This window comes from Frieseomelitta varia, unplaced genomic scaffold, assembly GCF_011392965.1.
Source record: "Frieseomelitta varia isolate USP_RPSP 00005682 unplaced genomic scaffold, Fvar_1.2 scaffold_170, whole genome shotgun sequence".
Taxonomy (NCBI): domain Eukaryota; kingdom Metazoa; phylum Arthropoda; class Insecta; order Hymenoptera; family Apidae; genus Frieseomelitta; species Frieseomelitta varia.
The window spans coordinates 171,033-243,121 of record NW_025109417.1 but is presented as its reverse complement, the minus strand read 5'-3'; the positions used below and the strand labels follow the sequence as shown (position 1 = coordinate 243,121).

General features: G+C 27.7%; 3 protein-coding genes across 5 annotated transcripts in view; all 3 read right to left on the bottom strand.

Moving 5' to 3' along the window:
- LOC122538654 (lysophospholipid acyltransferase 5) overlaps positions 1-7,529 on the bottom strand; it is a 14,067-nt gene extending 6,538 nt beyond the window's left edge. The window contains exons 1-3 of the mRNA XM_043672909.1: positions 7,219-7,529; positions 5,276-5,383; positions 1,591-1,713 (exon numbers count right to left, since the gene is read on the bottom strand). Coding sequence (XP_043528844.1) covers positions 1,591-1,713; positions 5,276-5,383; positions 7,219-7,303 — 316 coding nt within the window. The 5' untranslated portion in view covers positions 7,304-7,529. The remainder of the gene's footprint in view (positions 1-1,590; positions 1,714-5,275; positions 5,384-7,218) is intronic.
- A 3,882-nt stretch (positions 7,530-11,411) lies between these two features.
- LOC122538659 lies at positions 11,412-31,968 on the bottom strand. Of its 3 annotated transcripts, none has more exons than XM_043672915.1 (2): positions 31,721-31,966; positions 11,412-13,231 (listed from the first exon to the last, which is right to left on the bottom strand). In XM_043672915.1, exon 2 carries the CDS (start codon positions 13,187-13,189, stop codon positions 11,486-11,488), a length of 1,704 nt encoding a protein of 567 aa, XP_043528850.1. In that variant the 5' UTR covers positions 13,190-13,231; positions 31,721-31,966; the 3' UTR covers positions 11,412-11,485. The 3 variants fall into 3 exon arrangements, 2 of the variants coding, with proteins under 2 accessions (XP_043528850.1, XP_043528849.1); XM_043672914.1 differs by lacking the exon at positions 31,721-31,966 and adding an exon at positions 19,879-20,231; XR_006308892.1 differs by lacking the exon at positions 11,412-13,231 and adding an exon at positions 27,515-29,192 and having other exon boundaries at positions 31,721-31,968.
- Positions 31,969-32,853: 885 nt separating this feature from the next.
- On the bottom strand, positions 32,854-64,381 carry LOC122538665 (G-protein coupled receptor dmsr-1-like). The gene is made up of 4 exons (XM_043672919.1): positions 64,028-64,381; positions 61,108-61,354; positions 40,000-40,389; positions 32,854-33,171 (listed from the first exon to the last, which is right to left on the bottom strand). Exons 1-4 carry the CDS (start codon positions 64,349-64,351, stop codon positions 32,966-32,968), a joined length of 1,167 nt encoding a protein of 388 aa, XP_043528854.1. The 5' UTR covers positions 64,352-64,381; the 3' UTR covers positions 32,854-32,965.
- Positions 64,382-72,089: the final 7,708 nt, after the last annotated feature.

Sequence of the window (72,089 nt, the reverse complement as noted above, 5' to 3'; positions counted from 1 at the left end):
ATAATTCGAGGAAGATCCGGAGTATATTAAATGTGACATACGTATTTATGAAGTTTTTAGTCAAGCATTATTATTCAAGCGACTTTTGGACGATTACACGGTTCATTTTAAATGGATATACAGAATGAATCATTTAACTGTTCCATTTAAAAGACCACTTGATTAGTTTCTTTGGAGGCACCCAAAAAATGAAATTTATCGCGAGTCATCTACGACTATATAAAATCTAAAGACATAAAGAATCACATTGTTAGAATATGTTATGACATGAACAGAAACAGAAACAGAATGTGTATCATTCGCTCTCATTAATTGCCAATGCAATTGTATTTAATGTATTGAACAATATTTTGAATAGTTTAAATTAAAAATTCCCAATATTTATTAATTTTTAATTCTGTATATTGTATAAATACAAAGCTCATATCTCAATAAAAAAGCGAAATGTCAAAAAACTGATTATTACATTGTACGCTTCGCTTGATATCAAACAATTTTCATTTAAAATATTCTTTGTTTTTTTTTTTTGAAATAAATAATTTACAAGAAAATTTAGATGATAGTTGAATGACTTATCTTGTATGATCTAAACAAATTTTTTGAGACATTTGGTTCAAGTATTTTATTCATATTGCAACATAGTTTGCTTGTAGAATTTAAATTAAAGTTTTTAAATTTGTAATATGTAAAATATTCAAGTTTCGTTTCATTTTATTATTTTTGTTGTTTGATGAAAACCATCTTATTATTTGAACAATTAAGAAAAAATTTAGACAAATTTATATGCTACAAGCATTGATACTATCATTCGTGAATACGTTTATGTACTAAAGTGACTAGCAAAGTATAATGTCTTTATGTGCAACAACTCAATATTGATTAATGAATTAATTATAATATACTATTTTATATAATTAATTAATTATACAAGATGACTCATTTAAATCAACCTACTTAAATATCTAAACATGATATGAAAAAATGTGTTAAAGAGAAAAATGATTTCAGGAGATACATTCTCTGATGTAAGTATAAATACATATAATACATATGTACATGTGAAGATCAACTTTATTTTCTTAAATGAAAGTATATATTTTTTAAAGCGTCAAACGATGTAGCTCGACATTCTTTATAAAAACCTATTAATTCATATGTATATCTTAAATATTTTTTCATACTTTCGAAGATATTCGAGTGAACCGATTGAATATAATGTATATTATTATATTCCATAAAATGTCAGTCACCAGTGATCGAAATCACATAAAACATATTAAATTATTTGCTATTTTCATTAAAAAATTAATGATAATTTCAAAATATTAAAAATAGACATAAATATAATTAATAATAAGAAAATATTCAATAATATTTAAAAATAATAGTTCGCATGATTTCAAAAAAGTTTGCAAACATTAAAATTTCCTCAATAAAAGTAATTATATATAACGTGTTAAGCATTTTCTGCTACAAAATTCGTAAGTTTCTTCGCATGCTGTTACTTCCTTATCAATTTAGGTATTTTTTTATAAATCGTACAAACTATTACACAATAATAAGTAATAATGTACTATAATTCCTTCATACCACATAGAAGATAAGCCATATTGAAGATGAAAATAATAATAACAGACAGGGACGAACCACCAAGACGTTTTAAGACCCGATAAGTGACGTACACCGTCGCTGCTGAATGAAGTATATTAAATCCTGTGAAAATATTTTTGTAAAATTGGATTTATCGAATAGTTAATCAATTTATCTATTTTCATCGTTAAGCAAATGAAAAATTGTTTTAACATATTTATTAGAGCTCTTACTATTTTTTGAAATTTACGGACATCCGCATCTTGAATATCTAAATATTTGAATACTCACAAAAAAAAAAAATATATATATATATATGTGATATATAGTGGAACTACATTTATATGTTCTTCATTTATTTAAACTAAGTTAATTAAATGAATTTTTTTATTTTACTAAATTAATTGAATGAACTTAACTTGAATGCATTTAGCTATCAATTATATAAATTATTCAATTAGTTCATATAAGCAGAGTTCTACTGTATTCAATTGAAATTAGACTTGAGTATCGAGGTATCCAGATTTAGACATGAATAATCAAATATTTTCTCATGTATCTATAAGTATCTACAAAATACCTATAAAAAATCTGTACACATTTAAATTAAACACACAATGAAATAATAATTAGAGAACCGTATATGATAACAAATAAATATGTTATATTTTAAATACACATATATTTTCGCAATGGATAGTTAATGATGATCAATCATAGTCGCCAAATCACTAGCTAAGTATTAAGAAGATTACTCTAATGTATAGTAATTACATATTTACATATTTTACATATACATTTATACATTATAATATTATAATAATAATATTATAACATAGTTTAAGATAGTAATATTGCACGAAAATAAATAATTACCAAGCAAAATGTGATATTTAATATTTATAATTTTATATTTTTCAGTTGATAATTCAGTACCATTTTTGAATAAACATTTGACTAGATACATTTATTTATGACTATAACATTTAAGTATACATTTCTATTTAGCAACTGAAGAGGATGAAATAAAATAAACAATGATAAATTCTTATTTTCAACAACATAATGTACTTATCTGCAATTTCCTATTTATTATGATCAGATGATAAAATACTTCGATTTCAATGAAGATCATTTTTCAAAAGAAAATGATATAACTGTATAATTTGATAATAGTGAAATTAATGAACAAACGTATTTTAATTTACATCGAAAACACTAGCAAAAATGACATAACTCTAGTATCTTTATCAAATAGATGACTTCTGGATTTTATGACAGTAGTTAATTTAAATTACAAAAAAAAGGAATTAACACAATCGAAGGTATAAGGTGGATTTAATACCGTCTTTTTGAGTGCAGACTAGTAATTCATACATATAATATATATTTTCAATATTTTTTAACATATAATTCTATTCTATAACATATCTAATATATAATGTATATTTTCAAGATTTTTGATAACAAAATACGATGTCAAAGTTGCAAATAATATTCAAGTCTTTTGACAGGTAGTAGTGTTGCCTTCTAATTATTATTATTATACCACAATTATGCATTCAAAGCACCACTTCTGCATATAAATACTTATAATTTAATTATAACATAATTGCATGTGCAGTTTAAAATAAATGATTATAAATAATTAGATAAAACTAAAGAAAATAAGATCATAATATAAAAATTATTTATACGTGGCTTATACTTGGATTACAGTAGAATTTATGAATCTTATATGCAGTTAAATTTCAACCTATTTTTGTCAATAAAAAAATTTATAAATTTAACTATTTATTTTTTCATTGTATATATTAATTTTATATTATATTATATTAATTTGATACCAAATGACAAATTAAGTTGGAAAAATGAATTAAACATCTCGATTTTAAAACTTATATTTAACTGTTATGATTACATTTGACAAGTAAAAATTATACCCATAAGTCATTTCTGAAATATTTTTAAAACGATTAATTGTATCAAAAAATGTTTTCATATATACAAAGTGAGTCACCATATATTGCCATCTAGATTTATGTCATTATTATTATGCGTAGCGAAAAATGTTTCCGATGAAATTTCTTGTAGGTGGACGTGTAGAGGACATATGAAGGTCATTAACATTTTTTAAAATAGAATCATATATTTTTTATTGCATCAAAATCTATGCGTGAAAAATGAAGACAATATAAATATAAGAATACTATCCTTGTTCTTCCATGTCTTGTTAAAATTAAATTTAAATTAAAATTAAAATATCTTCTAAACTATGACTTTTTAACATAAATAAGTTAATTCTTTTGTAAAGAATATCAAGGTGCATCAACTGATGCAATAAAAAATATATGATTCCATTTAAAAAAACGTTGATGACCTTCATATGTCCTCTATACGTCCACCTACAAGAAAACTAGTATCATCAAAATGTACTTCTCTCGAAACCATTCAACTTCATCTGAAACATTTTTCGCTACGTGTAATAATAATGACGTAAATCTAGATGGCAATATGTGGTGACCCACCCTGTATATATGTAATATTGATTTTTTAATATATATGCATTGAACAAGACATCGAAAGTACGTGTTGTTTGATAAAATTGAGCATTAAAAAATGACTTAATATAAAAAGAAATTGAAGAAGTTTGTATTAAAAACAATAAAATAATGAGTCATTTTCGGTATTTTTCTTTGACTACGAGTATATTTGAAAAAATCTATTAAATCTTCCATAATTTACATGTAGTTAATACAAAATTGTTCAACTTAATGATGTGGATAATATTGGACTCATCAAAAGATCATTCGTTAGAAAACAAATAAATTTGTTTTTTCTACACCAAGTTAGAAAATTATTATCTTATATAACTGTAAATAAAATATTATTCCGATTATATCCGTGATTTCTCTATTAATTGACAATTGCTTTTGCAATCTATAATAATTTTAAGTGTAGACCAGCAGAATTGAATATATTCATTCAAAGGAGATGAAAATTTCTTCGAAACAATAAAAATAGATGACCCTTCTGGAATTTCATTCCGAATAATAATTCAAAAATATTTTATTGCTTTTTTTATTACAGAGATTGATATATATAAAATAATTGATATATATAAAATAATTGATTGTATAATGCTAGAAAATAAAATTTGTTTGTACTTAAATTGTATATTAGTAAGTACATATATACATATAAACCACAAAAGAATAATGCTATTATAATGTAACTACAATATCCGGTTTGAATACGCAATGTAAATAAAAAATTCGTTCAAATAAAATTGTTTCATTCATATGGAATACACGACCGCAGAGGTCATATATATATCTAATTTTAATTATTTCAGTCAAACGAAATACTTCAATTATACATAGCTTCATTAATATTTGAGTTGTTACGATAGAACTTCCGATAGCAACTACTGGATATGTAAATACTCAAATTTTAATTCTGATTCGAATTTCAAGTTATGATTAGTAACTTAAATACATACTTGAACAGTAAGAGCTCCTGCGTTGATCAAAATTTAAATAGATTTTTTAAATTCATTTACCATTTAATTATCATTAATTAATTTAACATATTTGAATAAATTATAAAGTAAAAAAGACAATCACGCAAAATTTCAAGTCATTTCCGCGAATCATTTAAATATCACTTTGTGAAGAATAATTACCATAATTCCATAAGCAAATCAAAACGCCACAGGTTGCGAAAAATATATGTTGACAAACTGGACATTTTCCGTATAAAGTATATCTGTGAAGAAGAGCGATCGGTAATCCTGAAAGTTCAGTTATAATTGTATTATTCTTGAGTTTCATCAAGTTTAAAAATATTTCATTTTACATACGTTTTGTATTATAAATATTTACTTTTAACTATTGATATTAAGTATACGTAATATGTACATACACCCTCTTATACACTGGTTTGTCTCGTTAATATTAATGCTTTATTGTACAAACAGATTATAATTTTTCTCTAACAATAATGGAGTTTAATACAAAACAGTCAACCAGTCGTTGATTTTTTCGATGTAACAACGCAACCAATTCATGTCAATTACATCAAAAACTACAGTGAGTCAAAAAAGTATTGGCATAAAAAAGTATTAGTTTTTTGGCGATGTTACTATGAAAACTAGTAACTATTACTAGTAATATATTGGAAAAATCTGTTTCGATAAATAGTTAACAAAATTAACAAAAGTATGCGCAGTAGCAATTTCGAATGAGTTATACAATAGTAATAAAATTCGAGAATAAAAAAAATATTATAAAAATTACAAAATATTCTTTTGTAAATACTGGAATGTTATCGAAAGACATCGCGCCAACATGAGAAAAAAACGCTTATCTTAAAATATTCTATTCAAATAGATGGTGGAACTGTAGAATTACAAAAACTCATATGTCAACACCTTTTTGATTCTCGAATTTTTATATTATTTGTATAATTATATATTATTATTGTATAATTCATTATTGGAAATTGCTGTTGTACACATTGCTCTTGTATATAGTAAACTATTTATGGAAACAGATTTTGTTAATGTATCATTTGTTTTCACAAAAATAGAAGAAAAAATGTACCAATAATAAATAATATTAAATTATATAATAAATTCTTTAATCTACTATATGTTTACAATGCAAACATTCTTCACGTGTTTTTATCTATAGAGATATTTATTTTAAACATTGTTCACTAAATTTATTCATCTATACATAAATACTATTCAATTAATCTCTATATAAGTACTGTTCAATTAATCAGTTATTCATTTATCTGACTGGTTCCATATTGGCCGGTTAAGAGAGTGTCTACTAGTTCATTCATCAATTTTTAAATTAATCATATTAATAACATTCGCATATGTTGTCTAATTATAATCATATACAGTTCTAAACAATAATAATAATAATAAAATATATCAAATATTTGAAATTTAAATAACATACGAATAATTGTGATAAGGATTATTACATGTTTTTATTATTACTATTTTTACCTAAGTAAATATAAAACAAAGAAAATAATTCATAATTTCAAAAACATTAAACTTGATATTACAAACATCGCATTTACTTTGCAATTTTTTCATGAATTACTCATGCTAAATAATACAACTAAAAATAGATACAGAAAAAAGTAAATAATAAAAAAAATATAATAATAGGATAAGAAATAGAATTACTAATAAAGTAATTAAATATTTTTATTCTTACAAATAATATAAATGTTAAGAAATGTTATTTCCTATTTTAACAGGTATTATTGGCATTAATTTTATTAATTTACAAAAATAAATACGATGCACGCATCTGCACGGTGAAGTACATAACCTTCAAAATACTCTGAAACTATGAAAGCATTTTGAATTCTAAAGTTAAAAATTAAAATTTAAAAAAGATGTATATAAGAAATCATAATACGTAACGAGTAAATTAAAATGTAAATCAATTATGCAATCAGTGATGTAATAAAATTAAATGAATTTAGATCAGACATTGTACGTATATATACGGGTATGTAAAAATTTATTAATTTTAAATACTATAGATGAAAACCATAAAACCATAAAAGAGGACAACGTTGTTTTAAAAACATCATTACCAAGGAATATGGAGATAAGAAGACGAAGTGCAGCTTCAGATGCATTTAAACTTTCCGAGATATTTAACAATATGCTATTCGACATTGTTGATTCTTTTAAAATAGCCTTTTATTTTGTTACGTTAACTTCTTGAATTAGTTCCATATTATTATTAAAATTAAATTCGTTTCTATCAATGATACTTCAGGACAAAATTTGATTTACATTCTGTAATGATAACATCACCTATCACTTGTAAGGTTAGCGAAGATCGATACTAGAGCCACGAAAAGTAACAATGGAAACTGCACAGCTGCACAATAATGTTAAAGCGTTCTGAAAGCCATTAAATTAAGCTAAGTGAAAAGTAAGATCCAAAAAAAAAGTATAAAGAAGAAAATTACATGTTATGCAGATAATTGAAACAGTACAAAATGATTGTTCAATTTATTACAAAAAAATTAAAAAAATTATTAAAACAAAATGTTGATACGTTTCAGAACGCTTCATATTGTAATTTCATATTAAAAGTTCCATATTGTACAATTATTTTATTTATTTAATAATTGCAAGAATGTACTTTTTTATTTCTATTTCTTTATGTTGAATTTTATTTAAAATACTAATTAATGATATTGTAAATAATTACACATAACAATACATTAGAATCCTCAAGTTAAAAATTTCTTCTTAATGCAATTTGTCCAATAAATCGTTAAAAACATGCCGTTCAAAAACTAAATCGAAAACTTAAAGAGATTAAAGGAAAGAAATTTTAAAATTAATATTGTTTAAAATTATAGTAATTAAGGTATTCAAATTCATACAAATTGTTTATATAGTATAATGGTTTATATAGCACAATTTTTTAAACAGTTTCGACAAAAGTTAATTATTAATGAATAAACGATAAATCAGAATACAAGAAATATCAAAAATGTTTTTTCAATAAAAAAACTTGGATCACTTTTATTTTTTTAAATACTAGTACCTAATTGTTTGTATCAGATGCTTATGAATGCTACTAAAACAAATTCAATAATATTAAATTAGATTATTCTTTCTAATAATTTGTTTGGAATTTCATTCTATATAACTAATATAATTAATAACTCAAAGACAAATCACTCTTGTTTAAGTAAATGTACATACATTGCGTGCATACCCAAGGACAATATCAGTTATTGGACAGATTACAGATAAAAACTCGGCGTTATCATTATGTATGGTTGGCAATATTGTCTTCAAACTAATTAGTGAGAAGGTCATATTTTGTAATTGAATATAAAGAGTAAATACACTTCTCATACACTTCATTTCTTGTTTACAACACGTAAATATGTAACGCCCAATAAATGTTCGAATAGCATATCATCTTCCACGCATAGAAGTTGTACTTTATTGTACTTTATTGAATTTCAATGCGTAGAAGCAAATAAACTTTAGGACACTACAATTCTGCTCCATCTTCAATTGTAATAATTAATACTCTTATATATTCATAATACTTATCATGATAGTATTATTAATGTAAATATGATGAACAAGAAATATGTTTACAGTTTACTGTTATGTTCAGCATGTAAATACATGACACCAAATAAGTGTTTGAATAGCACATTTTCCACGATATAGAATTCTATCCTATTCTATCATATTCAATACGTAGAAGCAAATAAACTTCAGGGTATATCACAGCTCTACCTCATTTTAATTGTAAAGTGTTCTTATATATTCATAATACTTATTACGATATTATGGACAAGAAATATGTTTATGTTCAACAACAAAGTATTATTGAATTATATACATGTTGTTACACATTGATAAACAACTTTATTACATTTCAGACTGATATTTTAAACAAATAATTTAAAAACCAACTATTTGATGTTACTTGTTTTATTTAAAAATTTATTTTGCAATTTATTATTAGTTCAGTAATTAACTTTTATCAAAATGAACATTTTGTCAGATAATTACAAGTTAACAAATCGTGACAATAATTACATATTTGTAATAAATTAAGTTCTGAAGAGGAAAGAAAAATAACATCTTATCAATATATCATGATAATAAATAATTCTTTAATAATTTAACTCATGTCACACTATACATTGTCATAATCGCAATATAAAACATATCATAGGATTCGTTGAGTGGCAGTTTCCAACAACAAACATACTCCCGTCGAATCGACTTCTAGCATTAGGAAAATCGAAATTAACTAACCCTTCGCAATCTTGCTACATATTAACGCAAACATCATATGATAGTAGCTACCACTTCATCGTCAATAAGAACTAAATGGACATACAGAACATCTTAAATTTATGTATAGGTAACTATAAATTAATTTTACATTGTTATCAACAATTTATGATACAAATATAATTGGCAATTAGCACAAAAAGTGTTTTTTTTTTTTATATGAAGCTTTTTTTTTGAAATGATCTACGAAGGGTAAATACATCGACAATTTAAAATCATATCTCTAATATAGAGACAATGAAAAAAATTCTTATATTAATTTATACGGGGTGATAGACTACTAGTACGGAAAAATGCAGCATCATGAAGTTTCAAGTGATGCAATTCGTTCCGATAATTTTATCTAAAGAGGCACAGTTTGGAGACACCCTGTATAATATTTTTTATTAGAAAAATTGTTTACCTCGAAAATGTCGCCGATTTTTACTTAGAAAAATATATCCAACCTGATTTTGCGTAACAATCGACATTTATATCGTATTCGTTATTATTCGTACATATACAAAGATTCTTTTACATACATACATATATATACACACACATACGAGGGCACGCACCACATATATTTAGAGAAACTCGGTAATAAACGAAAATTAAATTAATTTAATGTTTGATTTTTTTGCCAAGTTCAACTCTTCGTTTCAAATATTATTTTATATAAAATAGGTATATAATCTTTATTTGGAAAATTGGAAATAATGTTACTTTTATTACTTTTAATTGCACTTTGCATATTATATACGGTTATAATATATATATATAATATAAATGTGGGTATGTTATAATATATTTTCTTAAAGTTTTTAATCATTGTAATACTTTTTTTTAAATAAACAAGTATTTTAATAAAAAAATCAAATTTATTGTATCTATTAATAAAGTGCTTTAAACTTTCGATATTATTGTTCTTGAAAAACGAAGAGTCAAATCGACAATTTAAAGTCTAATACTGCCTTATGATTTCTTCATTGAATTTGATTTAATATCATTCTTGCTATTCTTAATCAGTTTGAAACAATGATTTTCAGGTTTTCAAAAGTCTAAAAATTTACAATATTAAAAAACGCTGTCAATCATTGTTCAAAAAATATCAAAACCGACCGAGTTCTATATAAAATTTATACATTAATTTTGAATAAATATATCATACATTGATACAATTTTTACCATTATTTAATTACGTAATTCTATTATCTTATTATGTTATAATAAAATTTGATCCATGTTTATAATTATGTCTTTCTTCACAATCTTATCAAAACTTATAATCAGACAGGATTTCAGATCCAAAAACTTAGAAACAAATTTTATTCGATTATTTATGAAAAGAAATTTGATTGGTCCGAGCAGAGTATGTAAATGGTACCCTGTCTTCCAAGAAAATTTCAAATAAGAAAAAACTCGGTCGTATAATCAATCTTATAATATTATGCTCTTTACTGACTATGAACAAAATTATACACTTTCGCTTAATTTTCAAATTTGTTAATTACTTTAATAATTACTCTTTTAATAAAATATAAGGAGCTATTTTTAATTGTTTAATTTACGAAAGTGTAACTTTCAATGTCTCACTAGCTGAACTGTATATTTCATATATTTTATTCATATATTTCATATAATATATTTCATTACTTCACAAATTCTGGTATAAATCGCTTCAAAATGTATAAAAATAATGATATTTTACAGTTTTTTTGATTTTTGGAATTAATATAATAAAATTATTATTTTATAATTTACGGTATGATATACTTTTTATAATACGAAATTTAAATAAATTTATAAATTAATTTCATTAAATAATTTTATTTGTTATTAAAAATTGAAGAAACTGAAATAGGAATTTTACTAGAATTCATTTAAATTTATCAGTTCATAAGTTCACTTTATATATTTATTTAACATTATTTATTTACTTAATATTAAGTATGGTATAATATACAAATTTTATAAAATTTTGTGAAATACTGACAAAGAAAATCCAAAAATCAAAAAAACCTTATGCATTATTTTTCAAAGACTGTATGGATATTCTGCCAGATAATTTCTAATTAATGGTGGTAAATGTTTAGTGGGTAATTTACTTCTATTAACAACTAACCTGGCCAAATGACTAAGGGACCTAACTCCTTTAACTAAAGGTTTTGTCAAATAAATTTCACTATAAAGTTGTCCACTATAATCTACCCAAACTTCTTTTCTATGTTCGTCGACACTTTTGGAATATTCTACATAATATTCCAGCATCTTAATTGGACAATCAAAAAATGGAATCGCAAAAGCAAGTCTAGGTTCAGCATCTAATCGAAACTGTCCCAAAAAATAGTGTACTCTAACAGAGGTAGGACCTCTAGCAGTCTGCACAGACACAGCAAACATATATCTGCTATCTGAACTATCTCTCATCAACCATCGACCAACTGCAGTATTTTTTAATAAATTTTCACTTTGTTGCCAACTAAGACCCTCATGATACCAGCCACAAGTTTGTAAAAGTCTTTTAATTTCACTCAGTCTAGCTGCATTCCTGTCTATCGTGTAATTATCAAAACTCCAAGGACATGGCATTAACCAAGAGACTGGCGTAGTTGGAGATCTATCTCGTCTGTCATCAAAATTTTCATCATTATTCTGAATATCGTTCTTTTGCACTAAACCTCCACCATTAAAATTATTTCTAGTTCTTGAAGTTATACCCGTCAAAGAATCAGGTGAATTTGTAGTAGTTGCAGTTATATTCACTGTACATTGTCCTAAACTTGCAGGAAGTTGTACAGTCGCATTTACTTGAATCTGTACTCCTGGATTTTGGTCTAAAACCATGGAGTTACGATTTTTAGAAACTTGATTGTTATTTGACTTAACACGATAAAGCTTCTGAACATTATTACAACAGCAATTAAAATCTTGATCCTGTTCAAATTCTTGTTCGTCCTTTTTAGAATTTTTAGTTTGTTGAAATTGCATGGCTGGCACATTAGTCACTTTAAAATTAGAAAAAACTGATTTTTCTTCACGATTTTCAAATGAAGTTTCCTCTTCTAGTTTTTGTGATAAAGTACTTCTTCGAGTCCCTGGTAATTCCTGACAGCCACTTGGAGGTATTAAAAACATCCTTTTCTCATGAGTCATATTTTCTTGTTGATTTCTTTGTTCATGAAATGTATTAGAAGCTTCGTGACTTTCAGCTGATATTGGCTTTTGCATAAAACATCCACCACCACACAATTTTGGGCGAATTTCCATATGTGGTGTTTGCATAAAACTCCCAGAATCTGTACTCTGAATTAAACAGCCTCCAGATTGTATACTTGGTGTTGTTATTGTCATACTTCCTCCAGTTAAATCACAACTCGTGGTGATTTGACATCCAGAACTTTGATTTTTTTGTATTTCTTCATTAAATAATGGAAATCCAAGAACTTGTGTATTTTTTTTAAACTTTTGAAGGGAACTTTCCTTTTGTTTATCAATTCTTGACTTTTCCAAATCAAGTGCCATTGAAGGATAATTGAAGGTATTAATAACAGGTTGAATAATAGTTGGTGCATTTATAAAACAACCACCACCACTAGTATAGCGCTTAGGAACTAATAAGCCACCATAATAACAGGCTGCTGGATGAATTAGAGTATTATTTTCATCCATATTTTGAGGTTCGCAACAACCTGAAGCTGGAAATCGGTGACGACAGTTTGGACACATTACTGTCAACATCTTTTGTGAAAATACTTTATTTCCAGCATAACAGTCTTATATCTGTAAACAAAAAACAAAATTATTTTTAATTTTTTCATGAAACTAGCATATATGGTGTAAAAATATTTTCAAATATGAAGCATACAATGAATATTCAGTCTTAACATATAAAAAATATTTTTTAAATAAATTTCTAATTATATCTAAAATAAATTTAAAATATAGTGAAAAAGAAATTATTATTAAAATGAACAAAGTACGCATAATTATTTACAAATACTATTTGATAAAATCTATTATTGTAAATTTAAAACAATTATTCAAAATAAAATACTCAATACCAGATAAATTTTTGTGAAATCACACTTTTATTAATTAATGTAGCAATTCATTAATTGTAAATATAGTGCGTTTGAATAACATAAATTTATATAAAATATCGAAGCATAACATATTATAATATTGCTTATAACTTATATAATAAAAAAAGTATTAGTCGCATGAGAATGTTCATATAAATAAAAGATATTAGAGAAAAAATGCAGCAAATTAATTTAAGACGAATTTAAATTTTTATAAAATTACACAATACTTTATGCTTTAATCGTTCACTATACACGATTATTTATAAGTGACTGGCATAATTTACGTAATTGACCGCATTGCGTAAGTTATTTTCCATGAAAATCTGTTCCAACTAAAAATACTACATGCCTCCGTAATTTTGTTTTTCTCGTTATTTTACTCAAACGTGATAAATTTTGATTATATTAAATTTAAATCGTATCTTAAACTTTTTCGACATTTTAAACTTACATTTTGTTTTTATTTCAGCTGAATTTCGATTTAAATTGTTAATTTCTAGGTTATAATTCTATCACGTGATAAAATAAATTCAAATATATTTTCAACGAATCATTGCCTATGCAAGGCAAATAATTTATTTTTGACTATGCCGTTTCTCTGTTTCACAAAGTTTCTAAATTAAAATTTTAATCCGTTTAGAAAAAGAAAGAAATATTACGTTAAATAATCATTTTGATACATCGTAATCGAGTCATAAAATAATTATACATTACATGCAGCTGCCTTCTCGTTCTAAGAATAAAACGTTTCGCGTTCAACCCGTGTTCTTGCAAGGTTGATCAACAGACGTAAAAAAAACAGTGAATAATTGTGAGTTGCGTAGTAAACAAAGAAATTCCAATGAAATCAGATTATTTCCATTTCTCGGAAGGTTCTTAATTAATATTTAAGAAATTCTGGAAATCGCAATTTGAAATTTAATGAATCGTTGCTCGTTTGATGAATGCATCCTATTGTTGTTACCATCGAATCTATTTGAACGATATTAATATGAAACAAAATGTGAGAAGACAACCATGAAAGGCAGAACGAAAAATGCAAAGAATTTACCTAATGAATATAAATCGACTTTGCATTTCTCTACCAACTCGGATCGGCCGAGTCACTCGTTGATATAAGAGTCCGTTAACCTTGTCGGTATCTCGCTAGGGTTATTTAAATAATCGACGAAGCGTCAGCCGCATACGCGACTTCCACATATGACTTCACGATTCATAATTTAAGACCAGGTGTCGCATTCTCCCGTGATCCCGACAGGAATAGAGACGCATCTTTCGACATCGTCTGCGCGCACCACAGCTGCCTTCTTTTCCCATTGTGTTTTAATGGGCCACGTGGCAGAGAGATGTCCGAGTGTTAGTAAAGCGGCACGGAGCCGCTTTTCCACGAACATGTCGCAACGCTAGAAGGCCAAGCCCCCATTTAGAAGTTGTTCTTGGCCTCTCCAACGCCCCACCACTACCCACCCTCTCTTTCCCCACCACTGGCGCCGACCAACTGACAATCACCCTCTCTCCTCTTTTACCTCGCATCGAACAACTACTGGTTTCCTTATATCAATCGTATTTCAGAGCTTTTTCTAAATATTTGTCCGTTTCAAACGAGATAAATTGCAAACTTCATGTTTGCAATTTAAAATAAAGCTCGAAAGATGATAAAAATATACTGTATCGGTATTCGTTTAACTTTGAAGGACAAGTACTCAAATTTGTTAGAAACATTTCAAATTTTAAACATATTTAAATTTATTCCTATATTTAAATTTGTACAAATGTTTAATCAAAATATCTTTAATAATTTTGTACCTTTCTTGTCAGTTTCTACATTTAAAAAAAAAAAAAAAAATGACGAAATTTCATATGATTGATTATTTTCCACCTCGTATGTGTGCTCATTTCCAAATATTCAACGTTTCTTAAGAACACAGGTATCTACGCGCACGCAGTACCGATAAATGTTATAGCGTCGTAAATGTCGCGAAAAAAGAATCAATGTTTTTCTTGTAACGCAATATTCCAGCGAACAGAACACTTTCGCCAGAATTGTCGTGTCACGATTAACAAACCTGCAGTTACAATAAATATTCATCGTTCCGAATAAAAGAAACGAGTGCCGATTTCGAGAAACGATTTCACATCACGTCATTGACGAATTAGTATTATCCGGAATCCCATAATCGGTTCTGCCAAAAGGCTCTTCACATATTTACAACCCCTTTTGTACACGTTATCGATAAGCAAAATTACCATGTAAATGTACTATTGGAGTCAATAGTGATAATTACCATGATAACATTTTCCTTGAACGTACAATACTGAACATAAAATCAATTATATCAGGAATAACACAGATACAAGAATGAAAATACTTTGTAAAATAATAAGAAATATAAACGTATGTGCGTGTTATCTCTTAAGTATGATTTAACGCATTAAAATTACTTTTTATTTATTTAAGATAGTGAAGGTAGATTTCATGGAATGAGGCTGATTGTAAATTATACACGAAGTACAGAATTATCTAAAATAAACATACGTAATTCATAGAATATTAATATCATATATTTAATATATAATATTTCTAATATGAATCTTGTTAGACTGTTTAATATTAACATGAAAAATATTTGAAAAAAAATGTAATTTTTCATATAGCCATTCTGCATTTTTTGAAAACATTTTCTGATCTTTTCTTTAACTTTGTAAAAGATCAGACAAACAATTCAATTCCTTCTTAATTATATTTCGAATTTACAATTTTGGTTAAATACTTATGGTTGCAAATTATTTGTTAAATAAAACTATGAAATAATCGAAGAATTGTTTCATTTCATGACGCAAGCCGACTTCCTTATCGAGTCTTCCTTGAAATAATAATCGTCAATTGATGACACGTACACGATGATATCGAAATTACATATATGGTATTGAAATATATAGTAAGTAATCTTACGAAAGTGTCCAGTACATATTCAAGTATTGTCACGCAACATCTAATTCGAAATTCTAAAGTTTTGAAAAATGTTTATTTAAAAACTAATTGTTATTAAACTGTGTTCTCTCTTTTTAATTTTTTATATTTAATTTAATGTACGTTTCTTTTAAAAATAAAAGAAAAAAATATATAAATTCGATCAAGTTAAAAAAATCGAAAATAAAATTTTATAATTATTTTTAATCATATATAATTTATAATTAATTTTAAGCAACGCAGATGTATTTCAAATAACGTTCAATTGTCTAAGGCGATATATCTAATAAAACAATTTGAAGGTATTTTCAAAAACAATAATCGAAAAATAAAAACATTGATATTTTGTATAAATCTTCAATAATATTTTATGTAATATTTTATGTAATTAAATGCTATTTGAATGTTTAACAATATAATATATCGTTCACGAATGAAGTAATATTCCAAATGCATTAATTTCACCAATATTCACCAATAAACATATAAAATAAAACTTAATATTTTATTAAAACAGAATAAGACACGTACATGATAGAATATATTCAATTATTTATTCTCAGTATACGTGTAAAAACGACACTCTAGCTGGAAAAGCTCAAAAAAAAAAAAAAAGAAAAAAAGCATTAAATATTTATAAAGTATTATAACTTTTTATTTAAATCTATTTTAATTTACTATTTCAAGAACACCAAGTTTTTCTTGGAATCGCTTTATAACACTTCTTACATTTATGAGTCTAATAATTTTTATATCACGTATAATTGCATCTAGTGAGTATATTTTATTTTACATGTATGAACATATACAATCTGGAGAACTTCTTGCATTTTTAATAAAATATCTCGAAGATAATTTTATAAAATCGCAAGGTTCTTAAAAATATAATATAAAAATCGAATTTTTGGATTTTCTGAATAAAAAATACAGTTATATTGTTCATTAATATCAATTTTTTATCATTCACTGCACCCCTGATCTTTATTCTTCCTCGACCATCTGTTCTCTCCTGTCGTTGGAATGCTAAAGGGAGTGGAAACAGCCGAACGAGAGAGAGAGAGAGAGAGAGAGAGAGAGAGAGAGAGAGAGAGAGAGAAGGAGAGAAAAATCTTTCTTCGAGCAAGGAGGACTTCGCAGAATCGAGCGTCGTAGTTTTATTTGAGGAAACGGAACGAGACTCTGATGGAGGGCCACAAAATTAGAAGAAATCTAAGAAAATACTTTTTTTTTTATACCATCATGGGGATTTAAGATTTAAGAATACATCGAAAAAGATATAAGAAGAAATAATTTTTCTTTTCAAATTTTATGTTTCGTTTGCCTCTGTTTACTTAATATTACAATGTTTATCATTTTTATAACTATTCTTTTAGCTATTCAATATAATTCCAGAATATGCAAGCGTGAGTAAAAGATTTAATGAATAAAATTGGATCGCTCTTCAACAATTCGTGTAATAATTTTTGATTTGCAAAATTTCTCATCATTTAATACGAGCTGTTTTAAAAATGTGCAGAATTTCGTTCAAACATATGATGATAAAAAAAGTTGAAATAATAAGGAAAAAGCAATAAAAAATTAATAAACAAACTCTAACGAACGATTATTATGTTCATACGCGTGAAGATAAGCGGAGAATGGAGTGCATAAATTTGACAAAGAAAAAGCAACGAACGAGTTTTACGATCGAAGTCATAAGGTGGTTCGAAAGCATCATAAATCGAGAAAAGGGTTTGGGATCTACCCTGTTTCAAGGGGTCTGGCTAGAAATTCGTCTTCTTGGAAAACGACGAACTGGGCTGATGACCTGCACGCCGGCGAAATACAGTTCGTCGTAGCGAATGCTAATTTTACTGGTCAACTTCATCGATGCCTCTACGGTCCTTTGGTTACAGCTCTTTTCAGAAATCGAATGACCGATGATACTTGCAAACATTATATTCTAATTTATTTTAAAATTTTTAGTAATTATTTACCAGCAAAATGCAATTAAATATGCGATTAAAAGCATAAAATATTGAACGCGCAAGCATTAAGAAATGTATATAATTATATAGAATGAACAATTTTTAATTCAATAAACACGAATATTTTCAAATAATAAACAAAAATCGATTTCCTCAAACTATATTTTCTTGAGCCGCATTTAATTAAACAATTTTAATTTTCAAAATCTTAGTACAAATATGTTTTAATTGTATTGATGATTGAAATTCAAATTACATACTTGTGACATTTTAAAAATATCAACGAAAGATTTGAGATAGCTATATATTATTAAGAAATGTTATGCATGTAGCACTAAAGGAACGCAGCGAATGAAATGATATACAATTTCAATCGATTTGAATAAAATTGTGGGAAATGATGAAAATAAAGGATGATTATAGGAAATTTTTTCGACTAATTGAGCAATCACCATTTATGAGTGAAACTGTAGCTGGCCTCGTTATCGGCAAGATTTCCAGCAAGTATAAATGAGAAGAGGTTCCTCGAATGAGTGGTAACACGGATTTTATCACTTACAGATAAGCGTGAATTTTATTTTACAAGCCTTCGGAGAAATAAACCTGCTTCCGTGAACGAATCTGCTTTTGTTGTTACAAGCATTTAGATCGTTACCCTTTGGTTATTAATCTATTAATCATTTTTCCTCTATTTAATTTGAATTTTGCGAAAACTATTTTAAAAAAAAATCATTATAAAAATCATTAATCAAATCATCTTGAAAAGCACGAAAAGTAATAAAAAATAAACTGATCCAACAAATGTAAAATTACTCATTTCCATTTCTTACTGCGAATATTAAAAAATTACAATCATATATAAATATGAAAAAATTGCATTTGATCGATTTTTATTATAAAAATGATTCATTCTTTCAATACTAAAATATTGTGCAATGCATCGATAAAATATGAATTCCTTTATTTACTTCGTTACACTTTTTTGTTTCTTTTTCTTTTCATAGAACCATTCTTTGCGCGAAAGGAAGTCAAAACGAATGAAAAAATGATTCATTCCTTTCGTACTAACAAATAAAATGTATAATAAATTTTTCAATCTTCCAGCATCAAATTTTCTAAGTTAATAAATTTGCCATAGTAAAATCTAAATTTCGATAAGGAAACGCGAAATTCAACAGTATGCATTTCGAAAACAATAACTTTTAAAAGGATCACTAAAAATGTGAAGCAAAGATAACTACATGTTGCATTAAAATTCATAGACTGACTGTTAAAACAGATGTAAATGTATCGAGAACAATGCTGTAAGACATAAGAAAAAAAAAAAAAAAATTACCAGTAAAACGTCAAATTCTCAGAAAGCAAGTAATAGGAATTTATATAACGTCCAGAAGCGAAACTCACTGAAATATTTTTGTAATTTGGTGACAGCCAAGAAGAGATTCCCTATGAAACTTTCTCCGAAAAGCCACTTCCACTTTCACCTCTCTCGAAAATAACTTGTAACACTACTAAAAATATTTCTCGTTCGAAGCACAATAGAAGCTTCTGATTTTCTTTAAGAATACAATATGTCGATAATAAATAATAGAATTGTGTCTTGCGAATATGCGGTGCCGACTTTTTAAAAGATTGTCAAAATATAATGTGAGAAGAAGCCAACCAGACCGACACCGACAACGTGAGAGTCGGGATAGAACTGGCGCTGCTACCACTGAATGAATCTATAATTGTTTTTGTAGGAAACTAGGTGGGGGCGAGCACGTGACCGAGTTACGAGTGGTGGGGGAAATCGTGGAAGTCTTGTCGAAAGAGCATTACGAACTCTATTTCAGCGATGGCTACGATACGAAAACGACAAACGAATCAATCCATTGAAACTTCTGATAACGATGCAATACAGAATTTCAGCTTATTCAGTTTCAATATTCGAACTATCGGTGCTCGATTATTCCAAGATTGAAAGCGAAAGAAATAAGAAAGAAATTAAAGAAAAATTATTGATTACAATTACAATCTTCAATATTAGATTTAATTATATAAATATACGACTACAAAAATTGATAAGACATAATAGGAGCTTTGTATGTATGAGTATTGTATTACGTAAAAGTAAATTGAGCAATTCTTTCTTGGAATTTTATTTTATTTTTTTTTTTTTTTTTGCGTTAGGTCCTAATCTTGAAAGGAAAAACAAAGAAATTAAAAAAATTTTAGTTTAAGAAATTAAAAAAACAAGAAATTATAGAAATTTATAAAACGACACTATGTTGAAATTTGATGAAGGATCAAAAGCCATTACATCATCTCTCATTAGAAATAATTTATGCTATGAATATGCCTTTTGTTGTTAAAATTGTCACTCGATGGAATAGATTAATCATTACAATATAATGACATGGTTATTATAATATAATTATTATGACATTATAACTGTTCCACGAATTGAAGGTTTTGATAAGAAAAATATGTTTGCACATGTTTTACTTTTAATGAAAAATGACTTGCACTGATTACTTTTTGAGTCTTTCATATGCATCTTAATAATATAATAAATTATGTAACTTAGAAAACATAAATTTACAAAGATTTCCTAATTTCAAATGCACAGTTATTGATCCTTAATTATTGAAAAATGGGAATTCTTAAGGAGAATGAAATGATCAAAAGAAATGATCAATAAATTAATAATTTTTGAATTTTAATTATTAATTTATTAAATTAGAAAATTAATTTTTTTATATATTTTGAACTCCATATATAATATTTCCAAATATATTAATGTCGATAATTTGTATAATGTAAATTATTATTTTTAAACAATTCTTTAAATTAAGTGCAATTCACAAAATCTGTATATCATTGATGAAATATATGAACTATATGAAATTTTCAAATTTATAATAAAAAAGATCACACATACAGCAGTCTTATTAAATCATTAACAATGGCGATCTCCTTAAATTGCATACAATTGATTAAATCTGATTTTTTTAATTCTATTAATAAAAAATTACGGAGAAGAAAGACGTTGGACAAATATTGAACGAGTTGGATAAAAATAAATATTAGCACGCATCGGTCGAAACTGTCGCTATTGCATGTGCGACAGAGCACATGGCTCACAGAAAAATGGATTCCTTTTAACTGGTTTACGTGCGATCTCGTCTATTGCTATCGCGTCATCGTTCTCGCTTACGAGTTCGTATTTCCGTGGATCTCTCGTCGAAACGTCACGAATTCCGACGATTTGACGCCGTACACTCACGATCTTGGCTGCCAATCGATTGCCACTGCCAGACTAACTATTTCTCCCCTTCCCACCGATATGCACGACATTGGCAAACACTTCACCAGTTTATACGATCAGAAGTTTGCAAAACTTGACAACTTTTACAAAATCGTAATATCATAGAAATATATATTCCGACTAACGCGTGTTATACTAAGCTTGCGTCAAGCTTATATAACAGGTCTGTAACGCTAATTTGAAAGGTCTCTTCAAATAATACGTAACATCGCACAGAAGAATTTCTCTATTTTTTTCTTCAAGCATCGTTTAACCAACTGTTTGAAAAATAATGTTTATCGTGTACTGCTGATACTGAATAATTAATCAACAGATGTTTTATGTATGTACCACGATTGACGACGTGGATAATTTTAATTAACTTTCGTGGAAAGCATTGTGTTTGTTATAGTTCTCGTCACCTCTCGTCGCATGTTCACATTTTTCTCTATCTTTCTCTTTTTTTTTCACGTTCTTTCAAAAAGCTACCAACGTGAAAATATGAAATCGGTTAAATTTAGAAGTATCAAATATTTGTACAATTTACAAGCAACGTATTTATTCTGATTCTTTGCTCTCATCTTCGCATTTACGATCTTTCTTTTTTTAATGTGTCCTGTTTTTTTTTTTTTTTAGATTTAAATTTCAAATCTTAGGAAAATTGTAAAAGATTAAAAAGAATGATTGATCAAATAGAAAAAAACAAGAATTAACTGAAGAATTCTGGTAAGCGAAGGAATAAGAAAAAAAGGAGAGAAAGAGAGAGAAAAGAAAAGAAGAAAAAAGGACAAGGATAGAGATCGAGAGGAAGAGAGAGAAAGGTAAGGAGAGAAAGAAAGCGAGCGAGCAAGCGAAACTCGGAAAGAGAAGGAGGGAGAGAGAGTCGTGCGTACCTAAGACACGTTATTCTTGTTCATTTCCAAGAATAAATCCGTAAGAATCCAACTGGTCGCACAATACGAGTTTCTCTTAACAAAATACGCTATTCCCTCCGTCCCTCTCCCTTTCAAACGTTTTGCAAACTGTCCTATTCACCTTCGATCCAATATACTTTATTAAGTATTTGTTTTTCTGACAGTTTCACTGGAATCCATAAAATCTTATCTAAAGACCTAATCTTCTTTTTGGAATTTTGTAATATTTACTGTAAAGGTCTCTCGCTGCCAATCAGGGCTGAACAAATTTCATTCGAGATAAAGAAAATATTACAAGGAAAAAATAACAATCCGAAATAACGAATTTCCGTTTCCATTAATTTATTATTTTTGCTTGAGAAATAACTTAGAAAAAGTAGCTTTGTCCTGAGTCCAAATCAAACAAATCGTTTGCAAATAATCTCTTATTTCATTAAAATAAAGTGGCAAATAATCCTAGCAATAGGAGAACTTTATACTATAAATTATTTGAAAAATTACTTGTAAAAACAAATACAAAGTGCAAAATGAAATAAAAGATCATTTTATTTAGTAATCAAATAATGAAATAATTCAGAGAAAAATCATTTTTTCAAAAAATTATTTGTTCAAATAAACTAACATAATTTCAAGATAATGAGTCAAATGAGATGATGTGTTGGGTACATAATCATTTTTCAAATATTTTTTCAAACATTATTTAAATAATGTCCATACCTGCTACTGATATATTCTTTGAACGATCAAATTTTAACACTGCCTTCCGAAATTTTTTATACGTATTAAACTATTTTTACGCCAGAGGTATGCGTTTTAAACGAACTCCCACGATTCTATTTTAAATAAACCTATAAGAAATTCCAGCTCTGGCAAATGGATATATTTGAAAGTATTCGGAAATATTGAAATTTTTAAAATGTAAGATATTATATTTGTTTCAATTACGTGGAAATATAAAATCAGCAATTTCAATTTTATTTGCGATCTCAATGTTTCCGAATAACTTACAAATATTGAAAATTTTACATCAGTGATGAATAATTCAATGCTGAATAATGCACACCGTTCGTGTTATATACAGAGTGTTTCGTAACTTGTAGGACCCACTTCGGGAGTTGATTGTACGCCTAAAAATAATGAAGAAAAGTCATATAAATATATGTCCTATCTGTCTTCGTTTGTGAGACAACGTACTTTGACGAATTTTATAAACAGAGCAAACTCTAGTAAGCTAGTTTTACCAGAGATGGTACATTCAATTTCCATAATAATCATAATTGGAATGAAAAAACCCACATGTTATTATGCATTCAAGACATCAACACCAGTTTAGTTTAAACGTATGGGCAGGAATAATTGATAAATTTTTAATTGGATCTTTTTTTCTCGATGGGAAACTAACAGGCACAAAGTACGTTGATTTTTTGAGCACGCGTTTACACGAAATATTAGAGGAAGGTCCAGTCGATATTAGACTTCGTATGCGGTTTATGCATGATGGAGCTCCGCCGCATTTTGGCCAAGTGGCTAGGCAATTTTTAAATCAACACTTTGCAAATAAATAGATTGGTCGTAGAGGTCCTATTGCATGGCCTGCTCGTTCTTCGGATTTGAATCCATTAGATTTTCATTTGTGGAGACATTTAAAATCTATTGTACACGCAACATCGATTGAACATGCTGAAANATACTACGAAATAGAATAGAGCAAGGCTTCCGACAAATTCGAGAAACACCAGGAATGATAGAGAGAGTAACCAGATTAATGACAAGACGCGTGCAGGCTTGTCTTCAAAATGCAAGGTGATCATTTCGAGCATCTTTTGTAAAAGTAATTAAAATAGAAAATTCATTATATTTCATAAACGAAGACAGATAGGACATATATTTATATGACTTTTTTTCATTATTTTTAGACGTACAATCAGCTCCCGAAGTAGGTCCCACAAGTTACGAAACACCCTGTATATATATATATAACTTATATGTTAATAATCATTTTCCGATGCGTGATTGTTGGAATTATTTAAATATTTATATAAGAAAAAATTAATCACTATTTACATGTCAAACATCATTCTTAGTAACGAAATCGTTCTCCGGGAAATGAAATTCTGATGCTTTATCTTCGATGATTATTAAAACGTGAGAATTACGCAAACAAAATTTACATTTCGTATTCGTGTACATCTAATGAAGTTGGCCAAATTTATTAGAAATTCTATTTTTATGAAACTTTTACTTATTGGAAAAGTATTCCCTGCTGATGATACATGGGGCCCAAAACAGGAACACCTAGCCATGAGTCATGACTTTGAAACCTACACATATCAGAGTACACCATATGACATTTCGTTCATGCAAGCATGCATATTATCTGATCAACGAGAACTTTTATATAGTCTATTAAATATTACTGATCATTCAATAATAGTGAAGGAGGTAAATTTATCGGAAGACGTGTTTTTATGATTTTTATGCAAGTGAATTTTTGTGATTTTCTCAATGTTCTTTTTTTTTAATGAAAAATTTGTATAATTTCTTCTACCACTTGAATTTTACATATTGCTTTCTTACAAAATTAGATATTTTTTTATTAATTAAAGAAACAGTTCAAGATAATACATTTCTCCTCTAGTACAAAACTTCTGACAGGATAAATTTTTAATCATTAAAAAAAAAAGAACAGTCTTCTCTGTGGCAAATAGTGAGATAAGAGAAAAAATTAATAATTGAAAAAAAATAACGATTTCTGAAATTAAACAATTCATTTTTTAGTCTTGTTCTTTTTTGATCGTCCACAAATGAAAAAAATGAGAATAAAAACTAGTTTGCATTGAAAGTTTATAAAAAAAAAGTATTAATCAATCAATTAGATTTTAAAATACCATAGAAATAATTTTCTCTTAATAATATTTCACAAACTCAATCAAAAACGAAGCAAGAAGCATCAACGTGTTTAAAACATAAATATTAAAATTACTTATTAAATATAAGTTGTGAAAATCTCAAATTAAGAATAGTGGAAATTAATTATAATTAATAAATTTTGTATTATTTACTTTTACTGTAAAGAGTGTTCACTTCAATATTCCATTCAATTTTTCAATGGTTTAAAAAATTCATCTGTGTTATATATACAGCGTCTAAAGATAATAAATATTTCAAAAATACTTTTTTCATAACAAACTTTAAATCGCTAGAATTTTTTAAAATGAAATCATATAATTTTTTTTAATCACATTACTGAAAACATTAACAATATAGTCTATAATTCATAATAATCTGAGGAAAAATATTACTGACTCTACGAAAAAAAATAATATTTCTGAAATATTAGTTATTATTTTATACATTTACTGTTATACATTGTTTATATATTCAACATGAAAAATCGTGCAGTATGTTAAATATGAACGAAAATTATTTTACATTAATTTTAACGTTAACTATAATCAAGAAAGATAGCATCTCCAAAGAAGCATGTTGAAATGCTAATTATATTGATAATAGCATTATTTGAAGTAATAATTCAAAAAAATGTTTAAAAATAAAAACTCAATATTTAAAAAGGTTTTGATAGTTGCAAATGTGTGAAAGACTATATTCAGAAGGTCTTTATTTATATTTAAATTGAGATGAAACAATAATATCCGTGACATTTGTAGATATGAAAAAACAAATTGAGATCATTTATCAAAAACTGATAAATGGACACTATTTCTGCACGATACTGTTCGATTTTATGCGTCATAAATTACTACAGCGAAATTAGCTGAATTTATCACTATGATCTTTCCCCAATAACTCGTTAAATGGATTTTAGAGAATTATAATTTGAAATTGTCTTTAAAAAATAAAATATTTCATATTCGAGAAATGGTAACTGCAATATTGAAAAATAATTTTTATACGAGTAAAATATATCAATGGATATTTCGATAATATTAATTTCATGTGACACAACCTAATATTTTGCTTTAATAATGCAAAATTACCGATACGATAATTATTATCAAATGTCATCATTCAATGTTTCGCGAGAGATCTAACGCGAGTATTTAAATATTCCATACATATTTACATACACAGATACAGCGAAGAGCATAATTAAATAATAACTGAAATGTGGATGAAAAATTGTCAACAATTTAAATTGTTATAAATTCATTAAAAAATATATCAATCAACTTGGTTTCATTTTTAAAACTTAAGATTTTTATTTTAAGTCGTTCATTTTTCTCAAAAATAATTTAAATTGATAATTTTTCATTGTTAAATTGATAATTTTTCATTGTTACTGTATATCAGTTATGTTCATTCTCTATGATTAAATTGATACAATGAAGATAAAAATGTATAATAATGTTTCTATTTTAACGAATATTATTAATTTTACCAAGACGTCGTTTATGTTCATAAGAAACCTAAAACCATTTAACGAATTTAATAGTTTTAGTATTAAACCAGGGATGATGATTTATCTAAATATTACAAATACTATCAAATCTTCAGAATTTACTTTCATGAGTCAAATATTGAAAAATAGAATTTAATAATACCAATTGATTGAATAGAATTACAAATAGAATTGCGTTAATGAAATCATTATCAAAATAATAATACTAAAATAGTAAAATTATTAAAATAATCGAAATTACCAGATCGGTGGTTTTTTGTAAAAATTTTCTAGATTTACAACGGTGCATTTTTAGGAAGTTGAATGATTTTTCATAAAATATATAAATTAATATATTTATATATAAGTATATAAATATACAAATAAAAAATTTACTTTCTTCAATGTGTTATAAATCTTTTCTTACTTTTTCTGAGTTTTATGTTTTTTTTTTTACAAATTTTATACTTCGGCATTTGTGGTATGTCAGCATTTAAAGACATCTGAAGAAGTTATTATTGTCGTCTCTGTGATATTTATGTCGGTGATAAAAAAAATATGGTCGTAATGGGCGACAATATTCGAAATGTGTCTTCGTAGATCACACATTTCCAGTAAGCTTTTATGTTTCCTGAACAATGAGTGGAGGCCGATTCCGTTATTAAGAATACAATGCGTCCCATTGTGTATATTTACGGGACCCTGGGGGAGAGATTTCGTGGTAAATTGCCGAGTTTTGTAGAAATCGCTCTTTCGAGGTTGTGCCGTTCCAACGTGTTCTTTAAACATTGATATTCTTGCGAATTTTTTTACGTACAGAACGTTTGAAAAATGTTGAGCAAAGATTTGCTGTAATCAAAAAAGATTCGCAATAAAGTCAAAATAGGAATGTAAAGTGCCCTCTATAAAACTCATAAACTGCAATAAATTATAAAACTTGCAATAAATTATAAAACTCGTTTAAAAATAGCGGGATTATATTATCACAATAACTACGTACATGGTACAAATAGTAGTAAGGACACGTTGAAACCACATACACATTTAGATTAACTTTTTCTTCCTGTTTTTACCCAGAAACCATTGTCTAACATTTTGGAACAGTCTCTGAATCAGAATTTATCGAAGCTGCAATCTTTATAATTAATTTCCTTGTGATTGTAAACGGGTGCACGAGCATATGTACTCTATTAATTTTTACTGCGTTTCCATTCTCCCGTGAAAGTCGAACAGGCCTCGCTAACGAGCTGTTTCGTTTTAATAAAAGAACAGCAGTGAAAATAACACATCTGCCATGTGGTATTATGGAGTAGCAATTATCGTTAAATAAGCTTCTGTAACAATGCAGTGGCAATAATAATTGAAAGAGAGCGCAATGGATGCATTGGAACGATTTCCTTGAAACAATACAAGGCCTAACTCGATCGCAATTTTAATTACAACGTTAAATTGCAAGAGAATCGAATTGCCGAGTGCCGATAAATAAATCTGCATCCCTCGAATAAAGGTCTCACGTGTTACGCGTTCCAGTTTGAGCGTGTACTTTCTCAGGAGCGCAAATGATTTTATAACACAGTGCACTCTGGTGCGCAGTTAAATTAGAAAGCCTAGCAAAGAGTAGGAATAAGAGCGCAGGCTGGAATGATAAAGGTTACTAGAAACGAGCGGCCCGTTCATCGGTGGATCGAGAACTATTTCAGAGAGGATTCCAGGAACGTTTCGAACGGAGAAATCGAGAGACACGCTATGCTCTCATTTCAACTGGTCGCGTATATGGGCCTCATAGTGCCTGTTATCGTCTGTTACCTTGTGGTAGAGCCAGGCATCTTATCGCAAACAAACAAACTTCTTTATGCCGATTATACTCGGTTCTCTCGAATCGACCTTTCCTCGAACCGACCGTCCAAGGGCGCGCCATCCGATTAAGGTCGAGAGTCAACGATTGTCCGAAATACACTTCACGCGACATTAATACTGTTTTACATATGTATCTCTTTCTTTATCGTATCTACGCTCTGTGTATTCGTGCCGCGTTTGATTATCACGCTTGTTAATCCTCTATAATTAATACTCCAGTTTTCGTCGTTACTCATTAATCATGGTTTTCCTTTGCTATCTAAAATTAATAATTACTATAAGTATCTGTTTGATATCAATATACAGAGATAAAGTAAAATGCACATAATAAGTAAATGAAAATTAATTTTTCACAAATGGTAAATTTTATGGTCATTGAATTTTATTTGCGCAGCGAAATTTCACTTCCATCTTCCCTCACTTATGTTAAAAATTTTGATTATTAATAAAAAGATCTTCTAACGGTTAGTCTGAAAATCTATTCGAATTCTAAAAGCTTAGAACATTTAAGAGACTAGAACGAACTCAAGGATTCAAATGCTATAAACAAAGAAGTACTGTTAATAGAAATATATATACAGTATATATTACGGAGTATAAAAGAAATAAATATCAGTGTATATATATATATACTGGATCCGGCCAAATAATATGCAAAAGACGAGCACGATGTGATTACTTAAAAATAAAAAAATAAGAAAAATATATAAAACAAAATTTTTAATTTGAAGCTTTCGAGAAAACCAAGTTTATTAAGTATATTTAAATTTAGCCAATTCTAAACGTGACAGAAAAAAATAATTAACAGGAGGTTATTCTACATGCAAAAATAAGCAAAAAATATCAAATAAAATTTTCTCATTTAAAGCTTCATCTCAAAGAAAATATATTTGGTTAAAAATATAGTCTTAGTGTACTTAGTACAAATTACCTTGATTACTATGTAATCAACTATTAGAATTTTACTAGAATCATTACTAGAAAATTATCAGAATTAGTCGAGTATATTTGATAAATTTTCAAACTCGATTTTCTCGGAAACGAAGCTTCAAGTCAAAAACTTTTATTCTATTTTTTTTTCTTATTTTCTTGTAAGGAATCACGTGTTCGCTTTTGCATATTACATAGTCGACCCAAAAGTGTTATGGCAGGTTGACAGGGTACTGCTAGATATCAGTCTGTTACAAGAATAATTTTGCTAAAAAACTGCAACCAAGATTATAGAAATTTAAAAATAATTTTTGTTTTCATTTCAATGTTAAATTTTATGTTACTGTTATAACAAGATTATATGTCTGTATAATTTTTATATAAATTTTAATTTTTATTGTCTAGATAATTTTTATCATAGACATTATTATACTAATAATTTAGTAGCACTTCCACATAACAACATTATCAAAAATATTGTTATTAAAAAATAAATAAATAAAAGATAAGTAAAAAATAAATTTAATAACAACGAATTAGCTTTTCTATCTATCAGTTTCAATTTTAAATAATTCTTTCAAAAAATGAAGCACAATTGAATATACATATGTTACATAAAATAAGGCATACACTATAACTGTCAAGGACACATTTACGTCCTCAAAAAAATATCTTGGAGCTCGTAAATTTTAACTTTTGCAAGTTTATAATCCTCTAAAGAGGACACGATACTACTGTTTATTTTTTGTAAACATACGATGAAAATATGCTAAATTAGAAATAAGGAGATTTAGCGTAAAGATTTTTTCTTAGAAAATTTTATTGTTTCGTAAATATTCACGTTTAAAAGCGAGAAATCATAAATCAAACAGAATGTTTATTCGATACACTCTTCAATATGATGATAGCTTAATGTAAAATTAATGCTACTATTAATAATTCCCCGTGCACGAAATAGAAACTGTATATTACGGGAAACTGTATATTATATGCAAAAATACTAAAAATATGTCAAAATTATAATAAAATTAATTAAAAAATTATTTATTGCAAATTAAACAATAAAAAGCATATGTAAATATAGATAACCAATTACGTTTTTAAATACATGCAAACACAATTTAAAATATTACTACGTAACATGATTTTTACATATTTTAGTAAGTAAATATTTACATATTTTATGGTGAATACCTATTTTTATCTTATTCAAAACATTGCCGCCAATTACTATGAGTATTATGATATTATATTAATACAATATTTTAATAATATTTTTATTGCAATATCTATAATAAAAATATTAATTTTTAATAATAATAATAATAATATGATATTTTAGAAATAATAAGATGCTGTTTATTGAAAACACATCTGATACAACTGACAATTTCAAATATTCATAATGCTAAATGTATTGAATAGTATATCATTAAACAATGTATCATTACGTCAATTTATATGGAACCAACATACAAAAAAATGGAAACATTGCTTGAGTCACGAAATATTCAAAATAAATATGTATATTTCTCTGTAACACCTACAATGACAACATTATTCAACAAGTTTACAGATTTGTATGTTTTATGCTACAAAAAAAGAACAATTAGAACATTAGCAACATAAAGACAAAACTATTTTGAAATTTATGTTCCAGTTGATTTAAGAAAATACTAACCAAAAAAATGTATGTAATGAAAGTAAACCATTTGTCTATGAATATTTTTTCTATTCGAAACTTCTTATTATATAAATAAGTGTTAATTTAAGTAACTTGCAGGAGGAAGAATAACTCAATGAGAAATGGAAAATTTGTACAAAAATAAGCATTTAAAAGGATAAAGGTGAACGTACCTTCCATGCTCGTTCTCGAAGCGTCTCCTACGTGTATATACAGTTACAGCTGCACAGTGTAGATTCAAATTTTAAGGAACCTCAGAAGTGCTTTTCACCAATAGAGCTATCACTTTCAAAGGCTATCACTGTCTGACTTCATTTGTTTTACATTTGCAACAGAATTTGCGAAGAAATTCCGATTCGGTAGATATATTTCAGCGTCCCAAACAGGCTAATTTCCACCATTAGCGTTATTGCTTCTTAGAATTGGCACAAGGCGGCGCTCAAAGTGTGTATGTACATAGAATTATCTTCAATATTTAAATCGAGAATTTCACTTATTTAATACTACGATGAGATTTGAAAAATAAAATTTATTTCAAGAAATAAAATTGTACAATGAAAAATAAATGTAACGTGATGTCACACATAGAATTTATATACTACGTACATATGTATATTTATAGTGATATACTCGTTGTTATAAATTATCGATATTTATCAGTACATATTCATATCTGACCCTTAAAAATATTAATATTTACAATCTGTACACTTGCTTAAAACTAAAAAATGTCACGGAGATGATTATATTACATTATTACCATTATATTATTAACCATATAGAAACATTTATACTACAATTCATGATTAACATATATACATTAGTTTTAGTGTAAAAAATATAAGTATGCCCTTAATGTTAAATTATATTTCATAATTTCTTGTTAAAATCACAGTACATATTTTTAGAATTCTTAAAGGAATTAAATACGTAACTAAGTTTCGATGAGTTTAGGAATACTGGATATGTATTTATCTTTTTACTTCCTCGGAGATGGAACTTCTCATTGCTTTAAACATAAATACATAGTAAGATCATTCGTCAGCTTCATTTTGGCAGTGGTAGTCGAATATTCCTAAATTCATAAAAATTTTAATCGTAACCAAATTATTACAAGAAAATGATCTTCAGCGCCATCTGTTAATGTAATGAACAAGATCCTGCTGAAATTAGTTTCTGATAACATAAAATACAATTTTTCGAAAGAATTATAAAGAAAAAAATCTTATCAATACTAAACTTTATTATTAACATATGTAAAAATGAACTATTACATAATGTAATTATATGTTCATGTTGACTGAAGATAACAAGTAAGGTAATTTTATTATTTAATTACTTTACTTGTTTCAAAAAACACAATCGTTAGATGTATGTTTTGTAGATGGTAGAAGAGAAGCTCTCCATTTTCTTTTTAACTATACTTGTGTTACTTGTGTCACAGTATGATTTGTGCCTGTATTTCCATTATTTTCCATACAAATATGTTTTCCGATGTTCCTAGGAATTTTCCAACTTTTACAGAAAAGTTTCTTGAACGTTTTTCTGAATTGTCTGCTCATAGTGCAATATAGTATGAAGTTTATGGCTGAATTTACTAGCGTTAACATGTCAATAATATCACCTGAAAATTGATAAAGTTTTTTAATATTTATTAATACTAGCAAATTGATTTCTTATATTACAAAAAATATTCTTCATATATTTATATACTTATTTATATATATTACTATACTTATATAATTTATATTATATATAATTTATAATATAATTTATATTAAATTTTTTATAATTAATTTATATTATATATAAATTACATAAAATTTTAATTTATTTTTTAAACAAATAAAAACATACATATACATAAATTATACAAAATATAATTATAGTTAAATTATTAATTAAATTAATATTTTATATATAATTTATTAAAATTAAATATATAATATATATTATATAAAAAAATTAATAAAAAATTCTTTATATAAAAATTAATGAAAATTAAATAAGGGAATTAAAATTAATAATTATAAATTAAAGTGCCAATAATAGCGGTTAAACTTATAAGTTAATAATTAACAAATTTTATTAAAATAAATAATTTATATAAAAAAATTAATAATTATAGGTGAAATTTAAATTATTTATTATAAACATATTTATTTATTATGTAATATATAAAATAATAGTAAATGAATAAATAAATATACAGAAATGTAAAGAATTTTTTTTATAACATGAAGAATGAAAATAGTAAATGAATAAATAAATATACAGAAATGTAAAGAATTTTTTTTATAACATGAAGAATGAAAATTTTTGACAAACATACACTTATTAATTTTTTATTATTATTTTATGTATGTATATATATATAATAAAATAGTAATAAATATATAAATACATATATATGTATATACAAATATGTTATCTATAATAATATACGTAATACTTCCTAATATTATACATAAAAAAAATTTTTTATTTTTTATAAAATATAAAATTTATAGAATAAATATACAACAAGAATTTTTAAATATTGATAAATTAATAGTAATGAAATAAAATTTTGCAATTCTTCACAATTTCTTTCTTGCACGCATATGTTGAAGGTTATTTAGTAAATATTTCTTGTATTTTTAAACTTTTCCTAACTGTAATACTGATACAATAATGGTTCATACTACTTTTACATTTAAGTGACGATAATTTTCTTTTGTGAAGACGGAAAACCAATTTTCACAAAAATTCTCTTTTTTCGAATATATGTATATTTCTTATTTTTCTATATTTGTTATATTTCCTATTTTTCTATTAAACATATAATTGATAAGAAAGTTAATGACTAAAAATTTTAAATATCAAATAAATATAAAAAATCACGAAAAAATATCACAAATCTGAATTTTGATAATTTTGTATAATTTATTCAATTGGTATATCTTACTATGTATGTAGTTGATTATAATTTATAAAAATAATGCTTTTAATTCTTTTATATTTGTATAGTATATATTTTTATACTTTTATATGCGTGTTCTTATACATAATCTTTAAAATACATTAACAATATAAAATAAATATTATTCAGATTCTGCTTGCACTCTGCAAATTAACACAAGTTATACAACAAATTTTTTATACTAAACTTTTAATTTGTTACCTAATTGTTAAGCAAGTTAGGCAAGTTATGTTTGTTACAAATAAAGTAGCTGTCGCGAGAGAAGCGGAAAATTTTCCAATAAAGTTTTTAACAAGTTGTTTTTTAAATGGATCAGTACACTTTCAAAGTGTAAATGTTTTCTTTAGAAATAGAACTTTCCAATGTTTCTTTCTTTTAACTTGTCAAATAATGTGAAATCTTCACGACATTTTTTGATCTCTGCTTAGAACGGAGGTATAGCCTAACTAAATTATTTAATTCCTAAAATTCCCTTGTATACATTTACAGAATTATTTTGAATTAATTTGAAAACTGATACATAATTTTTTTTGGATTCGTTTGAATATCAATCATTTTTTTTTTTGTATTATCAAACAAATAAAAATTAATGAAAGGATAAAAAATACTATATTCTTAAAAATGATGTAAATAATTAAATAATTCAAATTTTTATTAATTATATTGGAAATTAAGATTATTATAGAAACATCGATATGCTATAAATTTATATTACGATCAGGTTTCTTCAGCTAGACTAACAATCACGGATAATGTGGATAATAATTTTATCCGGAGTATCATATGTATCAAATATATTCAACATTTTAAATATTGGATTGTAAGTTATCTGTTTAAATTCACACATATTATTAATTTTTAATGTAAAATACTGCTTTCAAAATTTACCTCAGTTTATTTAATTTCTTCGTCGCGTATTCAGATATAATGATACATAATTTTATTAAATTTATTAAAATATCAATAAATATTAAAATAACAATTAATAATTTAATAAATAATTTAAATAAAATATTTAAAAACTGTTTATAAATATTTATCACAATTGATTTTTATAAAATAGACACAGTATTCATTTAGAAAAGTAATGAATGTAGTAATATATAAAAGTCGTTTTTCAAAATGTAGAATACTTCTATAATGATTACACAATGATGAAAAAGAACTAGATTAAAATTATATGAATTATTTGATGAACTAGATCAAAATTATATGAATAATTTACACGTTTGGGATTTAAACTTGAATTGAATGAATATGAAACTAACTTTATTGTACATGAAACAACTGATATTACATATAATATTCATTATATCAAATTACATTATAGTTTAATATAATTTGATTCTAAATGTAATTATTCATTGAGAGAAAGAGAGAGAGAAGACCCGAATTATAAAAATGTTATTTGTTCAATTAATAAAAAAAAAAAAATGTTTGTCATACACAATGTAAAGTCCTCACAAATAATCATTAAGAAAGAATTCGCATAATATATTTATGTCATTTTATTTGCAGAAATAGCGAGAACGTCACAAAATTGACCACACATGTAACAAATTTCCATAATAAAATCAATAATGGTCGTTTAATTCTGTTGTGTATCCCTTTGCATGTATGTATGTAAGGCTTCTGACTCTTTCGGCATAGATTCTACATTTTGGAATACGAGATATTCTTTCACGTTTCCGCAATTTTTATTTTTACCTCTGTGTATATTTGTTTGAAAATCTTTCAATATTCTCTTTTTAATTCTTGCCACACATTCCAACTGGATTTAAATCTGGTTACTGACTAACTATTCGAACTACTTTCCATACATTGTATAGTAACCATTCTTTTACAATATACATTGAATGTTTCGAATTGTTATCATGCTAACAATAATATACGGGGAAGCATTTATACATTTCTATCCGATTGTTTCAATTTATTTTTTAATATACTGAAATATTTCATTTTATTCGTAGCTACATCTATAAATTCAATATTTCTAATTCCATTGGTTACTATACAGGACTGTCTTTATTAAACAGAGATTGTTAATCTCTATAGAATTACTAGAATAACCAAAACGGCTACTTAGTTAGTTGTAATTTTTCATAAAAATTTGCTGCATTTTTTTGATTCTCCGTGAAGCAGTAATGTGAAACAACGAAAAGAAAACTGAAATCCACTCCGTTTGAATTCTATTATAGTGTGACATTTTTAAATTACGTGTCTGTTAGGGTATGTATCTGGCAAGCATAAGAAATTGTTGAATTTCAATGATTACAATTATCTTTGGTAAGAGTAGGTACACATCACATATTATATAAGGTGTCTCATTTTAATTTATCCACGCAGTTATCTCCGCAATTAGTCATAATATATGTTTGAAATAAGACTTGTTTTGTTTCGAAAGAGACATTTTATGATGATCATCAGATTTGTCTAAAGACATTTCTGAGATCTCAAAATTATTTCTATTTTTTTTAAATAAAATCATATCATATTTTTTTATATATCAAAAAAATTACTAATTTAGAGGTATTTTAACTTTAACTTTATAAAATCTATACATGACAGACAAAGATAGTATAAATACGAAAATATTGTCCTTGTCTTCCTTCATCTTTCGAGCGATAAATTTTACAAAATCAAAGTTAAAATATTTCTTAAACTGACAGTTTTTCGATATATATAGGTTTTTTTATCGAGAATTTTTTAATAGAGAACTTTTTATGTATTATCGACTAATACATAAAAAAATATATAATTCCATCTAAAAAATGGAGATGACCTTCATAAGATGTAATTATAAAATGTTTCCCTTAAAGCAGAAATTTTATTTCAAATATATATTACGAACAACTGCATGGATAATTTAAAATGGGTCATTCTATAAAAATAACAAGAATGATGGCTCACGTAATATAAACTTGTTACAAAACAAATATGTGTATTCACCAACAGCTTATAAAGAATTAAGATTTCAAAGATTTCGTGTAAAATATATAAGTGAAAGTTTATGTTCCCTATTGTATAAATTTTTTTCTACTTTTTTACATTTTAATCTGAAATAGGCTTTGTACTTTGGCCTTAGTAATTCTAGTTTTGAATATTGCATTTGATCATATCAATTTTTACTTTATCAGAAAATAATACATTATTTCAAAAACTTAGATCACAATTTGAATTTGAAATATTTAAATCTACCGATTTCAGAAATCTTTTACAAATTATTCTTTCGTTGTATATATGTAGCTGTTATCTCGAAAAATTTCACTTGCTGTTTCTATCGAAACAGATCGCTAAGTTTTTTGATCGTTAAATGTCTATTATTAATTTAGGAGTACTAAAGAAGCTACATTAATTTGGTGAGTTAAATATCAATCGTTCACTTTATTCAAAATTCTTTTTGTTCCTCATTATATGTTGCATAATGTACTGGTACTCGTATACAATACCTCCCATTACCAAATTAATAATGTATGTTAATAGAATTTTCGGACAATAGGACAGACAATAGAACAGACAATAGTCTTTGATATTAAATTGTATGTATGCATTTAAATGAAGATGAAGAAAATTGTCAATTTATTTCAATATTTAGAACGTAATTTTTTGCTAGTGCACAGTTTTGTAATTTTCTCGTCATATAAAACAATCTTCGTCATTTTCGTTGGTATTTCGTTAATTTCGTTGATTTATTGCAGAATTAAAAATAGTTTCTTATACCATATCCCATCAATATTCCTAAGATGTATCTCGTTTTAATAAGTTCTTAAGTAACATCTAATGATCATGTAGAACAGTGAGAAGAAGCATCTGTTCTAATAATAGGATGTTCGAATAATAGAACGTTCAACATATTATAATGAAAGTTCAAATATGAGAGGCTTCACTGTAGCTCTTAATAATTTTCCGTACGACAGAACAGTAACTTCGTATTATTTTCCCAATTTCTCTTATCCTTACAAAATTTTGTCACAAATTTTCATACAAAAATATCCGTTTGTCTTCAGCTATCATGTGTACTTTTGTTATTAAACAATAACAAAAATATCGATCAAACATAATATAGCAACGAGGAAAAAGAAAGGTGATACAGATAAAAATAATTTGAAACATTTCTATCGAAAAATGACTATTCAAAAACATAGGTTTCAATCAATTTTTCTCTTATACGCACAATTTCGATTCGACGATGAAATATACTGCATTTTTTTATTTTTGTTAGCAAAATTCCACAGATTCATTGTTTTCTTTTTAATGATTAAATATTTGTTAGGATGTTGTATATACAAAATTTTCATTTGCAAAAAAATTGGTCGTTTTTTTTTTTTAATCGAACAAATAAAACTTTTGTAGCTCATGTGTGGTCAATTTTTTTGAGTGACGATTATTGGTTATCTAGTTTGTTTGTTCAAAAATATAATATTTACATAAATTTTGAAGATATGATAAATTTAATAAGGAATTATTATTGAAAATATATCTTTTTTTTCGAAAATGCAAAATTACTTTGGTGACTGAATTATGTTGCAATGTGATAGTGGTGATAAATATACAATTTTCTAAAAATATTATTTAGTAAAAATATGTGTAAAGTATTCGTATATTCAATAAAAAATTATCGAAAATTTTAAACTCTTATAATTACGAAGAAGAAATCGTAAAACAAGTTTTAAAACATAATGGATTTAGTTTCTCAAAAAACAAAAAAGTTTTTCATATTTTTATATAGATGTTTGAATTTGTAAAATTGTCGAGTATCTTTATTTATCTTCCAAAATAAAATATTTTTCGGAATTGACTTAATATTATAAAAATAGAGGTTTAACACTTTAAAATAAGTTATAGCAATTTAAAATATCAATAGTGAGAATGCTGTCATGCCGAAAAACTTTATAATTATTAGAACTTCATGAAAAAAATTATAAAACAATTCATTTGGGCTTAAAATAGCCTCTACTTTCTCAGTATTGAGTAGTTTTTTTTTCAGAAATTCAAATGTGTCTTCATGGACAGTGAAAGATTTTTTCCATAATTGAATTCATTTCATCATGATCTTGAAGAATGAAGTTTTCTCATAAAATTTCTTATATGAAATTTTTCATAAAGTACGGTTTTTGTGTAAATTCATATTTTTAAGAATATAACGAGAAACAAAATAGAAATTTGATAAAAAATTGTTTTGCATGTCAAATATTACAAAGAATATTATACCTTGTTTATATTATGCGCATCATATGCAATTTCATATTTTATGACTTCCTACAGATGCATAAAAGTCTGCAATCGAGTTTACGAATTTATAGTGGACTTTCTACATCCACTAGAACTCTTTCATAAATATTAACTTTAATTCGATCATTACTATCTTACTATTTATACAACTACTTATATACTTTATACATTACAGTACCATTGCATGCAACTTTTAGCCAGTCGAATTTCTTACCTTAAAAAAAATACATGTTCTAAAAATTTCGATATAGTACTGACCTAACATCAAGTAGCAACTCGAGAAGAATTCTGAGCCAAGGAGCACGCTAAAAAGTCCCAAAATTCCCTGTGGTAATTCTGTCAACAGAAAGAGCAGCAACACTACAAGCAACATTATCGTAGTTCTATCAGTTTGTCGCTCTTTGTCCGCTCTTTGATAGCTTTTCCTTTTTTTGGTATGTTGCTCTTGAATATTAGTCAGCTTGTGCCTCCTTCGTTTTGCCTCTAGTAGAACTTGCAAAAGTTTCAAGCTGACAATCGTTAGGATGACACAAGGGAAAAGTTTTATTACCACGCTATAAACCCAGAAATTAAGTTGCTTCAAAATGGCATGATTCTCCGCCATTTCCGTCAGTCGAACAAAGTAAAGGGTTGTATTCGTCGTGTTCCCTAGGGAAAAATACAAAAACATTCTTTATTGTTCAATCGGAATAAACTCGTAATAAATTTCATTTCAACGATTAAATTTAGTTTTAATATTTAGAGTATAATTAATTAATTTTAATGTTTAAAAGCAATGTTCTGCGAATTTTTATGCATTTATGCGATGCAAAAATACAGAAGCAAAAATATATAAGACAATATTGCTGCTTTTAATAAAGCTCTGCTTAAGTTTCATTTTTTTAATATCAATATCTTTATATTGTAATTTTGTGAACAAAAAATCAGTTTAACAGTGCAATCAGTGTAACAAATTTTAAGGAATCATTGTAGAGGGAAAACTTTAAAATCTGTAAAACTATGATAGATTTAATTATGAAACAAATTTTTGAGTGCTTATAAAAGTATTTAAATTTTGCAAAATTTTCAAAGAAAAAACATTTTTATTTATTCTTCCTTTCAAAATGACGTATCCTTTTTCGTAATTCACTACGATTCTGAAGATCGAAGTTTCTCTTCTACAATAATTCTTTAATGTTGTATCATTTTCTTTTTTTTACAAAATGTAAGATATTGACAATCTTTTATCGAGTGCACGAATATTTTCTGCACTCGCTGCATAAATTTCCATAAAAACCCGCAATTTAATAACAGGGAATGAAAGTAACAGGTTCAATATTTTCAAACATATACATCATACTGAAATCAATCAAAAATTAAAGTAAATAACTTTTTGACGTTATAAAATCAAAATAAATTTTTCATGTTATAAAATTCTATTTTCTTAACGCTTTAAAATTACAATATCCTCCGTAAAAATTTTGCTCTTTCAATTTAGTCTTTCTAAATGTACCAATTGTAATTATAATGCAGTAATGTAATAAAGCACGGTTTTACTGAAAATATGGAATCAAAGTTAGAAACTATGACCGAGGACGATGATAACAGCTTTGGTCAGAGTCGAATGTAATATTACAATCGACCGTGGCTGCAATGCGGTTCAATCCTTAATTAGAGGCTACATGTCCCTAAAAGAAATATGAACCTTTATTTTGTTACCTAATTTTATTATCTAATTGAATAGTTTAAAAAGAAAGTTTCAACATTTGGGTGAATTATACGAATAGATAGCGAACAATGAACAGAATTATTAAATTCATTTTTCAGGCATACCTGATAAAATTACCATATAATCTGAAAAAATGCGTTATTGCGTAGAGTACGTATTTACATTACATTACAAAAATTTTCGTGTTTCATCAATTCATACTTTTTAATTGACTTAAATTCTTACAACTTTTAAATAATTTTGTTCATTTTAAATTTTTAATTTAATTATAAGTACAATTTTTATTTAATTCTTCTTTCATTGTAATTTAGCTGCATAAATGTTATGATTTTTTAAAATTATAGTTGTATTAGTTATTATGATTTTTTAAAATTTTAGTTGTCTTATAATAGCCATGTTATCAATATAATTAATATTTATATCCATATTGTATAATCAATTCAAGCTAAGAAAAAGTTGTAATATTTTTTATTTTTGATTGACAGTTTTTGTATTATTTATTATGAGGTTAAACTTTCATAATTTCAATAATATGATAACTATAAATATTATAGGATGTTCAATTTTATAAATTACTTGTAAACTGTCTGTTATTTAAGAAAAAAAATAGTTAAGATAAAAATTAATGATTTGGAGGTAATCACAATCTGGTGAGCAATTTTTTTATTGATGAACACGGTTATGAAGTTATATGAAGGTCACCTTCACTTTTTTAAATGGGTTAATATATTTTTAAAATTGTTTTTTATACAAAATTGTATCAAGCTATTTGTGTCGAAAAATTATTGGTTTAGGAGATATTTTAACTTTAATCCTAACTTTAATTTAACGTTAGAAAAGATAAGGGTATTCGTATGTTTATATTCTTCTTGTCTTTCATATATAGATTTTAAAAAATTCAAGTTAAAATTCCTCCTAAACCAATGATTTTTCGACATAAATAGCTTAACACTGGAACTAACAAAATAGTCAAAATGACCAATTCTTATAATATAATATATAATATATAATATAAATCTATAATATAATATAATATATATACTATAATATATATATATACTATAAATCTGTAATATAATAAATCTATAAAACCTCTTTTATAGAAATAAAATAATTTTACAAATTTATAACTGCACGTTTTTAGGAATTTGAATGTATAAACAAAATCTTATATTTTTTGCAGTACTATAAACTTTTTCCTCCTATTTTTTGCATTTTAATTACTCTGATATAATTTTGAAGTTAACAAAATTTTGTAGGAAATAATGAATCCGATAAATACATTTTAAGAACATATCAATTTATTTAAAAAAGATCTTCATACGACTTCTATGCTTTCAAAAATTATATCTGATTACGACCTCCTGGAAACCTTTCTTATCTGATTTGATGATTTTATGTAACAGATAGTTCATAAATATTTGCATTTAATGATTGTATGAAGTATAGTAAAAAATAAGGTAATTAAAAATATAGAATTATTTGAAAAATGCAGTAAGATTAATCGTAATAGTTATTGATTATTGATTGCTCTTAATTAAAAATTTTATTCAAACGTTTATTTATTTTAAATATTCATTTGCAGAAGGAAACCTATTAAATATTTAAAAAATTTAACTTAAATTTTTTTGTATTAATGGTTTTGTTGAATCGTAATTGTAAAACCAAATTGTTATTTTTAATCTCGGTTTATTATCTCATTCAGAACAAAGGGAAGAAAGATACAGAATTGAAAAAAAGTAAAAGTTGAATATACGTTGAAACATTGTTACACAGTTCTCGAATTTTTACATCTGAGTCATGCTCTCGTTTCACCAATAAAAAGACGTTCAATATTTTTGCAAAATTTCTAGCAGAAAATTGAAAATTGAAACGTAAAATTATGCATGTTGGTAATTTTTCACTCTCTCAAATTTAAAAAATTTATTTGTAATAAAAGATAAATTAAACGAATTAGATAAAAAAAATAAGGTAATTAAAAATATAGAATTATTTGAAAAATGCAGTAAGATTAATCGTAATAGTTATTGATTATTGATTGCTCTTAATTAAAAATTTTATTCAAACGTTTATTTATTTTAAATATTCATTTGCAGAAGGAAACCTATTAAATATTAAAAAAATTTTTACAGCACTTTTACTTTTTATATTTTTATCCTTTCTTATTTTCAGAAATTTTCAGATATTAGTATATTGTACATTTATATTTTTAACCTTTTTTCATACTTATTAAAAATTTTAAAATCGTCAGATATTAGTAAAGCTATTGTTTTCCAGTATTGTATTAATTCGACATAAATAAAGTGTTCCCCGTATCTTATGATTTTAAAATTCTTCGACATTCTTGACCTAATTATGTAAATTTACTGTCATTGTCGACTTGGGAGCTGGGTGTAATATTCCCGTTCGTTTTCTAGTAATACGTAGCATCGATTCAAGCACCTTTAAATAGATTCCTTACTTTTGTTTACAACGCACGTTTGGAACGGATAAGTATGTACATATACTTAACTCGCGATATGTTCCAAATGATTTTGTTGTTGTTCTAAATTTTATTAATTGCGAAAAATATGAAATAATGAATTTGACGTAGAAATGTTGTAAAGAATATAAAAATGTTTTAGAATATTTTAAATGAGATAACGAAGTTTTACAGCGAAGTTTTGTTGCGAACAAAAATATTCTGTAAATTAGAGAATTTTCAATTTTAAAGTATTGTATATGAGGATCATAACAAATTTTAACTTATATAGAATACCGGTGCATGTATATTTTTTACATGATTAATATTAAAAGATGATAGAAAGAGACTGAAATGCTTTCATAGACGCATACTATATTTTTCAAATAACAATCTAACCCAAACCGTATATTTTTCACTCTGCTACGTTCTTTCGGTCATTTTTGACTCACCTCTCTAAATTTCTACACATTTCTACAAAATTGAAAATCTATTTTAAATTTAAACTAAATTTCATTTTTAAAAAATTCTCATTAACATAGTCATTAGTGTTTCGATTAAGTTTAAATTTTTTCTTAAAATATTAATATATGAGTACTTTTCGTTTGCAAAACCGAGGATGTAAGATTGAAGTATAAAAATACGGGAATCGTTTAATTAAATATTCTTTGCACGAAAGTATTAAACTGAAACGTTCGAAAAACTAATAATTCACCGGTCTTCAAAATGAATAATCCATCAGTTGCATAAATTCCAGATATTTGGACTTACTATGATAAGAAATATTCAAATATTCATAGATCATTAAGACAAGACAGCGATTTGGGTCAACTGGTACGAACATAAACTAGATTATCTCGATACTACTTTTATGACTGCTATAATAAAACAAAAAACTTTAGAACATTTTATGGTATAGAATAATATATTTTAATGAGAAAGTCGGAAATGTGGTTCACTCAAAAGATTGATATAAAAATATGTAATGCGACTGAAAAGAAAATTACAGCCTATATATAAAATTACCGTTTTGCCTATATACCGTCGAGATCCCATGAGAAGTAACATTATGATTAGACTGTGGATTCATATTTTTGCTATAAGCTTGGCGAAAACTTATTTTACTAAATATTATTGAAAGATATTTTATGAATTGCACTGTAAAATTTTCTATAAATGCATAAAAATCCGCAGTCTAATTGTGAAAATATAAATGGACAAATTAAAACCATGAAATCATTCAGTCTTTTCGTCTGTATATTGACATATTTAATCTTTTAAGCAAAAACAAGCAAATTTCTAAAGAATTTTCCATGCTTTCGAAGTTTTCACATTTCTTCTTCTTTATTTCTTTTTCTTTTACGTCGCACCGACAGCGAGGTCATTAGCGACGACGGTGGTATTAGATATGTTTGTGTTTTTCAGATATTTTAAAACATTTTATACGTCATTTTGAGAAGTCAGGTTTATGTTTGCGTTAATTTCGTGTCTCTGTTTTTGGGCTTCTGTGGCATTCGTACAGAATGTGGGTGACTGTCAATGGCTGCAGTTGGAAGGTGTGGTTCTTTTAATTTTGTGTTCGTGAGTCAGCTTGGTATGACCAGTTCTTAGGCGTGTGATATTTATTCCTTCTTTCCTGGTTCTAATGTTTGGTGTTTGCTGGTGAAAGTCTCGGATATACTTTTGTGTAGTTGAGTGCTTCTAGTTGTGATCCATGTATTCCATTCATTTTTCATTACTTTTTTGCAGTGGATTATTTGGTCTTCACAGGGGATTGGAAGGTTGATTGTTAAGTAAGGAAACTGTGGTTTCTTTCGCTGCTGCGTCGGCTTTTTCATTTCCTTCTATTCCTATGAGCTGGAATCCAGATGACGGTGTCTTTGGCGTTAAGATCATGGTATAGTTCTTGTATGGTGATTATTAATTGGTTTTCGTTAAGGATTTTGTATAACGCTCATGGAACCGGTGTGGATAATGACTTGAGCTTCGTTGTTTGTCTGTGCTTCAAGAATGGCATAAGTTTCAGCTGTAAAATTGATGATGAAGGGAGGTTTTGTGTTATTTTGGCTTTATCTCTAATAATGGCGTATCTGCGTCGGAAACCCTATTGGTTTAGGTTTAGAAGTTTCTTTAATTCCAGCTACCATCGAAGCCTTCGGTTTAAGATTTTTCCAAATAGTTTACACACGATATTAGTTAATGTAATAATTGGGCGATAACTGTTTGAGTTTTATTTAGAAATTGGAATTACTATTGCTTTCTGTTTCTGTGAAAAGTAATTTTCAAAAGACAAAAGACTTTGTGGATCCATATAGTACAGTTGAAGATCTTTAACAGGTAGTTTATTCCGGTTTTTGGAAGCATTTTTAATAGCGAGTTTAGGATATTATCTGGTCCACGGGCGGAGTATTTTATTGATGTAAGGATGGAGTTTATTTCCTTGAATGTTAATGGTGAGTTTAGCAATGGGTTGTTATCATTGTTGGTCAGTTTTGATATTTAAATCCTTGTATATTCGGGTATCTAAAAACATTTTAGACAAAAATTAAATGGTTTCGAGAGGAATCTTAATTGTTCTCATTTTTTGATGTAGATGCATAGAAGGTACTTAAAGATCAAGTTTGTTTTTTTAAGTGAAATCGTGCATTTTTTAATATACTAAACGATTCAGCTTGTTTTTTCTCTCGATAAATTGGATGAGGTAATTGGCTCAAATAGGTTCACCAGATTTGAACTCAGAATTATTTTTGCAGCCAATTTTAAAAAATAGTCTATATTAATGTACTAACAACCGCTGAAGACAGAAATATTATTGCGCTGATTTTAAATAATGTGAATTATTCTTTAAAAACTTATATTGCAAAAGTGTTTAGATGTTAATGGTTACCACTTTGAACACATTTTGTAATAACTGTTTTGTAATAGCGAAATAAATATTGTTTGAATATTATTATTTAAAAAATAAATATTGTAGAGATATAATATAAATGATGTTTATTTAATAACAATAATAGTAATAAGATAATAAATAATTAAACAAAACAAATAACACACATTAACTCAAATAAACTCTTTGAACAACACAATCGACTCTTTTAAACAGCATTTTCTCAACGACTCTCACCGACTCCTACGACTTAACTTTTACAACTTGTTCAAGTCTTCTCTTTTCAAAAAAAAAAGCGCTCCACGTCTACGTTGTTCTTCTCGCATCACATTCATATTTTCTCGTATTTCTATGATCAGCAAACAGGCCATCTGTTAATTAAACATAACTATATAACTACAGATTATAATAACCGATACCACAATATTATTCCATTTTAATAAATAATTAATAAACATTATGCAATCTCCTATTATTATTAATGCTGCTATTACAGATGTATTCAATGCGAATATTATTTCGAATTGTTTTAATTAAAATATCTTCTGAACTAATGATTTTATGATATAAGTGGTTTAGTACTTTTAATATAAGGAATGACGATTGACGAATATATGAAAAAATATACGATTTCAGTTAAAAAATCAAACTTATCCTTCAAATGCCTGTTATGCATTCATATTAGGAAATCATTGCATCAATTAATGCCCTTCTCGGAACCATTTAACTTTTGTCTTCAACAAGATGGACTGAAGCTATAGTCATCTCCATCCTGAAACCTGAGAAAATTCCAATAGACCTTAACAGCTACAGGCCGATCGCATTAACCAATACAATGTGTAAACTAAGGTGTAAAGTAATTTTACACTCAGATGGATCTTGGAAAAATGGCAACTAATCTCAAAAATAGCTTCCGACTGTTTCATTTTACATTTGACTACTTAATTAATCTTAAGACAATTATATACGAAGCCTTTGCCAATAAACAATATATGACTGTTGTGTAACTAGACATAAAGAAGGCCTATAACATGGAGAAACCGAAAACTCCTAAAAGTTCTCCACAAACAATAGTTTCAAAGAAAATATTCTTAATTTTATTAACCAATAATACTATCTCTTCCATCAAAATCATAGAAAACGGTGTATATCACAGAGTGTTATCGCTATTCTTGATTGCCATAAATGACATCCTTGATAATATAGAAAAACTATCAAAAATTTACTGTTTGCTGATGATCTATTGTGCATAAGAAAAAATGACCATAGCATTCAGACGCTATTGCAAAAGACACTCGACAAACTACAAGAATGGTTTTCTGTCTTAGGATTCAAATTTTTTAGCATCAAGTTGGAAGAAATCGACAACTATCATTAACAACTAGACACTAAGAGAAACGACCTCCATCAAATTATTAGGACCTATTTTTGAATAACAATTAATATGGAAACCGGGTATTGACAAATTAAAATAGACTGTAACCAATGATTCAACGTATTTAAAACGGCGGCAAATAACTAAGGATCAATATATAAAACAATAGTAAGATTAAAACTCAACCTTGGAGCAATCTACAACTCAGCCAACCCCAGTATGTTAAAAAAAGTAGATATCATACACAACAATGCACTTAAAAAAAACGGTTGATGCCTTTTATTTCTATCTTATATTTATTTATTGATTAATGGCATATTCTTAGTGAAGCATTTGAGCCTTCTCTTCAGATCAGAAGAAAATATCTAGTATCAAGTTTGCAATCAAAATCGCTTCCTACTCGCAAACTCCCATATGGCATTTTTAAATTGAACAACAGCCATCGCCTGCAGTCAAAAAAAAAAAAAAAAGGATTATCCCTTCATTTCTATTATAGTATAAATAATTATTTAATAAAATTTGACACAGAAACTCTACCCATAATGAATAAAACAATCCACCATATTTCTTCGTGGACCATTCCAAAAATCAACACTATATTGTTTAGCCACTACCAAAAGCCCACCTATGCCAACCTAACTACAGTCAAGATCTTATACCAAAAATTAGAAGAATCATTTCCGAGTCATGTGTTTATATACATAGATGGTTCAAAGACATCAAAAAGTGCCGGATATACAGTCATCAATGACTAACTAATCAAAAAAGTTAAACTCCAACAGGACACGTCCATCCAAATCTGGGAATTTATTAAAACACGCTTCTAAAATCTTAACTACCAGTCAAAATAGGAACTTTGTTATCTTCAGCGACTGTATTAATGCTATTACATCAATCCAAGACCAATGGACAAATGACTCCATTATCCAAAATTGCTAAGTACTCTACATTAAATCAATCAAAAGAAGTGATATGATCACTATAGGATCTCCTCCCATAATTGAAAATGAAAAAGCCGATAAAGCAGCTAAAAAAGCAGCTAATTCATTGGTCCTCAACTATTACAATACTACATTACTATCACCTACAATAACTTGCCTCCTTGATACTTCTACTAGTTTAAAAGAGAAAATCAAAATGAAACAACAAATGGAGATCCTCATGTAAACCATGGCTGACAACAATAAAAAAGGAATTTTTTAAGAAGGCAACTGCCTACCAAGACACCATCAAGTTGAAATCTCAAGAATCATAACATACTGCTAACAAACATCAACTGAACATAAATCCTTCTCTGAATAACAAAGAACAAAGAATCGGCCCTAAAATTAATACACTTTCCAAGTTCACAGTCTACATTTTATAACAAATTATAAGATTTCACTCTACGTCATTAATAACCCATACAAATGGTTGGTGCGACTCTAAATAATGAAAATAAAAAGAAACTTTTGTCCAAAACATTTTTGTGACATATTTAGAAATTAATCATTTAGAAAATAATTTTAAAGTTAGTCTTAGGTGACTACGTGACTCAACGTGAAAAAATAATAAAAAAAAGATTTTTTAAGATTTAAAAAAATTTTTTTCATTAAATATTTCATTCTCAAGAAAATTCGTTCGTGTTCGTAATTTTGTAATACTGTTGAATTCTAAAGGAATTAAGAACAACACTTTGCAACTCGAGAATCAAGCTTTTTCAATGTCTACTCGGAATAAATCCCAAGACAAGAATCGCACTAACAAAACTAGGACCGGAACTGGAATTCAGTTTCACGAGATGTAAGAGCATCTTTGGATCTTATTGTAAGTTTATCGTNAGAGAGAGAGAGAGAGAGAGAGAGAGAGAGAGAGAGAGAGAGAGAGAGAGAGAGAGAGAGAGAGAGAGAGAGAGAGAGAGACAGAGAGACAGAGAGAGACAGAGAGAGATGAATTTAACTCTTAATGAATAAGACTTCACAAATCATTTCAAGAGAGAAAATATTTTAATTGAGGGGCAAGCATTGAGTCAACATTTGGTCATTTAATGATACTTAATTCTAATATTTAAATTTAATTTAATAATTTGTATTACTCTTCGGTAGGAAATATGCTTGAATGATCTTGTCGATATGAAAAGTGTAGGATTATTATATTTAAATTGATGGCTTCCAACTTTTCACCGATATTAAATCAAGATGGTTAGTATTTGAGTTGTAATGTCGAGTTACACTCGCAGTAAGAATTATGGTTTCGACTTGAAAGAAAAAGCAGATTGTAATCTCATGGAATTCGATTTTTCAATTTTAATTCTTCAAATTGAAGATTGATAAATACATACTATATATTATATTTTCGATGTTTTACATCCGACACAATGTTATAATAACTGAGAAGAAAGTCGTTTAATATTTGTCTACATATACGATATATTTATATCTATTTGTAAAGAAGATCAGTAGCATTTTTGAATAAACGTCGAATTAAATAATTGTCTACTTTTTTTTACATATTTGATGATGTACTTTTATTATCACCCCTTATTGATACTAATGTTTATAAATACTATCTGAGTGTCTCTTTCTAGTTAGTGCAATTTATAAACAATAATCAAAATCATATATACGATATTATCATCTAGGGGACGCGTTTCTCTGGTCTTAATTCTACCAATAAACGTAATGTGAGGGACGCATCCTTAGGACCATAAAGCGGCGTTAGTCCCATAAAGTAATTGCGAGAATTACTTTATGGAACTGATCTTTGCCAACAGCACGAAAAACGACTTACCTTCCCAATCATATGATCGAAAAGGACACAAAGACAGTTGACATTGAATAGAATTATACAGGGTGTCCATAAAGTCTCTTTACAATTTCAAAAATTTATTACAAAGGTAATTGATGAGACATCTTCATCAGATTTGTTCTATGTACTCAGTGGTTATCAAGGTTTTTATCACATTGCATTTCAGGTACCCTGTTGATGAATAAGATACTGTTAAATGAACCCCTTACAAAATGGCTGCTCCTCAAGAGAAGGCACAGTGTGTCATGTTTATTAAAACTAAATTGGATCTGCAAACTTAGCGAAACTTCAGATCTAAATATGGAAGAGATCCACCGTCACGTTCATCAATTCGTGCATGGCACAAGAAATTTATGGAGATAGGGACAGTGTTCGATAAAGGGAGGAGTGGACGACCAAGAACATCTGAGGACATCGATCGCGTAAGAAATCGAGTACCGTCTTGATGTGCTTCGTGCAACTAATGGTGCCCACATAGAGGTATATTAAATGAAGTAGAAAAAACTTAAGTATATACGTCTCATTTTGTAATATTTTCCACTTATCTATCTTTTCATTTTCCTTTGTAATAAATTTTTGAAATTGTAGATCCTTTATGGACATCCTGTATATTTTCGCTACTTCACTCCTATTAGTCGCCTCCTTTGTACGTTATCGGTCTGTTTCATCGCGTTCATCGTCACTAGCCATACCTTGCGTACCCCCAAATATCATATAAATTAAATTCAAATTTCTCCTTCATTGTCGAATTTATTCGGCAGCGAATATTTATACAAATACACGTTTTTCCTTAGAAAGTAGATAAAATTATGACAGAACTTCGCTTCGTCATTTGTAGATTTTAAAAAATATTGCTTCTATTTTGTATATTCTGCATGTTTTATATATTTTGATTTGCATAAATGCATATGTCTTTTGTAGATTCGTTGATTTTGCGTACGTGCACATTTGCAACGCTAGAATGATGCTGGAATTTTTGTAGCAGAAAATTATAATATTTTATCATACATTCCACTTCTTTCGCGTTAATCATGAATTTCATACTATTTAAATTTAACGTTACTTTAGGATAAGCGATGTTTTGAAAGACACGAATATGAAGAAGCTATAAGAATTAAAAATAAAAATTATTGTAAATATTATAATTAAAAATAATTTTATAATTTATATTATAATAAAAATATTATAAAATATTATAATTAACAATAATTTTGGACATAAATATAACGTCGTGTGCAGATTATATTTGAAAATACGAAATTGCACATAATGCAAATAATGCGAAGAAATACACATAATGTCACACAAAGGTACTATAATCCAATTCCGATCAAAGAAATATAAGCTTTCATCTTTGAAAGCATAATGCATATTTTTATGTACGGCGAAGACGTATGTTTTTGACTTTCACGAACCGAAATCTAATACTTCATTTTACATTCAACTTAAATATTAAAACTGCTTTCCTGCAAAACTAAAAATTCAGCTGCACCCCTTTGTCTGTAAAACAATTCTCTACCAAAATTCTATTTTTTGAGTTATATTATTGTTATTATATTATTATTTTATTATCATCTCAAAGATATGAATTTTAGATAAAAATCCGCAATTTAGCCATTTGATAGGTAGAAATATTGTTCCCTGCGCATGAATTAAATTTAACTGACAAGAAACACAAGTTCACAATCGATAATTTTAAACAAATTACGGAGAGTGTCACAGGAATTTTAATCTTGTTCTATTGTGACTAAGGAAGAAGAAAAAGATCAAACAAACATAAGCCCGAAAACTCTTCTTTTTTAGATGTTTTTCAATTATGATGAAATGTTGCAAAAATATTTAAAATTTAAAGAAATTCATGAGAATGGCTTTTTCCTGCAATAATGCATGCGTTTCAAAGACTGTCGGGCATGTCTAAAAATTTCTGATGTTGCGAATTTTTTTCAAACAGTTTGATTTTGAGCCATGATCTCCAGCCATTGATTCTGCTATCGTATACTAAACTTTTAAGACACTCCTACAAAAAAAAGAAAGAGGAAAGTCCGAAGCCAGACTTAAGCCAGGCGATCATGCAGGCCAGGGAATTGATCCTCCTTGATCCTTTCAATTATAATATCGAGTTACGGTCGTGACCCACCAACAGTGATTTCGATTCGATTTAGCAAATCGTAGTCTCGTAGAATATAAATTTGAATTTTCAATTTTAATTCTTCAAACTGAAGATTAATAAACACAAATAATACATAACACTTACATCTGGTACGATGTAACATGTTATACTTAGTGACCAGATCAAGCATGTACTAATTGTAATATATAAACAACGTTACCTTTCATGAGAACTTTATCAAGTATCTATATTCAACCCCCTGCGCTGGCAACTGGATTCGCGGACCATAACGAGTGACCGAACCGTATACAATAATTCGTTGCTTTCTTTTTCTTTTGAACTCGTCCGTGTGATATCACTGGATAGAAACTATTAAGAAGTAATCAACTTATCATTTGTTTTGCCTGGGTTACATTTAAATATATATAAAACTGAGAAAATGTTGTAATTTGGGACAAAAAAATTCTCAAACTCTCAGCGCAAGAGTTTAAATAAAATCAAGACTGCGTAAAACATATTCGAACTTAATTGTAAGTACATTTTTGAATAATTATTATGAATATAACTATTCAAAAGAATATTAATATTTATAATCTATATTTATAATCTCCTCCTTTAGATATCAATCTCTTTTTATATTTCCTGCCTTTGGAAATACTCTCTCAGAAAGTCTCCGATGTCGCCATAATAAATAAAATAAATAACTCCTTACAATTTCTGATAAATTGGATCATTTATTAAGCATTTCCTTTCAAACCTGACGCAACATTTGAAAATTATACACAAAACAACAGAAACGTATTTCTCCATTTTATCAGTATAACTATGTACCTCTGTATCTCTGACACTTATAGTAAAATTCCATCTTCAGAAACCCCAGAACAGAAATTGTTGCCAGCCTGATCACTACATGTGCGCATGTGTGAGAAATAAAAATAAGCAAATCAGTATCACTATCGTGTTCTTCGAATTCTCCAACAAAAAGTCCTCTGCAGAATTCTGCTATTCGCAGAGTACATTTTCTAAACCTGAAGCTACTCATTCCACGATTCGAAACCAGATTGTATGAAATGAATACATCGCAGGATACATAAAATGAAACATTTTTATCTTCCAATAATACTATCATCCAATAGCATTCAAAGCTCATGAAACGAAATTTATTTATTGAATTTGATTGGAATTCTTGAGTACATATTGGACTCGAGCCTATCCCTAGTTATAACAGAACATAAGTTATAGAGGACAGAGAAGAAAATCGTAAAGCAAGGGGTTTAATTAAGTTTTAAACATTGCTACAATACTCTATCACATTTTTCGCACATTTGTTTATTTGATTTTTTTCTTTTTTAAATACAGTAAAATACGATATTAAAATTTGGCTATTTAATTATAGTTCCTTGAATTAGAATCTAATCATTGTGACAAATTAATTTCGTTGCATATACTTATTTGATATTCATTTTGTATATACAAGTTCAGTTTTAACCTGTATAAATGGAATTATTTAAGTTCAGCTTTCATTTTGTATATACAAGTTCAGTTTTAACCTGTATAAATGGAATTATTTTTTAAACTGTTCAAAAGCAATGGTTATTCAAAAAAATGTTTCAGACAAATTTTATGTTATGAAAGAAAAGTAATTTGATGAAATTGTTTGTAGATAGAAGAATTTGGAAGATTTCGACATCAACTTAGGTTTTTTAAAGAGTTATATACCTTCCATGCAAAATAAGGAAAATTAAAGAATTTTTTGGAAAATAAAGTTACATTTAATTAAAAAAAGTAATATGCACATTTTATTATATGTTGTTCAATTAATCGTTAAAAATTTGAACTAAATATACAAAGCTAATAAGCAATTTTATAATTAATAGAATTAAAAAATTTGAACTAAATATACAAAGCTAATAAGCAATTTTATAATTAATAAAAAAAAAAGGAAAATGCACAGATTAAAATTTCAATTAGTCAAGTATTAAACAATAGTCTTGAGAATATTACCACAAATTTTTATTTAAATTAATTGATTTGGTAAGTCTTTCAAATATTTCTATATTTTGATATTTCTGTTATTATAATTTGAAAATTTCATTCCCAGAGAAACGTTTTCTAAAGTTTCAGTTAAATATCAACAAAAGCTCTCAATTAATTATTTTCTAGAGTATTCGTAATTCTTTATCCAATTTTTAAAAAATAGATTTTCCTTAATTCTTTTTGACACTTTTCTGACTTTTTAAAATGGAAATGTACCTATATCAATTGCATCTTTTTATTCTCTAAAAAAAAGTATTGCTCTACTTATAAACTATTTTAAATTTAAGAGATTTCAGCTTTAATTTTATAAAATTTACGCATGAAAAACAAGGACAGTAAATAATGAAAAACATTGCGTTTTTTTGTTTTTCATACATAGATTTTATAAAATTACAATTAAAATATCTGCTGGATTAATACAGAAGTTTTTCGGCATAAATCGATTAATATATATTTTTTTTTTAAATAAAAAAATGCATCGTTTGATATATAAAAAAATATAGGGCACCATTGAAAAAATATTGTTGATTTTAAAAAACTCCGAAATGCCTTCATCTGCAAATAAACCGATTTCACCAAAACATAGCAAGATCTTTTCTGAAACATTTTTTCGAATAATAAATAGTTTAGGAGATAATTCTATTTAAAGATCAAAACTGAACACCCTGTACTTTGCATGCCTATTTGCTACTAAACTGTGAATATTTATTCATGTTTATTATAGATTTTTGTTTATATAATTAAAGATTTTTTAATTAATTATAGATTTTAATTTTAATTTTAGATTAATTTAAATTATAGATTTTTGTAAATAAAATTGTTTTTAAAATACTTTATTTTTGATATTTTATGTATTTTTGTATATTACTTGCACAAATGTATAAAAATCTAGAATCCATTTATTATTGTAATCCTTTCATTCTTTTCATTGAAGGAGATTTTTTAATTCTTTTTTCTTGCGTTTATAGCCTATTCAACATTTATTATACGACCTTAACGACCGTCATTAATTTGTGATCAAACATACTTCAACAGAATTTCCTTTGCTTTTTAGCTTTTTAATTGTTGAAGGTAGCGTGTATAAATTATTTGTAGTGACAATAAATGGTTTGAAAACATTAGTGAAACAACGATTCAGAATAGAAAATGTAAAGCAATCTACCGCATGAGAACATGTGAAATTGGTTTAATTTTTTCTGAAGGACTGTATAATTGAAAACTGAAGAGAAGAATAATGCATTAAAGGCCGTAATCGTATTTCAGTTTTCATTTTTGCTTTTTTCTTTTTATTACATCTCATTTTTTCATCATTTTATCTTCTCTTTTTCACGAATTATTTCAACAAATTAAATAGAACATTTTTGATAAGATCAATTGTGCAATTACAGATTATATTATTAGAAGACAATACTTTTATTCTTTTAATTTAAAATAAACTAAATAATAAAAAACTATTTTTCCATTCGTGAAATTAGATCATGCAAATTCCATAGCTAGTCTATATATAAAATATTTTACGCGTGAAAGAGACTATTCGGAATTGATCATAAACTTGGTTTTCATATAATTGAGGAGCAACGCCAACGCGTTCACGATTCTCACAATTTTTCCATTACAAGGAGATCCACAGTTATTCCTATAAATATTCGGAAATTAAATTTTCGACTGAGAAGATTGAGAAATTATTAATAATTAAACTGTTATACCAAAATGTGAAAAAAAAACGTACAACAACTCATTTAGTCTTTTGCAGTCCTGGATTCATTTTTTTTCAAATATAATACAAGTTTATAACATTTATAAAAACATTAGAAAAATTTAAATTATATAATTATAAACAAAATATTATTGATTAATATTTATAATATTAATAATTAATTATAAATATAATAATAGGTATTATATTTTAATATGCATTATATTAATCAATTATGTAAATAATTAACATAATTAATTAATAATTGTATTTACAAATATCGATATTAAAATATTATTATTTACTGAAATTATTATAGATTACAGGCTGAAGTCTTGTCTTTAGAATGAATTTTGAATATTAAATTCGTGCAACAAAGGAAATCCAACAATTTCGTTGGATAAATTTAATATTCAAGAAACTTCAACGTTTCGTTGATTAAATTTAATATTCAAAGTTCAATAAACCAACGATGAAAAATTGTACATCAAGTTTTAAGAGATCGTTGTAAATGAAAGACTTCAGTCGTGGTAGACTCAACCATGAAAAAACTTTTTAATATATTTAGAAATGCTTGAATTTATAATATTTTCGAGAAAAAAAGTCTTCACTCTTCCACTCTTCACGTGATTAAAAGACGTGGTTAAAGTCTTTGAAAAAACGAATCCAGAATTGTGGAAGTGGAGCTTATTATGGCAGTTAATTAAACGGAGCAAATGGATTTTCAATTCTCGTTTAACAGTTGACGTTTGCATTTACCAATTTATACCAAATTTGTATGAAATGAAAATGAAATTTCCCTTGCATCATTGGAGACATTGGAAAATTATATAAATCTTCAAATGATAATATCAATATATAATACAATTGTTAATTTAAAATTAAAATACTGTAACGGTTCCAATGGTCCATTTCACGTTCACAGACTAATCAATGTAAGTTATTTTCCATTAAAAATGACGTTTACAAACACTTTTTATTGCTGAAACCTTCAGTCGATGGAACAGTTTAATTATAATATTACAATGGTTATATTATATTATGTTATATTATTATATTATCATTTTATTATCATTATATTATAACAATTCCATCATATATATTATCATTTTATTATCATTATATTATAACAATTCCATCAATCGAAGATGATTGATAATAAATAAATTTGCATAGTACAAATTGTTTTTAATGAAAAGTGCTTTACACTGATTGGCTTCTGACACCTCCAAATATTAATAATTTCCCAAAAATCGAATAATTTAATGCTTCCCCGAATATTTATGGAAGTAATTATAAGTAATAATATTAGATTGTGGCGATCAGTTATATCCAATAGTAATAACAATACCGATGACAATAAATTGGTTGACATTTCGATAAATGAATGGCGTTATATAAGCATTCCTTTGTTACCTTTGGTTCGAAACTGCGTAGCATACCATTAAATACTATACCAGTATACTCTACATAACATTCAAACATGAGCACTGTTTGGTAATTACTTGGAACAGAGGCGACTTGACCGATTTCAACATACGATATTGAATTTTACAGAGGGCATAATTCTAAACAACTTTTCGCTGTACATGTTACCGTCTAAAAATATAGAGACATAGGCAAAAATATTTTTAATTCTGTGTGTCTATATCTCAGTAAATAGTTTTTCGGTGTATGTAAGTATTTTTAATTCTTAATAATATATATTGGTTTTTTGGAGATTAAATTAACCCATTTGTACCACGCTTAAATTTAACGATGGGTTCGTATCGTTGAAATTATGATTATATATAATTTATCAAATCATTTACAGTTATTAAAGCGCGTTTTATACAGAATGCATAAAAAGATAGGTAAATATTTAAATATAGTGCCTTCTATGATATTTAAAACAAAACAATATCTATTTTCTTGGCTACATTCTCAAAAATATGAATTCACATATTTATTGCAATTTATTCTTCCATGAATTACTTTATGGCTAATGAAAGAATCTATTTTTTTTTTTTTTTCGTAATTATTATAGATATCTACGAATTCGTTTAACTTCATTCGTTTACTAACATTGCTAATCTAATTTATTTCTTTTCTTTTTTAACGTGGAGGAAATCTTCATTGACACTCCATTCTCGAGGGAGGAAGCCGGCTAAAAAAATTCCATCATGGCCTACCATCGATGCATTGGCTCCAGGATCCTCAAGAGCTGCATTCGATGCTTCTCTGCGCCTACGTTTCAAGGTTCGAGTCACGTCTGCCGGGGGAAAGATGTTGAACCCCTCCCCCCCCCCCCCCCCCCCCCCGCCATCTTTATTTTCTCTAGTGACAGCAAGGACTACACCTGGTGTTACCCAATCGAACTCAAACTTAATTCAAGCCGGCAACACTTTTTGTCTTGTTAAAGTAATTCACAAGATTAAAGAATTCTTAATGAAATTGCCGGAGAGATCGAAACGTCACTTACTGAAGTGTAAACAACGTTGAATACAACGTTATAAACTTAAAAATCGTTAAAATCGGTGAAGTTTACTCTTTAACATCTTGCGCTGGAATGACGTGCCACGCACTCCGAGAATAAACCTCAGGAAAGCAATGTTGACTGATAATTAGACAATGCATTTTCGTTGTGTTTCGATTGAAAATTGCGCGGTTAGGTGAGGAGTTTCTTGTACTTCGATTGTAAAAGGTGTGTTTAGGTTAGGAATTTCTTTGGAATTACTTTGATTGTAAAAGGAGTGTTTTAATTGAAAAGTGCAGGTTTAAGTTGGGAATTTCACGAAATAGAGATTTCGAGACTAGGTTTATGCTATAGATTATGTGCATGACCTAGGCTATTTTTGAAATTGTACAAAAACCAGTGAACAATGTGCCATGATTCTTAACCTCTTGCGCTGGAATGACGTGCCACGCACGTCGAGAATATTCGGCCCAAAATTGCAATATTTTCTTAGCTTTAAGTATATTGAAATATAACCCAGGCAAAGCAAATAATAAATTTATTACTTCTTAGTAATTTCTATCCGGTGATATACCGATGAATTCAAAAAGAAGACGAATATTATTGTATACGATTTGGTCACTCGTTATGGTCCGTGAACCAAAGGCAAACTGTTGGAGGTACGCAATTTAAAAAAAAAAAAAAACTCTAGCTGCACGGAATGTTTTTTAATGTAAAGAAAGAAAAAAAAACCGTTTATTTCAATTATTAAACATAAAATATTTCTTAAAATGAAAACAAGTAATATTTAAATAAATTTTTTATTACAGAATGGAGGCATAAATAACCCCACCATGCAACTTAACGTTTTAACCACTTGCGCTGGCAACTGATTGCGGACCATAATGAGTGACCAAACCGTATACAATATTCGTCGCTTTCTTTTTGAACTCGTAGGTATGATATCACTGGATAGAAATTATTGAGAAGTAATTTATCATTTGTTTCGCCTGGGTTATACTTAAACATACTTAAACCTGAGAAAATATTGCAATTTTGGGACAAAAAATTCTCGACGTGCGTAGCAAGAGGTTAAATGAAATTCATTGAAACACATCTTTAGGTGGGTTAAAAAATATATCCATGTATTAACTGTCAAAAAAAAAGTGAGACAATTTTAAACCCTCCTAACTCCAAAGAGTTAAGAGATATGAAATATGTTTTTATAAATATTGGAGAAATTAAGGCCGAACGGCGGTAATGTATAGAGAAAAATTGCTCAGAATTATGCCCATTGGTAACATATTCCAAGGTCAACAAATATTTCTTCAGAGGTCAGTGTAAAATAGAAGAGAAGAATTTGTGGAAGAAGCGTATTATAAACTTTAAACGGCGTTCTCTTCCTTATTAATTTAATTGTAAAGGCCATTCAAATTATAAAAATTTGGTAGTAAATGTTATACTAATATGTAGGTAGTAAATTATAAAAATTTGGTAATTTTGGTAATAAATTATAAAATTATTTTATAATTATTTTATATAAAATTATTATATATAGAATTATTTTATAATTATAAAATTTGTGTATAGGTAGTAAATTATAAAAATTTATATATAGATAGTAAATTATAAAAATTTGTGTATAAGTAGTAAATTATAAAAATTTATATACAGATAGTAAATTATAAAAATTTATATATAGGTAGTAAATTATAAAAATTTGTGTGTAGGTAGTAAATTATAAAAATTTATATATATATAGTAAATTATAAAAATTTGTATATAGGTAAATTATAAACATTTGTATATAGGTAGTAAACTATAAAAATTTGCATATAGGTGGTAAATTATAAAAATTTGGTGTTACTTACCGATCAAACTTTCGTTTCGATCCTTTATGCTCATCCCATTCGAATCTAGGATTTCCACTTGCTCTCTCATTTCCGTCGTGATATATACAGGTATACAGAGCACGGGACAGAAAACGTACGCGATCAAAATGGCAAGGATAGTTCTTCTGTAGCTGCACCATTCTCTGTTTTGCTGTGGCCTTGCTACCGCCACGTATCTCCACACTGCCAGTATTAATGTTAAACATATCGAAATGGTATGACAAACCTGTGGACAGTAAATTAGAAATCCGTGAGCTCTCCTCCTTTCTGTGATACCGATATTTTTCAATTACGAATTACAGGCAGAGTTGGGCATTAATCGATGAAAATTTTTTGTTTCATCGACCGGTTAACGTGTACGATTAATAAAATTAATCGTCAAAAAATCGGCTTCATTTATCATTGAAAAATCGGCGATTGATTTAATCGATAAATAAAATTAATCACCGATTGTTCATCAAAGGAAATTAATCGTTGAAAAATCGGCAATCGATTTAATCGATTGATAGTATTAATCGTCGGTTATCAATTGTTAGTTAATACATCGAATTTGATTTATTATAATATATTATATTGTAATAAATATAAATATAATATATAATTTATTATAATATATTATAATTATAATATAATTTCATTTAAATTGAAGATATATTTTGGAATAGTAATGAATAAATCGATCCTTTAGGATTGAGATATTTAATGAAACATATTTTTACTTTATTACTGTCGAGAAGTATAGAGCGACCCATATGTCTAGCTGCAAGCCTAATTAACTTGTTTTGAACTCTTTCCAAATTTCTTAAACGAACAAGCAATAATAAAAAGAACTTTATTTCGTTGCATTAGACATAAATATCATTTAAATTATTGCAAGGTGTTTTGATCTTTGACCGCGAACAAGAAAAGACACAGAAAACGTTAATTTCGCTAAAAAAAAAAAAAGTATTTCAGCGATCAATCGTTAATGAGGTATTAGTAACAATTAACGATTCGATCAATTTAATCCTCAATCGCAGTGAACGATTAAAAGGTATTTGAACGTTCGTCGCAACAAACGATTAAAGCAGAAATCTATTTATGATTAACAACTAGAGTTGGAATATAATCATTAACAACGACTAAGAACTCTTGAAAAAGTTTCATATTAATTTAAATTAATCGTTGATTAATTTACTCCATTAACTTACGTAGAAGAAAAACAATGATCTAACATTCTAATATTCGTTACCTAACCAAATTCCATTGGGATTCTGTTATATCTTTCTTTCTTTCTTTCTTCACTCAAATTTTAGCGAAACGTCGCAACAGTAGCTTCAACCACCCTTTATGCTACCGGCATCTGGGGCTTACCATACGCAGAGCAACTAAATAAAATTCAGACCAACTACAAACGACTACTGAGCCTCCCTAGATGTACGTCAGGATATACGATTAGAATAGAAACTGGCACCAGCAAAATCAACATCGAGATAGTCAAAAGAGCGATAAGCTATTGGATTAGAATCCCAGGCATGGAGGCCGATCGCTATCCGCGGATATTTTACTCTAAACTGCTGGAGGCAGACGGGAGGCTACCATAAATATAACTGGGTGATCCTACTGAGGGGGACAACAAACGAATTGGGGAACAGCAGAATCCTAGAACAATTCGGGACAGCATACCTCTAATTGAGACTTATTTTACCAACAGAACCTTCCTGGAGGATTGTCGCAGAGTTGGAAATTCAACCTACAACCCATTATATAGGGAAATTGACAATCTAGAGACTCGGGAACTCGAAAAATACCCAACCACGTCGCTACCTATGACCATCATAAAAGTAATCGTCCAACTAAGAAATAAACTGCGGATTCAAAGGGTTCTGGTACAGGATCACGGAAAATGTAACCTGCACAGTCTGCAATCTACAAATGAATCACTTCAACATCTCTTATATGAATGTCTCCAATATTTGAGCATTAGGCACCACTACCTTGAGAGTGCTCCTTTCCCTGTCAATTCTAGTCATTTCTAATGCGGAAGAAGCAAAAAAAAAAAAAAAAATTATACTATATATTGTACTCTTTACTAAAATTACGTTCATTTCTAATCTGCGAGTGAGCAAAACAATCCTGGTTGCGGACTCTAGTGACCCAGCCCCACTCACAAATTTAAACTAGAGACCAAAGATCACCACCGTGCAATTACACATTAGATGTCTGGCATGTATTGTGAGTCATATGTATGGAGTTTGGCCGTGAAAAATCTCACGGCCACTTGTAATAGGGTATATTCCTGTAAATAAATAAATAAAATGAAAACTTTTAGCGAAACGTAACAGATCTTCGTTTAGCTCAATATTTGTACGGTAACTGTTTCCATTAGAAAAATAAAAAAGTGCTTTGAAGAAGACACAACTGGCGTGAAATAAAGTCGAGCTGAATTGAGCCGTAATTAATCTTTAATTAAAGAAGAAGGCAGACATATATATTAGATCGATTGGTTTCCGAACATATAGGTCGCCGTTCCTATCAAACAAAGCGGAGGAACGACAATCGACGAAGAATGCGACCGAACCATAAATACCAAACGATTTTATTAGGTCATCGGTAACAATAACATTTCTTGCTATCGCGTTTGATCGCGTTTGATCGCGTATCGTCTAAATTAAATTTTAATTCGACGAGCCTACGCACAACGCGAACGTAACTTGAACGTAACTTCAGTTATTAATAATCATTCCAGTTTCGTTCGACTGTAATACAAACTTCGTGAGCACAAGTGTAATTGAAAAACTTCCTTCCTTCCTTTTCCGCCCCCGCGTCAGTGGTAATCAAATTCCGAAACAGGAGCAACACCTCTTACGTAAATCGAACCTGACATTCCCTGACTGAATCGTGCTCGTTCATTCGTTACCTGCGCGAAATTCGAATGAAACAGGACGAAAATGGTCCATCCGTAACTGAAGGTGTCCCTCCTCGATCGCTGATACAGGTAAAGATGGATCACGTACGGTATGTAATCGATCATCACGAGCAAATCTGCTATAGCCAGCCCGGTTAAAATGATGTTGGTCGGCGATCGCATTTCACGGCGTGTCAGAACGAGAATGTTCAAAACGTTGGCGACCGAGCCGAAGATACAAACGAACAGAGAGATCCATCCGTGCAGCTGCGAGTAATACGAGTGAAACGACGATAAATCGCAGACGTAGTTGTCCGACGATGCGTTAAAATCCATGATTATTTCAATTACTGGCCCGCCTTTATCAAAGGCTCCTCCGTTTGCTGTTCTATTAAATTTATTAAAGTAAATTGTCGAGGTGAAAATTGTCTTCGATGATCTTAGATACTCGACCGTTCTTTGCGAACGAGTCTGGCTCTTCTTTTGTTTCGAGAGGCGGGACTTCGCAGGAAAAGGTTCCTTCAATATTTCGATGTCGACTCGATGTGTATTTCCGTTTCATAAATTCAATGGTAATTTATTATCGTCTGGTAATCGAAAGATAGAGAACGAGAAGAGGGGGGAAAAAATATACGTTTCGTTGTTCCCGTTCGACTGAGAAGAAACACATGTGTCTCGAACGTTTCTGGTATGTCGGGTACTTTTTACTCCGTTTTATTGTTCACCAAATCGTTATCAATCTTTATTTTTTAGGACGGCATCGGAAATCATTCAAACAGTCGCACTGTTTTGCTTAATTCTCGGAGGGAAAGCTCCATCGACTTTTGTTTTCGTGTTTTAAAAGGATTTCCTTTTAAAGCCTCCTTCTTCTAACGCTTTAAACTCTCCCAGGGAAATGGCCCTTTATCCGTAACGATGTGCCTCGAGTCGCAGTTTTTCCCTCCTGTTACTCGATTGTATCAAGAGAACGTTCGCTTTCAATTCCCCCGCAGAAATCGAACAACATTATTATCCCTCTTGTCTTTCGTCTCGATCGAGCCGAAGAAAAAAAAAACTGTTTACATTTCGATTAGATTGCCGTTTCTTCACTCGAGCACAATTTACAGTCTCGACTTGAAGAGACACTGAGACGTTCCTTTTCTTTCGTACGATCATCCAACGTGCATCGATTTATCGTTTTTTTTTTATCAATTGTTTAACGTCAAAGCGCGAACGACTGAAACACCACGGTTCGATATTCGATAAATGAATTTTAAATTCGATTGGCTTCGCTCTTTTTTTCAAACGTTGCGCGACGTCGTTTCGAACGATCGAAGTTTAAAAATCCTCGGACGGACGTCGCGCACTACGAGGCGCAACAAGCGCAGAACAAACGGGGAACCGAGCAACAAACGCGGCGAGAAACGTCGGTACGGGGCGACGTCGGCCAAGCTAATGTCGCCGCGACGCTATCCATGTTGCAGCCGCCCCGAAATTCTAACGCAGACGCAGATCATTCCCATGTCTCTCTCTCTCCCTCTTTTCCCGCTTCCTTCCACCTTTTGATCTTGCCGCTTTCTCTTCCGCCCTTACGTATTCTCACGCTTCTATTTATCACGCGATACGCACTGCTTAATATGTAATTCCTTCCTGCGAGCGCGCATGTCTCTTAATTTATTTTCCATCGATCACGCGATCGTCTTTCGCGAGCGTGCACGCCGGGCGTCGTTCGGGAATTTTCAGCAACAAGTAACAATCGGGACGGGCCGGTATACAAGTCTTGGATTTTATTAGATTTCCCCGAATACGAACGAAGTTTAACTACATTGTTGTGCACGTTTGGCCAGCTTGTCGATATCACTCGGCTCGCGTTCGTTTCTCTTCTCTTGATCGCAGGAACTTTCAGTTGCGTGACCTTAAAGTTTAACTTAATTGTTCGGTTCTCTCTTTCTCTCTCTCTCTGATAGAAAGCGACAGGGCAATTTTCTCGTAGGAAGTTAATTTCTAGATCATTTCCCAAGTAATGTTGATTCTTGCTTTGGTCCAGCGAGACAATACGTGTAACGAGGATCGTCTAGCAAATAATACCTACTTTCAATTCGTCTAGCAAATAATACCTCTTTACAATTTCAAAAATTTATTACAGAGGCAAATGAAAAGACAGATAAGTGGAAATTATTACAAAATGGGACGTGTATGTTTAAATTTGTTTTTTTTTTTCTCGTTTAATACACTTCTATATGAGCAACATTATTTGCACGAAGCACAACATCAAGATGCTACTCGATTTCGTACACGATCAATGTTTTCCTCAGATATTCTTCGTCGTCCACTCCTCCCTTCATCGAACACTGTCCCTGCCTCCATAAGTTTCTTGTGCCATACACGAATTGATGAACGTGACGGTGGATCTCTTCCATATTTAGATCTGAAGTTTCGCTAAGTCTGCAGATCCAATTTAGTTTTAATAAACATGACACACTGTGCCTTCTCTTGAGGAGCAGCCATTTTGTAAGGGGTTCATTTAACAGTATCTTATTCATCAACAGGGTACCTGAAATGGAATGTGATAGAAAAACCTTGATAACCACTGAGTATACAGAACAAATCCGATAAAGATATCTTATCAATTGCCTTTGTAATAAATTTTTGAAATTGTAAGGAGACTTTATGGACACCCGTATGGTGTGTGGTATGTTAAAAATATGTATCGAACAAAAGTACGGGACATTACTAATCTAATAGAGGTGTATTAAATAAGGCAGAGAAAACTTATATATATACGTCTCATTTTGAATTAATTTTCACTTATCTATCTTTTCATTTGCCTTTGTAATAAATTTTTGAAATTGTGAAGGGACTTTATGGACACCCTGTATTTTAAGAAGTTTTTTTATAACTTTATTTTAGTTTTTTAGTTTAATAATATATATATATATATAATTTATAATTAAATATATAATGTGTATATAGTTTTTAATATACATAATATATTATTATATTTAATATTATAATTATATAATAAATTATAAATTATAATATATAGTTTTATAAAATATATATTTTTTAATATACAGGATGTCATACAAACAATAAATCGTAAATGTAGAATAAAATTTTTTCATTCAAAACTTCATTATCGAGAAGATATCTCTGGAAAATTTATATTCAACTATATTGAGCTAATTCTAGATATATCAGAAATGAATGGTTAGTAGGGAGTTATTCTTCGTACAAAAACAGGTCAAAAGTGTGAAATAAAATTTTTTTTATTCGAAGCTTCATTTTCATGAAAATAGACTTTGAATATGTTTTTCGTTAAAAATTGCCTTGGTATTTGATAAATTTTCAAAATCAGAAACGAAGCCTTTCGAGCGTAGATGAAAAAAATTTCATTTGAACTAAATATTTCATTACACTGAAAATTTCAATTTATTTTCCCACGACGAATCATCCCACACGCTATCCTGTATAAATTATACATAATAAATTATTATATATAATAAGCTAAATATATTATATTATTCATAAGCTAAACTATATTATATATTATATTATTCATAACTTTAATATACGCTAGAACTTCGATTATCGAAAACTTCCGTTGTCCGAACCTTTTATTGTCGTTTTCTGGACGTTCTCGAATCATCGAAATGTTCAGAATATTCGAACAACACGTTTCGCACTTTCCGCGTATGTACGTATGTAACACAGTGTACACAGGATGTTCACGGATTTATCAGCCAGCGTTTTCTCAAAAATCAGTAAATGTGAGAAAAAAATGGAAAAGTGGAAAAAGTAATACCGATTGTTGTTAGCAACGTAATAGCGTATGACATTTTTTTTGTATTCGCTTTTTTTTTAATTTTCAATTTTTTAAACGGAATGCTATCTTTATATATAAAAAGATAGCATTCCGTTTAAAAAAATTAAAAGTTATATATATATATATAGTTATATATAACTACATAACCATATATATATATATATATATATATATATATATATATATATATATAAAAGATAGCATTCCGTTAAAAAATTAAAAGTTATATATATATAGTTATATATATACATAACTATATAACTATATATATATATAACTTTTAATTAACTTTTAACTATATATATATAACTTTTTATTAACTTTTAACTATATACATATATAAAAGATAGCATTCCGTGTAAAAAAATTAAAAGTTATATATATATATATATATATAGTTTAAGGAGATATAAACAAATAATGATAAATAGTTATTCACTATTTTTAAATGATCTCATTTCAAAATGACGTCCTGTTTAATATTTTAACTTTAAATCCCGTTTTAAATTTCGAATATTATGAAACAGGCTCGTGCAAAGAAAAGGAATGACTGAAATACTGAAACTCAGTAAAATACTAAACATCTATTTTCGATTATATCTTCGTAACAAAGCGTTAATTCGGAAATTTCATATAACATTTTTATCTTCTTTTGGTCCCTAGAATAAGCTCTCGCAGTTTGGCTGGAAAATCCCGGGACACCCTGTATATATATCAGATGAAAACGTGTATCTAGACGGTATAGAAATATTTCATATCATTTTATTTTTATTAATTTATTTTTATCAACTTTGATCTCTTTATCTCAATCTTACTAATTTTACTAAGTTGTAAAATTATCGTTCTTCGAACTCTTGTAACTCATTTTAAAAGGCTGAAGCCTTCACGTTCAGAATCCATCTGCAACAAGACAATCAACTTTTTCTCGAAATTTTGATCTTGTATGTATCTCTGAAGGTCACATTATGACAGATGATTGAATTCCTCTTGAACGTTTTTGCATATGAAAGAAAATGTAGTGTTCTATTTAAAGAATTGAAGATAACCTTCATTTCTAAAAAAAATAGTGTAGATACAACAAAAACTTCACAGACCATTTTTGCTCATAAAAGAAACAGTACCACTTTTTACTTATTTATACACCTTGTATATTTTCTTCTACGAAAACTATCAAAACAAGATTTTTTCACAATGTTTTAATGTTATTAGTAGACTGCGGATTTTTCTTTTTTTTTACGCATTTATTGAAAATTTTGAAGTGCAAAAAATGCACACAATGCACATAATATAGAAAACCATACGTAAAAAAATAGAAAGAAGAATATTAATTATAATTCTTATAGAAGGAACAATTTTCTATTCAGATTCCATTTTGTTAATGATGTTTATGAGTTTAAAAGCATTCGTACACAAATCTTTAATTATTGTAATTATTGATTATTGGCCAATTTTTATAAAAGCTAAGTATGTATGTATTTGCAATATACTACAGAACAGATACCATAAGAAAAATATCAAATATTTGCGTAACTTGGGAAATTAACAAGAGAAATTCAAAAATCAACAGAAATATGCGAGCGAAAAGTATTTGTATTATACGACTAATCCATATCAAACTTTTAGTGAAAAAGAAAAAAATAGTTTTAATTAAATTTTGCTACAAAATTTGCTGTATATTAATTATATTAATTAATTAATATTTCGTAGGATTTGATTTTATAACTTTGTTCTTCTAGGCATTGGGTTTACTAAATTTGTTGTTACACAGCCTCTACAAACACATTGTATTTTTTTTTTTTATGGATATTAATAATTTAACATTACGAATATTTTTGGACAACTCATATGTTACACGTACACCACCATGCATAAATAATTGAACGTTTTGTGCAATTCCATTATTGAGCTTGATATTTTTGTTCAACGATTGACGAATATTTTCATATCTTTTTTTGCGTTTTTCAGGTTCCACAATCGTTTTTAATAAATAGATGCTTCATAAAATCTGTATAAACCCTTACAATGCGGTTGAAAATACATATTTCAATCGTTTAAAAATTTCAACAGTGAACAAATGTTTAAAATCATTTTGCAGAGTTTTTGTATTTATTTATTTATGTTTTTGTTAACATCCATTAATTGTATATGTTAAGATTAAATTAAAGAGATTTATGAATTATATTTTATAATGCAATAATTTAAAATTATTCAAATAGTTATATCTATAAATAGAAATTTATATATATATAAAGGATATGATCGTGATCAAGGAACCAAACATAAATTTGTCAAGTTTATTTGAATTTGACTCATCCCGAATTGGATAGGAATAAATAATCCATGACAGATTATTCTGTATGTAAAACTTGGTAAAAGACGTTTTCAAGGAAATGGACTTTACAAGATATTTAATATAAATGCCACTAATACCATATTAGAATAAGATGAACGTTTGTTTTATTAAATTATTTATTATAAGAAAAGTTAAGAAGTACAAGATATAGTTCTTATATATTTAATATCTGGCGCTTAAATCTTTTAATTTCTAAATCTATCAAATTTTTAGTCATTTGTAAGTAATATCCTTCTTGAGTGTTTTTAAAATTTCAAGTAATATTCTTCTTAAACTTTTGTGATTAATTGATGTAGTTTTACTTTCTTGCAATTAATAACTTTCAAAGTTTAAACAGTATTATAGTATTAACAGTATTAACAGTATTTTTTCAAACAGTATTAATATATCTACGTTCCTATTTTTTACATTCCTTTGTATCACTTTAGTACTAAATCTTCTAGAACAGTAAATCAATATTATTTTCATTTTATTCTGATATGGCACTGTATGAAAATATATATGAATATTTCGTAACATTGCAAAAATTACAAACAGCCAATTATTCATTAGCTAAGTTAATAAATCTTAATATACGACGAAAGCATATTTAACACTTATTGTATGCTCAAGATAACTATCTACATTTGTATAGTTTTTTAATAAAAACGCATTTGCAATAAATATCTTTCAGTTACCAACGCTTTAAATTTTTGTTAATGAAAGGAAGAATAAATTCAAAATCGTTTCCATTGATAAATTATTATTAGATTTTTATTTTGTTTTCTTACTTTTTACATATACACCTTTTAATTGCTTTTCCTTATATTTTCTACAAAATAAAATATAATTAAAATATAATTAAAAAATAACTGGATAAAAATTTATATACTCATAAAAAGTGTTCCCAATTAATCGTAAAATAATCGATCAATGGATGATTCTATGTACAAAAATAATACGAAAAAAAATAATAACGTTTTCTCATTCAAGAATATCGAATTTAAACATTTGCCTAGTAACGTTTGAATTTTAATCCCGGATTGGAGAAGAGTAAATAATCGATAAGAAGTTGTTCTACATGCGGAAATTAATAAGAAATTAAGTAAAATAAAGTGAAATTTTTCCGTTCAAGATGGAAATAGATTTTCAGTATATATGTATATTTGATAAGCTTTCTTTAATTTTCCAGGAAACGGAATGTCTTATGGAAAAGTGTTATTCTACGTTTTTCACCTACTTTCGTAGAATAATCTCCTGTCATCCGTTCGCACTTAATTCAGAAATATATTTGATCAATTTTTTAAACTCCACTCTCTCGGAGGCAAAGTCTTAAATGAAAAAATATTATTCTTTCTTTCTGACTCTTTTCACTTTTGTATTAACTACATTTAGATTGTGCCACATTATGATGTTACACAGATGATTTAGTGTAATTCCTAAATATCTTCCTTAATTACGAGGACGCGAAAAATATTTTATGTGTAATTTGAATTATAATTTTATGGTGATTTTTATGGTATTATGTGATTAGTGTTCTGCAGGTGCTTTCTATCAAAAATCTTTTTCTTTTTCGTAGTTCGAGCGTTCGTTAAAAATTGCCATGGTGTGCTTGATAAATTTTTAAACTCGATTCTCTAGAAAACGAAGCTATAAATAAACAAATTTTATTCCATATTTTCGATTTATTTTTTCACGAAAAATCGCACACTGCTCGGTCACACCTTATTGTGTACAGGATATTTTATTTTTATCCCATCAAATGGCATTACCATAATTAAAATTCTATAATGCTCCATTAGGAAGTTGTAACAAAAATACCAAACTACAAATTCAGTCAATTAACTAATACCTATCGGTATTAATACTAACATATATATAATGATACTGAACATACGCGCGTAGTTACAGTGATAGCTAATAATAAACACAATATC

Bases quoted from the DNA above. Each gene is read 5' to 3' on its own strand.
- LOC122538659 (XM_043672915.1), bottom strand. From the start codon at position 13,189: ATGTTGACAGTAATGTGTCCAAACTGTCGTCACCGATTTCCAGCTTCA.
- LOC122538665 (XM_043672919.1), bottom strand. From the start codon at position 64,351: ATGGATTTTAACGCATCGTCGGACAACTACGTCTGCGATTTATCGTCG. The intron at 40,390-61,107 runs GTAAGTAACACC...ATTTTTCCCTAG, and splicing joins TCGAAACGAAAGTTTGATCG to GGAACACGACGAATACAACC. The intron at 33,172-39,999 runs GTCAGTACTATA...ATCAATTTTCAG, and splicing joins GAGTTGCTACTTGATGTTAG to GTGATATTATTGACATGTTA.